We start from the raw sequence: 72,089 nt of genomic DNA, 5'->3' as shown, positions 1-72,089 counted from the left end.
CACCTACCAAAGTACTAGTGGGAGTAGCAACAAAGCAGGCATACCAGCCACGATCTCTGTCATCTTCAGGGCTAACTAATACTCTTTTACTTTTAGCCATAAGGGAAAAAACTCCTTCACGAAATAGTTTAGGGGAGTAAAGATGAAGTAGATGACGGAAAGTAAAAGGCATAGAAGCCAAGTTTGACAAATAAAGAATGCATACAATATCTCTCCAAACAATAGGACCAATCTGTCCTAAGCACACATTGAAATAACAGCAAAACTCGATGATCACTGGATCAATATGAGGTTTAAAGCCTAGGGTAAAAGGATATGTGTATACGAAGGAGTAACCGATCTGATATGAAGTTATTCTCTGGTTTGCACCAGGAACTAAAATTGGGAAGTCAGGTTTTCAATAACATTCCCTTTGAACGAGAGCGAGAAGACCAGTAGTAATCAAAGTTGGGTAACGATCAACACGATCAAGGGAAGCAGTCATGGAAGAAACTTGACTCTTAATAGATTCACTATTAGCCACAAAGGATAGCTCTTGAGGAACAATTTCATCAACATTGAGTTTACGTAAAGCTTTAGTTAAATCTTTATCTCTAGAAGAAGATCTAGGGGTTACAGAAGCCTTAGGTCTAGAAGAAGACGGATTGATAGCACTGCTTTGAGAGGGGGAACCACAGTTAGAAATAGAACCGAGGCTACGCAGCCTACCACCTCTTCTACTTCTAGTAAGTTCATTGGAGGAAGCAAACTCATCTACAATTATAACTTTGCGAGGATCGGGGGAAGACATGATTATCTAAAGAAGAACAAGGGAAAAATGCAGGAAGGACTAAAACAAGAAGACGAAGGAGGAAAGACTTCGGAAAATCAAAGAAGGGAGAAGTATTTATAAGAAGACATGACTATTGAGGCCATTATGAAGCGTCATAATGGAACCGTCACTTCGTGACTGACGTGGCTGCAAAAAATCCCTAAAAGCACTGAAGAACTGAAGGAACAATTAGCAAAAGCCATGTGGCATGATCAATAAATGGAAGAGATATGCATCGCATCAGTTCAAAAAGAAGTATGATTACATTTGAAAAATGGTGGCAGGGAAATTCCCGCCATAAAAACTCTCCACTTCCTTGATTATTTAGTAGAGAATATTCAAGAAAGTGGGGGGGGGGGGCTATCTATATTGGTGGTGAAAAAGCGTTACACGTGAAATATTGGAATGCTGACATAGCATAACATGTGGGACAATGATTCGGCGACATGTGGCTCTCTTAATTGTTAGGGAAAAGAAGGCACGAGCAAAAATACCCACGAGATGGTATCGGGCCTAATAGTTGGCAAGAAGTGAATGATGACAACATGAATAAATGATAAAAAGAAGGAAAGATATATGAACCGGAAAGAAATAAGGAAGGAGAATCAGAACATATATGAGGCATTTATAGCAATAAATACATCGGTTATAGATTTTTCATAATTATGGGCAATCAATATCATTAACGCCTATAATTAACTCAAATTATGTGGAAAAACTGTTACTATTGTATATTCCTATAGAAGGGCATAAAATTCTATTTGTAAGGATAAATCGAAATATTTACATACGTTCTTCACTTTTCTGCTTTTTCGAAATTCTTTACTTTGACTTTGCAATCAATTATTTCCTTAGTTATTCTTATTATTTTTCTTTGATATCGTTGTGAAAGCGAAGTAAAACTTGGTTATCAGTAACCCGTTTTCTTCTAAAATTAGATTTTGATCAAAAGACATATTTTTGGTTAAACACACATCTGATGATGAGTAGACATTTTGTACCATTGATTCTGCTTGAGAAAGGCGCTAGTCAATGTAAGCACGTGATTTTTGACCCTCCCCGAGAATTTTCACATTTTTAGCGTGAATATGTGAAATTGGGTCTAGAATAGCTATTTTAACTATTTTTACTTTATTTCGTTGCAAAAAGAAAAAATTTCAAAAAAAAAAAATATATATAAATTTTAGTTTATGTATCTCTATATAAATTCAAAAATTATATATATATAAATTTTAGTTTATGTATCTCTCATAAACTTGAAAAATACAAAAATTGCACTTTATTTTTGTACTTTATATAATTTCGAAAATTACAAAAAAATAAATAAAATATAGTTCTATTAAGGTTTTATAGTCATTTTAACTTTGAAAAATACAAAAATATTACCTCATATTTTATCTTAATATTTAAAACGAAAATTACAAAAAAATAGTTTCATTAATATTTTGTAGCTATTTTAAATCTTGAAAAAATATTTAAAAAAAAGATATAGTTTTGTTTAAATACTAGTCTTATTTTTGGTAGTTATTTTGCTTACATAGGACTAGTTAAGCAACGTGTTCCTATTTCTCGGGTCAGGGCAAAAGAATAATATTCGGGTTCAAACTACCCGGTTTTAGGCCTAATTTTCGGATCTAACCCATAATAAACCGTGTCCAGGATACGTGGGGAACCCCACCACGCGTGGGGGACATATGCCTTGAACCCCACCACGCGTGGGCTCATTTTTCTGGGCAAAACCCATGCTAAATACACGGATGAAACATTTGGGAAAGGGGGGACTTTAGAATTTTTGAAAGAAGGTTATTGTGCATCTTCTTCTTTCTCTTTGAAAGAAGAAGCAAGGAAACCCTCCATTCCCGACTTCCCCCAGCACCGGACCAACTTTCCTCAACAACCCCAAAACCACCGTCAACCTCCCCGCGTCCAAACCCAACACCAGTCCAACTCCATCACCCTACTATCCAAACGAACGCCGGAAAACAAACGAGCTCCACCTCCGTCAACCGCCATACCATCACCTTCCCCCAGCACCACGACCAACAGCGTCTCGCCTGCGTCGTCCAAACTACCAGCCCGACGAGTAGCAGCAGCGTCGTCACCTTCACTGCCTCCTCGCCACCGTCCTCACCTTCCCGGCGTAACCCACAAAACCAGTCGTGACACTCCCCTTACGTCCGAACGACATCGCCATCTTCCTCCGTGAACCCACCATGGCTGCCTCCACCAGCTCCCTCCATTGAAACCAGCTCCACACGCATCTCGTTCACCACCCAAATCGTCTCGACCTTAACCCAAAACCACCAGTCTGCCATACCCACCACCCAAACGACCACCCTACTGTCCGAACGACCCCTCGCTCCCCAGCAGTGAATCGAACCAAGCGTCCTTCACTCCCTCATCGTCTCACACAGCCTCGCGCCACCAGCTCCCTCCATAGCTGCTCCTCCCTCACATCCAAACGACCCCTTTGCTTCATATCCACGTACCAACTGCTGCGTCAAAAAATATACAGCAGCCACCAACATTCTTGGGCGTTGACAGTTTTGGGGTCCAAGCTTTCCATCGAGGTCGTCTTTGGTTTGTCGAGGTGTTTGTCCGAGGTTTCGTCCTTGTTCCGCGTCCAGTGAGGTCTGGTTTGAATTCCGTCGGGGTCGTGTTTGTCGTCCTGAGTTGGCCGAGGTTCAAAGGTTAGTAAACCTCAAGCATTAAATAAGGAGATGTTATGTCAAAAGTTCAAAAAATGCAATATAGAAATTGGTATGATAATCTTCTGCTTATGTTTTCACCATATGCGTTTTGTTCATTTGTGGTGTTATGTATTTTTGTTTATTTGATATCATTTAATTTAGTAGGGTTAGTTGTTCTATGACACAGTTTAACGTTAATTTGTTCGTCTTTTCCCTTGCTTAGTTCATTCGGACAAAACTAGCATTACTTGTTGTTATTACTTCCAAAACACTCATTTGCTAGATTCCTTTTATTAAATTTGTAACGAGTTATGAGATTTCAGTTGTAAATAGGCTATAAGGTTTAGTATGGTTAAAGGCGTAAAAATGGCATCCTTTTTTTTTAAAAAAAAAAAAAAAAATAAAATAAAAAATAAAGAATAAATAAATAAAAATAAAAATAAAAACGAGACTAGCTCCGCTAAATAAAAATGTACAGATTGCGGAGCCCTTCACAAAATATATGTATTAAATACTTAGATTCCGGGACGGGCCGTTTAGTAAATTTCACGGCCCTACCCAAAAATAATAATGCGCTAGTTGCTTTAGGCGCGCCTTTAATAATGTTATCTCCCTAAACTCGGGTGCACATTTATGTGACCCAAATCCAAATCTCAACGGAGTCGAAATATGTCTCTAGTCACGGGCACATTGATTGTGACGTGGCTCGAGACGCATTTCCACGTCGTTGCAAATCCCTTCAAAAAAAATAAGAATGAGATGAGCCTCGCCGAATAAAAATACAAATTGTGGGGCCCTCAGTAAATACTTGTTTTAAATTACTTAGAATTCAGGAGGGCCGTTTAGCGAATTTCACGGCCTTCCCAAAATAATAACACGATAGTCTCTTTAGGCGCGTGTTTAATAATCTATTTTCTTAAACTTGGGTGTGCATTTCATGTGACCCAAATCCAAATCTCAAAACATCAAATAAAATGCGTTCCGGATTATGGGTGCATTTCATGTGACGCAATCCAAAGACGTGTTTTAAGCGACGTTCACATTCTCGTAAAAACAATAATAATAAAGCGGTTAAAAGATAAAATTTGCACATAAGTTCATATTGTATTTAAAATCAGATAATCAAGCCAAATATAACAGTTGAGCGACCGTGCTAGAACCACGGAACTCGGGAATGCCTAACACCTTCTCCCGGGTTAACAGAATTCCTTATCTAGATTTCTGGTACGCAGACTGTAATATAGAGTCATTCTTTTCCTCGATTCGGGATTAAAATTGGTGACTTGGGACACCCTAAATCTCCCAAGTGGCGACTCTGAAATAATTAAACCAATCCCGTTTCGATTGTCCTTTAATTGGAAAAAACTCCCTTGTACCCCCTCGGGTGCGGAAAAAGGAGGTGTGACAGCTCTGGCGACTCTGCTGGGGACGAAAACCAGAACCACTGGTTCAGGGTTAAGAATTTGAGCTTAGAATAATTGTTATTATTTGGCTTTATTTATTATCTGATTTTTACATGATATATGCTTAATGTGCTAAATGATGCTTTTACCGCTTTAATATTATCTGAATTGTGTATATAAAACTGCTACGAAACCCTTCTTTCTGAGTCTTCTGAATTTATGGTGTACACGTGCGCGTGACCCACCTTTCTGTTAAAGTCATACCAGATAAGACGGAGTTGGGACAAGTAACTAGGCCGGGCAGACTTTCGTGCTCCCGGTACGTTGCCCCCGCTTCGGCTCAAACTGTCCGTTTGGGTAAGCCAAGTCTAGAACAAAAACCCAGGTTATGAACTTAGTATAACAAAGCCACATGTCGGATCCCTAGTAGGAGCGTTTATTTGCATCATATGCATTTGACTTAGGGGACTCAACACAGGGGTTGGGTCCGTCTAGGACAAGCAACCTGAAAATAATAGACCATCTTTTGGCATCCTATGTGCTACATGTTGTACTTATTCAAGGGTGAATGGGTCGTTTGGCGGACCAATAATAGTTGCGGACAAATAACACACCTTGTTAGGTTGATCACATTTAAATAAGAAGGCCGCACGTTTTTCCAGCATGATGTTATTTTAATCAAAGCATGGGGAACATTTGTGGAATCCAAGAATTCTTGGAATTCCCTATGTCCCCCACGCTTGCTTTTTGGGAAAGCACATGGGGAACATTTGTGGAATCCAAGAAGCCTTGGAAATCCACTATGTCTCCCACGCTTCATTTTTGGGAAAAGCACATGGGGAACATTTGCGGAACCCAAGAAATCTTGAAATTCCCTATGTCCCCCATGCCACATTTTTGAAAATATAATAAATATAAAAAATAAAATATATATGTATATATATAAAAAAAAACATTAAAAAAAATTCAAAAAAAAAGATTTTGTATGTTTTCATCATCATCCACAAGTTAGAAATAGTAGAAAAGAGGAAAAAATAACAGTTTATAAATGTGATTACTTATTTTAAAAAAGGGGTCTTGTTTTTAAAAATATGTTTATTTATTTGTTTATGAAAATGCCGAAATTATAATAATCCAAAAATACTTTCCATTATTGATTTCTTTAGAAATTCTTTCTAATTGTTTTAAAAAACAACAACATATATATATATAATAAAAAAAAATCCGAAAATATTTTGATTCTTCTTTCAAAATTGAAAAGCAAATTCAAAATTCAAAAAAAAATATTTTTAGAAGCATTTCTTATATTTAAGGTAAAATTCCGATAATATTTTCTTCTTTTCTTTAGAATAAAAAAAACGAAAATTCAAAAAATATTAGTCTTTCTTTTAAAAAGAAAATCAATCAAAAATAATATTTCCTCGCTTCTTTTAAAGTAGTTCTCTTAAACGAAAATTCAAAAAAAGTTAGTTCATCTACTTATTCTTGATTGCCCGAACTACGCGGGTTTGATTCTCACCGGATGTGAGATACGTAGGCAACCCTCATCGGGTCCAACCCCACCGTTTGCTAAAAAAAAAAACCAAAATAAAAACAAATAGTAATAATAAAAAAAATATACATGTCAAATTTTAGTTTCAGTCATAAATAAGTCAGGTGATGCTGTCTTGTCATAAATAGCCGAATGTTCCCGAAAGGGACGCCGGAAGGCTGACTTTGCATAAATAGCCACCTTCGGGTCATGTTTAGAATTTTTGGTCTAAGTTGACCCACACAGCCTTATAAATCTTCGTCCCCGAGGCGCTGAAGGGCCGTGTTTACAACACCAAGTCTTTTACTGTAATTTGGAAAGAAAAAAAAATCAAAGAGTCAGCGGTCATGTGGATGCCGTATTTTGTCATAATAAGCTGAGCCAGCTTCGGCCGCGTCTTAAACCGTTCTTGCCGAAATAGCCTTAGAGTATCTTTCAGTTGTCGAAAGGTTATTTTCGTAAAAGAATGGACAAGTTTGAAAAGTGTCATAAAATAATCCTCCCCGACCATTTGGTTGCATTTGTCGAACAGAGAAAGGGGTTTAGCCTTTTGTTTTTGAGTTTATAAATCTCTTGATTAAAATATATGGGTTGTTTGATTTTCAAGTTGGTAGGCCATCTTTAAACTTTTGAAACCCAGTTTGTTTTAATATGAAAAGTGAAAAGAAAAAATGTTCATTATTGTTTATCTTTTATTGGGCCGAACTACGCAAGGTCTGATTCATGCGGGGTCATGATACGTAGGCAATCTCCATAAGATTCGACCACAACAAAAAAAAAGAAATGAAAAAAAGAAATGAAAAAAAAAGAAATGGAAAAAAGAAATGAAAAAGAAATGAAAAAAAAATGAAAAAAAGAATGAAAAAAAGAATGAAAAAGAAAAAGCGAAAAAAAAGAAAAAAAAGAAAAACATCGAAAAAGAAAAAGAAAAAAAATGTTGTTAATAATGGGGACGGACTGAGTCCATTTTAACCTGTTTCGTTTTGAATCACAAAGTTAAGGTGGTTGGTTTGTGGTAAGCCGGACAATGACACCCAGAATCCTTTACTTGCACCTCATGATGCACACTCTGCGGGGATCAGGCCTGATGACAGAAGCATTCGAATCCTGTTGGAAACTTGTTGACGGAGATTGATGATATTGAAGCTGGCAATGGTCTTGACAATACTAATGCAAAGCTCAGTGGCTAAGATGCCAAGTTTGATAAAGTGGGAGGACGCTCCGTTCCTTGGTTAGCAAGAGAGAAGCTTGTGGTGGCTTATTTTGTTGTCATTTCTGTTGTCCGGATTATTAAGGTTGTAATTTGGATTTTGTCCTGTGTCAAACCTTCTTATCTTTCCATTTTGTCATAGCAATTTGTTTAAATTTTGTCCAGTTTGTGTTAGGATTTTATTCTGGTTGTTTTGTTTGTTTTTTTATTCAAACCATTTCGCCGGTAGTCTAATGCAAAATCCGGTCTTTGATTATTCCCAGTCATCTTTTTGTTTAGTCATTTTATCATTTTTGTTCAATGCCGATTCTAGGGACATGACATGCGCACCCAGTTTGGGCCTAGTCTTAAAAGTTAATCATAAAACCCTGGGAAGGTGATCAAAGCAGTTAAAGGAAATAAGGACGGTTTGAGATTATTCAGAGCTCGAGTCATGTGGAACTGGGGCAAGTTAAACACAAAGAAAACCGTTAAAGAAAGATTCGCCTAAATTGGCATGAGGGTCGTTCATAATAATGAGAATGAGAGTGTCGCCCAACGGTGCTTTAGAAGTGACAAATAAACAAACATATGTTGAATATAATTGTCAAGTCCAGCACCATCGGAAGAGATTATAAATCTATTGTTTGATTGTGTTGTTCGCACTTGGCATGTTTTGAAGACTGGAATGACGTAGGCATTTTGTTCTGCTACCCAAACACTTTATCCTTCGTTAACCCCTTTCGAGCCTTATTTATTTTCTTTCATACCCCTCGTTCGGAATTAGTAGCAACGAATAGAATACGCAAGCGCGGCAGGTAAACAAAAGAATAAAAAAAAGAGAAAGAAAGAAAACAACAACGAAAAAAAAAGAAAAAAAAAAGAAAAGAAAAGAAAAGAAAATTGATAACAAAGAAAAAAAAAGAATCAAATGAAAAAGAGGAATTGGGAACTACGTTTGACCTGATTCCTCAAAGAGGATATGTAGGCGCTTCACGGCTCGGTCATAGTTTTGAAAAATGAAAAATAATCAATTAAAATATCCCCAAGCAAGAAACTGGGGCAAAAGTTGCGTTTGTTTTAAATAAATCTAATTCCGAAGGTTGTAACTAATAACCCAGAATTAATGTATTTTTGAGCCTTTTATACCCTTTCTTTCTAGCCTATCCAAAACCCACATTACGGTCCAAAGAAAGACCTTCTGATCAGTCTTCAAAAGATGCCAAGTCAGACAAATGAAGAGTCTTACCGGCGAACATAACACTCTGTTCCACAGCAGAAAGGACTCTAATCCCCAACAGAAAGAGTCATATCGGCAGCACTCCAAATCCCCAAGCTGGAAAGTGATACAAATGAGAGAGTCTTATCGGTGAAAACCTTCACAGGCACCATAAGGCGATGAAAGCTGAGAGAAAAGCCAAAAATGAGAGAGACTTGATAGTGAAAACCCTTCGGGCACTGCAAGTCGAATAAGATTAAGAATCAGATGGGGAATCACCAATTGAGGATCTTGAAAGATGATTGACGGTAAAGGATAGGCCCCATATGCATGTCATGGCCATTAGAGTCGGTATCTGCGTTTGATAGGGTTTTATTTATAGTTTCTTTTGTAAAAGAGTCATCGTTTCCTTTGTCTTTTATTTTGTTTCTATTATCTTTCTCCTTTCATAAAAAATTTCCCCAATAGAGTCTGTCATGTCAGAACAAGTATGAAATGACTTCAAAATATGCCATCAACTTTCCAAGATGAGATCTGACTAGTATATCCAAATGGTATAGTCGGCGAGGAACAAGCGCGAGACCAGTGTCAAAAAAGATATCCCCAGCAAAGGGAATTGACAAAGGGATTGACGAGCGTCAAGAGAGATATCCTTGCCAAACCCAAACCTCAAAGGCCAAGGCCCATGAACAGAGCAAGGAGAGCAGTGAGCATAATTTGGCAAAATCCATACTAGACTAAAAGGTCGGGGAAATGCCAGTTTCCAAGCTATGCCACAAAAGAAGAGGGATATCCCCCAGCAGGAAGGGATTATCCCCAACACATAAGATCATCCCCAACAAGTTGTTGAACGCAGAGCAAGGAAGGAGAAAGGGAAAGCCATCCCAGTAGGAGTATCACAACCAACCACCATGTTTTAAACTAACAATTTTGTTTGATTTGAAACAGGTAAAGGAAATGGCATTGATGCCAGAACTGCGTGCCACAAGGGATATTATCAAACTGGGGCAGAAAATTTTCCTTCCATTTTGAAAATTTTCTGGAAGTCAGGTACCCCCAGCTGATAACATTTTACCCCCCAACAGGTAAGTAAATCAAGGGAGGTAGTCTTTGAAGGAAGAAGCTATGCAAAAACAAAACAAAAAAAGGAATAAAGAAAAAAAAAGAATAATAATAAAAAATGGGGAAGGTAGAAAAGGAAAGTTCATCCCAATCCCCAGCAAGTATTCGAGGTAAGACATTTTCAAGTCTTAAAGATATTTTGGGTTCATCCGCCCTCAAATAGGATATGTTGGGTTCATCCGCCCTCAAATAGGATCTGTCGGGTTCATCCGCCCTCAAATAGGATATGTCGGGTTCATCCGCCCTCAAATAGGATCTGTCGGGTTCATCCGCCCTCAAATAGGATATGTTTGGGTTCATCCGCCCTCAAATAGGATATGTTTGGGTTCATCCGCCCTCAAATAGGATATGTCGGGTTCATCCGCCCTCAAATAGGATCTGTTGGGTTCATCCGCCCTCAAATAGGATATGTCGGGTTCATCCGCCCTCAAATAGGATCTGTCGGGTTCATCCGCCCTCAAATAGGATCTGTTGGGTTCATCCGCCCTCAAATAGGATATGTTTCGGGTTCATCCGCCCTCAAATAGGATATGTCGGGTTCATCCGCCCTCAAATAGGATCTGTCGGGTTCATCCGCCCTCAAATAGGATATGTTGGGTTCATCCGCCCTCAAATAGGATATGTCGGGTTCATCCGCCCTCAAATAGGATATGTTGGGTTCATCCGCCCTCAAATAGGATATGTCGGGTTCATCCGCCCTCAAATAGGATATGTTGGGTTCATCCGCCCTCAAATAGGATATGTCGGGTTCATCCGCCCTCAAATAGGATCTGTCGGGTTCATCCGCCCTCAAATAGGATATGTTGGGTTCATCCGCCCTCAAATAGGATATGTCGGGTTCATCCGCCCTCAAATAGGATCTGTCGGGTTCATCCGCCCTCAAATAGGATATGTCGGGTTCATCCGCCCTCAAATAGGATCTGTCGGGTTCATCCGCCCTCAAATAGGATATGTCGGGTTCATCCGCCCTCAAATAGGATATGTCGGGTTCATCCGCCCTCAAATAGGATATGTTGGGTTCATCCGCCCTCAAATAGGATATGTTGGGTTCATCCGCCCTCAAATAGGATATGTCGGGTTCATCCGCCCTCAAATAGGATATGTTGGGTTCATCCGCCCTCAAATAGGATATGTTGGGTTCATCCGCCCTCAAATAGGATCTGTTGGGTTCATCCGCCCTCAAATAGGATATGTTGGGTTCATCCGCCCTCAAATAGGATATGTTGGTTTCAGTCTTTACTTTTAAGTGTTGAAATTGGGAGCCCGCCCAGATAATAGAGGCATACATTCAGTCTTTTTATTTTCAAGTGTCGAAGTTGGGAGCCCGCCCAGATAATAGAGGCATACATTCAGTCTTTTTATTTCAAGTGTTGAAATTGGGAGCCCGCCCAGATAATAGAGGCATACATTCAGTCTTTTTATTTTAAGTGTTGAAGTTGGGAGCCCGCCCAGATAATAGAGGCATACATTTCCTTCCTAAAATTTATTTTTACCCATAGGAGACGCACTTCCTAAATCCATTGTACCAGTAGGAGACGCACTTCCTAAAAAGTTTCACCAGTAGGAGACGCACTTCCTAAGTTGATTTCACCAATAGGAGACGCCCTTCCTAAGTTCAGTTTCACCGATAAGAGACGCACTTCCTAAGTTCAGTTTTACCATAGGAGACGCACTTCCTAAGTTCAGTTTTACCATAGGAGACGCACTTCCTGAGGAAACGCACTTCCTAAAAAAGTTTCACCGATAGGAGACGCACTTCCTAAGTTAAGTTTTACCAATAGGAGACGCACTTCCTAGATCCATTGTACCAATAGGAGACGCACTTCCTAAGAACAGTTATCCCCAATAGGAGACACACTTCCTAAGTTCATTGTACCCATAGGAGACGCACTTCCTAAGTTTATTGTACCCATAGGAGACGCACTTCCTAAGTTTATTGTACCCATAGGAGACGCATTTCCTCCTAAGTTTATGTTTTACCCATAGGAGATGCATTGCCTCCTAAGTGGTTGTTAAAGATATAAAAAAAATGACCTAGTCTGATGAACCTTCTCCTAGGATCCAAATCTTAGTCTGACGAATTTTTCTCCTAAGATAGAGACCTAGTCTGACGAACCTTCTCCTGGGATCAAAATCTTAGTCTGATGAATCTTTCTCCTAAGATACCAAAAACAAAAAATGACCTAGTCTGATGAACCTTCTCCTAGGATCAAAATCTTAGTCTGACGAATTTTTCTCCTAAGATAGAGACCTAGTCTGATGAACCTTCTCCTAGGATCAAAATCTTAGTCTGATGAATCTTTCTCCTAAGATACCAAAAAAAAAGACCTAGTCTGATGAACCTTCTCCTAGGATCAAAATCTTAGTCTGACGAATTTTTCTCCTAAGATAGAGACCTAGTCTGACGAACCTTCTCCTAGGATCAAAATCTTAGTCTGACGAATTTTTCTCCTAAGATAGAGACCTAGTCTGACGAACCTTCTCCTAGGATCAAAATCTTAGTCTGATGAATTTTTCTCCTAAGATACCAAAAAGAAAAGACCTAGTCTGATGAACCTTCTCCTAGGATCAAAATCTTAGTCTGACGAATTTTTCTCCTAAGATAGAGACCTAGTCTGACGAACCTTCTCCTAGGATCAAAATCTTAGTCTGATGAATTTTTCTCCTAAGATACCAAAAAGAAAAGACCTAGTCTGATGAACCTTCTCCTAGGATCAAAATCTTAGTTTGACGAATTTTTCTCCTAAGATAGAGACCTAGTCTGACGAACCTTCTCCTAGGATCAAAATCTTAGTCTGATGAATTTTTCTCCTAAGATACCAAAAAGAAAAGACCTAGTCTGATGAACCTTCTCCTAGGATCAAAATCTTAGTCTGACGAATTTTTCTCCTAAGATAGAGACCTAGTCTGACGAACCTTCTCCTAGGATCAAAATCTTAGTCTGATGAATCCATACATTCCAGTCTTTAAATTTCTTGCCAGGCGCCCACCTGTATAACGAGAGGAATACATTTCAGTCTTTTTCATTACAAGTGTTGAAGTTGGGAGCCCGCCCATAGAACAGAGGAATACATTTCAGTCCTTACATTTCAAGCATTGAAGTTAGGCGCCCACCTGTATAACAAGGGAATACATCCTAATCTAGTGTTTAGTTCACTCTCAGCACTGCATCAGTAGTATCAGTGGGCTACGATTTTGCTAACGACTCACAAACCTCCCTAGTGCAAACTGGGTTAGGAAATTTCATTTGTGTTGTTTGTTTTGGTTGTCAGGAGCCTGCCTGTAGAGCGGAGGTTGTTATATGTCAAAGATTGAAGAAGTTAGGGGTCCGCCTGTAGAACAGCGGGATCGTTCAAAGTCAAGCCGTAACCCATTGGAAGGCAGAAGGCTACAACAAAAATCCCCAGCGCTCAATCCAAGATAGAAGCAACAAGAAGCTCGCCCCAAGAATGCGAATCAGCAGTCTGAGAGGGTCAACAAAAGCTAGTCACAAAAGAAAAAAAAGAAAAAAAAGAAAAAGAAAAAGAAAAAAATGAATGAATCCGAAGCACGGAAGTGGAGAACGGATGTGATCTGCTCAAGAACTAGCGCCTACAACTAGCAAGTATCAAGGTTCAAATCCAAAGTCTGTATGAAGCGCCATTCAAGACTCAAGACCAAGTTTCAGAAGACTTGAAGATAGGAATCCTTGTAACTAGTAGCTGATAGGCTTAGTTAGTCTTTTTCAGTTTTCATTTTTGTTGTAATGAGAGGACCGCGGACCGGAACCTCAACCGAACGGCACCTCGATCGGCTCTTCACCTCGGTACACTTCACTATCTCTCTCATTCCCGAACTACACGTGGCCTGATTCCTGTATAACCAAGGATATGTAGGCAGCTCAGATACCAGGGCTCGGTCACATTCCCTCCCTTTCCTTAAGTGTAGTCCGTCCAAGTAATGGTCGGGTCAAAAACACGTCTAGTCGTTCTTTGTCGGAAAACTCTTCGTGTTTCCAGTCAAAGAGGGGCAGTTGTAAGCACGTGATTTTTGACCCTCCCCGAGAATTTTCACATTTTTAGCGTGAATATGTGAAATTGGGTCTAGAATAACTATTTTAACTATTTTTACTTTATTTCGTTGCAAAAAGAAAAAATTTCAAAAAAAAATATATATATAAATTTTAGTTTATGTATCTCTCATAAACTTGAAAAATACAAAAATTGCACTTTATTTTGTACTTTTTATAATTTCGAAAATTACAAAAAAATAAATAAAATATAGTTCTATTAAGGTTTTATAGTCATTTTAACTTTGAAAAATACAAAAATATTACCTCATATTTTATCTTAATATTTAAAACGAAAATTATAAAAAAATAGTTTCATTAATATTTTGTAGCTATTTTAAATCTTGAAAAAATATTTAAAAAAAAGATATAGTTTTGTTTAAATACTAGTCTTATTTTTGGTAGTTATTTTGCTTACATAGGACTAGTTAAGCAACGTGTTCCTATTTCTCGGGTCCGGGCAAAAGAATAATATTCGGGTTCAAACTACTCGGTTTTAGGCCTAATTTTCGGACCTAGCCCATAATAAACCGTGTCCAGGATACGTGGGGAACCCCACCACGCGTGGGGGACATATGCCTTGAACCCCACCACGCGTGGGCTCATTTTTCTGGGCAAAACCCATGCTAAATGCACGGATGAAACATTTGGGAAAGGGGGGACTTTAGAATTTTTGAAAGAAGGTTACTGTGCATCTTCTTCTTTCTCTTTGAAAGAAGAAGCAAGGAAACCCTCCATTCCCGACTTCCCCCAGCACCGGACCAACTTCCCTCAACAACCCCAAAACCACCGTCAACCTCCCCGCGTCCAAACCCAACACCAGTCCAACTCCATCACCCTACTATCCAAACGAACGCCGGAAAACAAACGAGCTCCACCTCCGTCAACCGCCATACCATCACCTTCCCCCAGCACCACGACCAACAGCGTCTCGCCTGCGTCGTCCAAACTACCAGCCCGACGAGTAGCAGCAGCGTCGTCACCTTCACTGCCTCCTCGCCACCGTCCTCACCTTCCCGGCGTAACCCGCCAAACCAGTCGTGACACTCCCCTTACGTCCGAACGACATCGCCATCTTCCTCCGTGAACCCACCATGGCTGCCTCCACCAGCTCCCTCCATTGAAACCAGCTCCACACACATCTCGTTCACCACCCAAATCGTCTCGACCTTAACCCAAAACCACCAGTCCGCCATAACCACCACCCAAACGACCACCCTACTGTCCGAACGACCCCTCGCTCCCCAGCAGTGAATCGAACCAAGCGTCTTTCACTCCCTCATCGTCTCGCACAGCCTCGCGCTACCAGCTCCCTCCATAGCTGCTCCTCCCTCACATCCAAACGACCCCTTTGCTTCATATCCACGTACCAACTGCTGCGTCAAAAAATATACAGCAGCCACCAACATTCTTGGGCGTTGACAGTTTTGGGGTCCAAGCTTTCCATCGAGGTCGTCTTTGGTTTGTCGAGGTGTTTGTCCGAGGTTTCGTCATTGTTCCACGTCCAGTGAGGTCTGATTTGAATTCCGTCGGGGTCGTGTTTGTCGTCCTGAGTTGGCCGAGGTTCAAAGGTTAGTAAACCTCAAGCATTAAATAAGGAGATGTTATGTCAAAAGTTCAAAAAATGCAATATAGAAATTGGTATGATAATCTTCTGCTTATGTTTTCACCATATGCGTTTTGTTCATTTGTGGTGTTATGTATTTTTGTTTATTTGATATCATTTAATTTAGTAGGGTTAGTTGTTCTATGACACAGTTTAACGTTAATTTGTTCGTCTTTTCCCTTGCTTAGTTCATTCGGACAAAACTAGCATTACTTGTTGTTATTACTTCCAAAACACTCATTTGCTAGATTCCTTTTATTAAATTTGTAACGAGTTATGAGATTTCAGTTGTAAATAGGCTATAAGGTTTAGTATGGTTAAAGGCGTAAAAATGGCATCCTTTTTTTAAAAAAAAAATAAAAAAAAATAAAATAAAAAATAAAGAATAAATAAATAAAAATAAAAATAAAAACGAGACTAGCTCCGCTAAATAAAAATGTACAGATTGCGGAGCCCTTCACAAAATATATGTATTAAATACTTAGATTCCGGGACGGGCCGTTTAGCAAAATTTCACGGCCCTACCCAAAAATAATAATGCGCTAGTTGCTTTAGGCGCGCCTTTAATAATGTTATCTCCCTAAACTCGGGTTCACATTTATGTGACCCAAATCCAAATCTCAACGGAGTCGAAATATGTCTCTAGTCACGGGCACATTGATTGTGACGTGGCTCGAGACGCATTTCCACGTCGTTGCAAATCCCTTCAAAAAAAATAAGAATGAGATGAGCCTCGCCGAATAAAAATACAAATTGTGGGGCCCTCAGTAAATACTTGTTTTAAATTACTTAGAATTCAGGAGGGCCGTTTAGCGAATTTCACGGCCTTCCCAAAATAATAACACGATAGTCTCTTTAGGCGCATGTTTAATAATCTATTTTCTTAAACTTGGGTGTGCATTTCATGTGACCCAAATCCAAATCTCAAAACATCAAATAAAATACGTTCCGGATTGTGGGTGCATTTCATGTGACGCAATCCAAAGACGTGTTTTAAGCGACGTTCACATTCTCGTAAAAACAATAATAATAAAGCGGTTAAAAGATAAAATTTGCACATAAGTTCATATTGTATTTAAAATCAGATAATCAAGCCAAATATAACAGTTGAGCGACCGTGCTAGAACCACGGAACTCGGGAATGCCTAACACCTTCTCCCGGGTTAACAGAATTCCTTATCTAGATTTCTGGTACGCAGACTGTAATATAGAGTCATTCTTTTCCTCGATTCGGGATTAAAATTGGTGACTTGGGACACCCTAAATCTCCCAAGTGGCGACTCTGAAATAATTAAACCAATCCCGTTTCGATTGTCCTTTAATTGGAAAAAACTCCCTTGTACCCCCTCGGGTGCGGAAAAAGGAGGTGTGACAGTCAACTTCTCCGATTTACTGAAATAAGATTATATGAACCTACACCTTGATGATAAATCCATCCATGTGGAATAAAAGAACATTGTCTTCTTTGATATCCTTCTGTTTGTGTACATTATATAGAAGAGGGGTATACTTTCAGCTACAATAGAACTCTATATGTTCAATAAAATATCAAAGACACTTACCCACGATAATTTCACAAGAGCAATGACAAATCCTTTGAAAATCAGTAATTTTTAGTTCTGTCTCCCACATTTCATTTGGACAGGAGATTCATCCTCAATGCCATTTGCGTGCTGATTACATGGAAAATTGAGCCGCATCAGGCATGGAGTAAGGAGCCTAAAGGCTGAGCCTAAAGGCTGAGGAGCCTACAAAGCTTGATATCTTGTCCGTCTGGACATCTATGGGTGAAGTTCTTCACTTGGTACTTTGTTAAACTTATGACTTTTGCTATATCTTGTTTCATAGCCTCAGTTATCTATGCTTATGGCTTTAATACAACTAGGTAGGTCATATTATACAATAACTCTTACTTTGATTTACTATTACCGAGGTCTGCCACCCAACTCCAGGTTACTCTCTCACCGCTTATCCTATATGTATAATCCTTATTACTGTTCATCTAAAGAATGACATCATAATCTCCTCTTATACTTTGGAATCTTTATCCATCTATTATTGATTTATCTTAATGTTAATCTATAATCCACCACTGATAACTTGAAACCTCTTACGTAATCATTGCCACAAGTCTCACGTCTCATCGGGGAACACTTGAAGTGGTTTTCCTAATCCACCTAGGGACAATACTATACTTCAATAACCGTATTTCATAGCATCCCAATGTGATTCGTCTTATGGGGGTATCCTAGTCCCGTGCCATCCATGAAATCTCTTCTCTTTGAATCATTACTCAAATGAAGGCCTATATATCATCCTTTTATAATTTACCACTATTACACCCTTACATTACGACCAGAGGAGCATTCCATCTCTTCTAAATGCTCCTAGTCTTAGACTCCTCCGTGTTAATTCAAGCTATACTAAGCCTTTTATAACATATATAAACCATCAGCTCTCTTGTTTGATGGGCTTAATACCGAGGTCTTACCTATTCTTATCAGCTTCTAACTCACCTTTTCTCACCCTTACTCACATCTACCCAAAATCTTTTCACTCTACTATACTTTCGCTTGCGACCTACACATATTTATTTATTCTATTCAGAACCTTCCTTTAACTTGCTAGTACCTTAGATTCCCTTTTGCGCATTCTCAGCTTTCTTTAAATGTAAATAATTACTTTTTCTGGTCGTTCTGCCACTTGCTACATGGATACTTGGCTTATCATAGTGCCCACGAACACTGGAATTCCCTGTAACTCGTATGCTCTCAAGTATCACCTTTGATGTTTTTTTTTCCTTTTTTTTTTCTGTTCATTAGCCATGATAGGTGCCACTTTCTTATGGAGTGCATGCAATATTATAGTGAGACTGTTGTTACAAGATCAAAGATCATTTCCTTTTTAGGTCACTATGCTTAGGTGGAAACCTTCTTCCTTATTTCCTCAGCTAGTCTTTTGTGGTAGTACTTAGGAGACCTTTTGGATCTTGTAAAGTTGTGATCTTGTTATACTGTATACTCGAAGGAATTTTTGATATTCTTACTCGCCTACAAACATCCTTACTTACATACCTCCATGCTGTTGTGCTCGTAGGATTACTTGTAAAATCAGATTTTGATTATCTCTTTAGTGGCAACCTCCATTATTCCCGTAATACTTATACAATACCTTTAAATACTCCAACTCCTATCTGAGCATTTCTCAAGGTTTATGACGTCATATTTGTGAGACTGAATTCACTATATTAGGATTCACTACGTTTATCTTGCATGATCTGTTGACTCATCTATAACCTCCTGTTTAGCCATAACTAGGCTCTTCCTTAATCAAATCCCAAGTACTCGTTGGCCTATCCTCACATCAATTTCCGCGTAATCTTTCTTGGGTTATTTCCTTTGTTTTAACTTACCTCATGCACTAGCCTCTAATCTATCAATGACATTTCGGGCAGGAACCCTTACTTCCTTTCCTTGACGTCGTGTTTGTATAATGCACTGATATCGTAGCATATCTGTAGGCTTTGAATAAGTACAATCTCATCCCTTTTTCATATTACCGCATTATTCTTCTACCACTCCATGATTAGTAGAACCACCAAATTCTGACTTCATGCCACATCACTCCATATTCCCCCCTTTAGACGAGTACTAAGAGCTGGAGCTACGACGATCCACCTATAGATATTTTACCTCTATATATTTGACGTCTTTTCACATCATCGATTACCCTTACTCGCCTTGTGGTAATGCTTTTTGTACCAAGGATAATAAAATTCCTTACTCGCGAGTATGACACTTAGTGTAACTGGCGCACATAGTCCCTTAAGCTTAACTTTGCTCATATTGCTTGCTTTAGGGAAGCGACTTCCTGAATGACCATTAAAGGGCATTCTTTTGTCATCCATTCTATTATCGCTGGAATGCAACCTCTGAAATTCTCATGATGCCGACTATTATCATATCATTGAGTCCCTAGTTCACGTTTAGTTTATCTTGTTTACCAGCCCATACTGATTTCTACTACTCTGGGGGTATATCTTTTCCTGCTGGTAATCGCGTTAGAGTTGCGAACTTATTTCTCGAAAAGAAGATATGACTTTATGGCCTATACTCCTTTGTTGTTTCAAGGCCTGTCACCTCTCATCTTTTTCCTTCACTTAACTATAGACTCTATAATTCTGTCATTTTCATCATCATTTTTTTCCACCGTTGTCATCCATGTGGACATCTTACTCATAATTCTTCATTAACTCTATTCTTATTTTCCTACTAACATTTATGTCTATCACTTTATTCTGAAAATATCAACAAGACATTCTTTTGCTTTTAGCTCCCCTTGCTTCATCTCACTGGCTCTTCGGGATACCTAAAATTCTCTCTCCTAGGGACACGAGCCATGCTAAGGTAATATTTATCCCTTCAAGGCTTCTAGTGGATATCTTTATAGTACTCATATCTAGCTGTACTATTTTAGAGTGCGCCATCTGGGTATCTCACAAGGAGATTTATTAGCACATTTGCATTATGCTTCAGAAATTGTCAACCAACACAAACAATCAATTCACCATTATGGGTTACCCTAACCCCAACCGGATCCTGATATCTCGTCCTTTTCTTAATCTACACATGTTAGCCCCCAATAGGGTATAACTGAGATGGGTATGGTCAATTATACATACCTCTGGTACTGTTGAGGGTAACTTACAATGCTTATATTTTTCTGTCGGAGATGAAAATACCGATAATCTTTATTAACTAGGTTCCTTGTACCCTTCCCATCTTGCTCCTTTTACTTGTTGAAGCTTGTATCTATCTTTTGAATCTTTCATTGCCTTTAGGGGTGGATAGATACTCTTTGCCTTAAGGCTTCTTATCGAGAAGCTTACACTTCTTAGTACATACATGATCTACTGAAGACCTTATATTTACCCATCATATGCATCATGCAAAATCGAGCTCCTCTAACTCAACTCTTTCACAGCCACATACAATCTTTTACCAACCATCTTTTTAAATGTAGGTATCGTTGTATTACGACTAAAGTCGAATTTAGGAGTTTGAATTCTTACAACAGAGCTCTACCACACGATCTAGAATAAGAAGAAAGAGTGACAGTCCTAAATGCCCTGTAGCCTCCTGCTTATAAGTGTGGTGCACTACATACCCATAAACAAGACTCTACTAGACCCGGTTTGTAGAATCCCTAGGACAGAACTGCTCTGATACCACTTTTGTCACGACCCAAACCGAAGGGCCGCGACGGGCACCCGGTGCTTTACTCAACCGAGTACCAACGTAACATATCTTTCTTATCATGTTATCATGAGTAAATGAGCCAGAAAATCCATCATGAGATAACAAGAATAAAACATAAGGGAATTGTCAACATATGAAGACCCAACATGATATACAATCTAATATATGTGACATACGGGCCTATAAGGCCGACATGACCATTAGTAAACTCGAAACATAGGCCGACAAGGCCATACAAGTATCCATACACCTGACATCTGTCTACAAGCCTCTAAGAGTACATAAAATCATAAAGGTTGGGATATGGCCCCGCCATACCAATCAATACATATCCAAAGCATACTAACCAAATATGCAACTCCGGAGCAAGTGGAGTGTACCAATACCTTCGCTGAGCTGATAGCCTACTAGGAGGACTGTCAACCTATCAATCGGGACCTGCGGGCATAAAATGCAGCGTCCATAGGCAAAAGGGATATCAGTACGAATAAAGTACCGAGTATGTTAGGCAGGAAAGCATAAACAAGAACAGTAATGTAAAGAGAGAGATAGAGGAGATACAACCTGTAACATCTGAGTGCCTCTAGGGGCTATGATATGAAATGCATAATACATATATATACATAAATTTTTTAAAAACATTCGCCTCTATGGGCATCATCATCATCATATCGTACCCGGCCTCAAAGAGGACTCGGTAAAAGCGTACCCGACCATCATAAGGTTCGGTAGAATCGTACCCGGCCACGTGAAGCTCGGTAAACCCAACTGATCAGTGGTTGCACAATAGGTGCCATACCCGGCCGACTATAGCGCGGCTCGGTAGAGTAAAATAGATACATATATATAATGCATGCTCGACTCATGGAATCACGTTCTAACCCTTTCGGAGTGATGTAAGGTCATTGCACCTTCGATTAACATTATGGACATCCCTACCATCAATATGAACCTTAGTGGGATTTAAGGATCATACACACTTGTTTAGAATAACTTTATAAGGAAAGAACAACATGGACAACCTTAGTTTCTAGGAGTAGATCCGTTATGAATTAGCGTACCGTTTATGTTCATGTCACTTTAGATCATGCCAAAAGAAAGAAGTAAGTGCCTTAACATACCTTGTATATTCTTCCCAACCTCAAGCTATGCAATTTCACGGCTCCTTAGTCTACAATAAGAGAAATGACACTCTCGTTATCGTTTAAGCGTCATAACTATTATGTATCGACCACAACCTATTTTACAATGAAACGGACAGAACCTCCCCTATATATATGACTTCACACTAGTCAAAAAAATCACAAACAACCCAACATACCCCTGTCACTTCATACACAACACGACAACCATAATAGTGTCAACCAACCCGAAAATGTTATGACGAACGACCAACAAACAACCTTGCTATTATGTGGTGTTTCTCCACAACTTTCCTCCTCTCAACTCCATAAAAATAGTAGTAAAAGAGACAACCCAATACCAACACGAAAAAGCCCAAAAATATTCCCACAAGTTCATCAACTCAAAAATAATTTTTCAGTTTACTTAAACACATTTTGACTTGTCTTTTCTTTCAAATTGGGAAATACAACCAAAAGTACATCATTATACCTCTTATACAATAAACCAGCCATGAATTCCACTTAAAAATAAGTTTACAACCAGCCAACCATTACACAAGAATAAACAACATACCATTCTTTTGAAACTAGCTAGGTCTATTCTTTACGATCGAGTTACAACTCGCAAACGCATAGATAATGGAAGGAGAAGCATAAACTTACCTTGTACTGAGTATAACCCACGAAACCTGGTCCTTTTTCATCAAAAATAAGTTCCTCAACACGGCTACAAGAAGGAGAAAGAGAAACTAGCAAGCTGTCCGGACTTTTCAGCACTAGAATCGCGTCGTAACACCCGGAATACCCTAGGGTTTGTGTGGGATTTTTGGGGAGGAGTTGCAGGGGTTCAATTAGGTTTTCTTGGTCTGAAAGATAGGTGAAATAACTGAGTTTATAATCCCTTAAAAGTCCCCTCTTGACCGACTTAGTTGAGGCCTCTCTTTTTGGCAAGTAGGTGATGCACCTACTTGTCACCTACTAGCTGCGCGGTCTCGCGAAAATGCGAATATCTCTATACTTAGAGATCGTATTGATAAACGGTTTAATGATTTGAAAACTAGACTCATAGATCTTCAATTTCATATGTAGATCATCCATTGATTCAAAGTATGTTGGGAGAAAAGCTCAGCTACATTTAACCTAAGTTTCAACTCATTTTTGAATGTAACTTGTGATGACCTTTTCCAACTTTTCTTCCACAACTTGCTTGACTTAAAAACATAACACACGACTATCATATGACTAAACTAACTCATAACATAACCTCATCATCATGTTAATCACCCTTGTCTCACCCCAAAAGTATAGGTTATAACATTCCAAACTTGTCGACATTCGACGAAACTTATTTTCTTTAATTCATTTAGCGCCTAAGCTTTCCAACCCTTTTGATACTCGTTATTCATGATCATAAAGATTTGTAACCTCCATTATAAAAGGATTAACTTACTTTACGTACTTTCAAAGTTGATCTCATTTCTGAGCTTACATCAATTGACTTACGGATACTCTAACATACGAAAACATAGGGTGTAACACATACAAGGATGGATAAGATTAGGAATGATGATATTCGGGAGAAGGTGTATGTGGCTTCCATTGATGACAAGATGCAGGAAGCGAGGCTCAGATGGTTCGGGCATGTTCAAAGGAGAAGCCCAGATGCTCCGGTAAGAAGGTGCGAATGGCTGGTTGTGGAGGGCAGGAGAAGAGGTAGAGGGCGGCCTACGAAGTATTGGGGGGAGGTGATTAGGCAGGATATGGCGATACTTCAGATTTTCGAGAACATGGCACTTGATAGGGACATGTGGAGGTCGAGTATTAGGGTTGTAGGTTAGGAAATAGTTGAGTCTTGCCTTATGTCATAACTTTATGAGACTAGTGTGGTAGGAATACTATTTTACTTTTGCTTTGTATCTTTTTTCTTGATTTCATGTTGTTCCTGTTTTTCATATTATTTCATATTATTTCTGTGGTGTTACTGATATTGTCTCCTTTTGTCTTTTTGTCTTCTTGAGCCGAGGGTTTTTCGGAAACAACATCTCTACTTCTTCGGGGTAGGGGTAAGGTCTGCGTACACACTACCCTCCCCAAACTCCACTAGTGGAATTTCACTGGGTCGTTGTTGTTGTTGTGTGAAGGTGGACTAAAATAATCAAAGCTTAATTTTTCCAACAAGAATTGATTTATTAAGCTTAATAAACCAGGAATATAACAGTACCTTCTTTTGGGTATATCCTATATTTTCAAACCTTATCCTAATGATATCCAAGTTGTAAATCTAATCAAACCCCATGTCGGAAAAATAGTAATTTCCCATTATTTTTTTTATATTTAGTCCTTGTTATCCTAGAGATATCCAAGTTGTAAATATAATCAAAACCTAAGGTGAAGAACATAAAAATTCCCAATAACAATGTGGACACATTTAAATACAATATAATTAAATAGAATTAAATACTCCTCAACTCTTTTTTCCAATATTTTTATACATGCAATAACTCTTTCAGCACCCCCCACTCTGCCCACCCCACCACCACGATTGTCCTCAATCATTCTTCCTTTCTTCTTCACTTTTTCTTTCCTCCAATCATCTCGTTCAAATTTTTTATTTATTTTTTATATAAATAATCTCTTGAACTTTGAAGTGTGAAAATAGAAAAAGAAAAAAAGAAAGACATTTCTCTTTCTGCACGTCTCTGTGTGTATCTGTACTTTTCTTTTTCTCAATTTGGTATTCTACTCGATCGTGGTCCACTTTTTGTGGGTGTTTTCGTTCTTATAAATTTTTAGCCAAAATTTTCTCTTTTTCTTTTGTTTGGAGTCTTTGGTTTGGTACCTTTCTGCTACTGTCCTCTGGCTTTGAAAAATTGAACTGTTGTTGAGGTACTTTCTTTTATTTTCCTTTTTCTTTTTGCTGGTTTTGACACATATTCTGCTTCTCTTTTTACGAGTTGGTCTTGAAATTGAAGCTTGTGAACTTATTTTCGTGAGGTGTTAATGGGTTAGTTTTGCTTAATCTAGTTTTCTAGGTTTTAACCTGTGTGAGTTTGCATGAGGGGTTTCGGGTGAGCACTTTTCCTTTTTTTTTTTTGAACTTTTTTATTTTTTGGGTTTTGGGTAACTAATAGCCTGCAATTCTCCGGACAATTCTCCCTATTCTGTGGTTGATGTTAATTTTGTATGTAGATTATATTGAGTTTAGAAAAAGTTGGGAACTTTGACTTTATTTAGGTGTTTTTGTAATGGAGTAAAGAAACAATCTTTAGGTAGTTTTGGAAGTAGCAAAGCAACAATCTTTAAAAAACAATCCTTTGTTTTTGTTTTGAGATGAATGAAGTTGACCATAAACCAATGCTGGTGTTTTTGCAGTTGTTTATCTATGTTCTTCTGTCTGATTGTTTATTTGTTAACTTTTATTGCTCAAACATCTTTGAAAGATATTTAGTACGGATTGGAGAGAGTAGATTTTTGCTTAGTAACCTAGTCGGTATATGTTGGCCTCATTTAATTTTGTCATTACTAAAGTGGAAACAAGGTGTTGCAGAATTAAAAAAAAAAAAAGATTAGTTCTTTAATTAGAGTTCGCATTTTTGGTGGATCCTGTGGGTTTAGGATTTTGAGGAGAGGTATCTTGGACCAAGCCCAAGTTATTGCCTAATTGATGTAGTTGAGGACCGAAAAGGATGACTATCTTCTATGGCAAGAGTAAAGCTTTATCCATAAGTTTAAGAAGTGGAAAACTGCAACAGTGGCAATAGTTTAAATTGTGCAGTTATCTTATTCTGTCTATAAGAGCTGGTAAAGAGCACTCACTGCCTTATCGACCAGTATTCTCATCCTGTATTTCATGCCTATTATGTTAAACTTTTTTGGTTAAGATCCTGTCTGGTTTCTTTAGCAAATCTATATAAATGTAGACTGTGAAAACCTCCCATTCTTCAGAAAGAAAATGAATAATGCTGAATAAACTCACATAGCAAATGTGAAGGTGATAGGATAGGCTCAATCCCAAAGTGTTCCTTCCAGTTATGTAATGTTGAGAATTTCACTTTACTATGTAGTATAGTACTATTTTATGTTAGGTAGTTTGTGTGCTTTTGATCTTAGCTGGATTGCTTACCAATTTTTTAAGTTGGCCCCTTCTAGCTTCCTTGTGTTTGAAAAGTGTGGGACAGCATTGTGTGACCAATTTTTCAAAGTGGGCGATTGTCCACTGTGATTCTCCATGAATGATATTGGATTTATTAATTGGCCCGACTTATGCTGCATTACAGATCCTTTAAAGATGCCAATGCTAAATGTATCGAAAGAAAAGGGAAGAACACCGTGGGAGATTTTTCCAGGAGTTGATTCCATCCATGGCTCAAATGATGCTTCACTTTTTTCGAGCTCAGTGCCTGTTCTTCTACATGAGAAGCGTAGGAATACATTTATGAGTCTTCTACTCATACTTCATTTGCCTATTTTCTTTGAGAAAATCTCACATCCTTTTAATTTCCTTGAAATTCTTGGTAATAGTGAAATTGAGTGAGGTGGACCATGGTCATCAGTCCATTGATGGCGCATCAGCCAGCTTGAAGGAAATTCACCCCGATGTAGAGGTTGAGGAGCTGCTGGATGATGGTGAAAATCGTGCAATTGGAAGCTTGCTTCCTGATGACGAGGATGAACTTTTAGCTGGCATAATAGATGGGTTTGGCCCTAGCCAATTTCCCAATCACGTAGATGACTTGGAAGAGTATGATCTTTTTGGAAGTGGAGGAGGCTTAGAATTGGAGTCTGATGCTCATGAAAACTTAAACTTCGGTATATCGAGAGTGAGTCTGGCTGATCCTGTTGTTAGCAATGGAGCTGCTCATGTTGGATTTTCAAATGGTGGGGCAACTGTTACTGGAGAACATCCACTTGGAGAGCACCCTTCGAGAACATTATTTGTTCGCAACATAAATAGCAATGTCGAGGATTCAGAGCTAAGAAGTCTCTTTGAGGTTAGTTACTCACGGCGTACACTGTGTAGCTATTATTATTATTATTTTTAATTTTCACGCGAACTACTCTTCCAGTTTGTCAGTGCTCTATCCTAATGGGAGTTCCCTGCATTTGTAATACTGCTTTCTCTAGTTAGGGATTGATTTTGTTAGTTGGTTTTGCAATTGATCTAAACATATATTGCTCTTCCGTCTTCTTTTCTGAATTGCTGGACGACTATTTCTGTAGAACAAATTTTCTTTTCTGCAAGTAATACTTCAGGATGTCTTTTGCTTTTTCTGGAGGCTTCGTACTGATTCTGATTTCTTTTTACTTTCTCTAGACTTGATCAGTTGAACTGCCTTAAGGTTTTGCTTTTTCTTGTTGATACAATATAGTGATATTCTGCTTATTCTGAGTTTCTCTTGTAGTGATAGCATACCTATCTCTGTTCATGAGATGTAACGAGTTGTTGGGGAAACCTGCTATCCTATAACTCCATGAGCAGCAAATTAAACTTAACAAGGAAAATGTCAAAGCCCTGGCCTAATGTGTTTGCAGTATCACATCTGAGTTTACTGGTTGTTTGACAGACAAGAAATGTCTTGGAAAGTTGCTGATTTATTAGGTGTTTTTTCCTTCTTATAATCCGTTTCCACTTTTGACATACTTTTTGTTTTTGCTAATTAGCAATATGGTGATATCCGGACTCTCTACACTGCGTGTAAGCATAGGGGCTTTGTCATGATATCCTACTTCGATATTCGTGCTGCTCGAACTGCACTGCGAGCATTGCAAAATAAGCCACTGCGGAGGAGAAAACTAGACATACATTTCTCAATCCCAAAGGTGGTGGTAATTTGCCGGCTGCTTTTAGTGGTTTACACAATTAGATTGTATGTTACATACCTTTTGCTGACTAACCTCCTCTTTCTCCTATTACTCTTCTTTTCTCCACCTCTCAATGTACATATATCAGGATAACCCCTCAGACAAAGATATGAATCAAGGAACTCTTGTGGTATTTAATCTGGATCCGTCAGTATCAAACGATGACCTCCGCCAAATATTTGGGGCTTATGGTGAGATCAAAGAGGTCAGAGACTCAAATAGTCGAATCATTTATTTCCCATTTTACTCCATCTATTCATTTCCCCTCGTGTGCTACCTCAAGGGGCTAGTTGATATTAAGTATATGTGATATCCCAGTTTCTCTCATTGCAGATAAGGGAAACACCACACAAGAGGCACCATAAGTTTATTGAATATTATGATGTTAGAGCTGCAGAAGCTGCCCTTAGGTCCTTAAATAGGAGTGACATAGCTGGCAAGCGCATAAAACTTGAACCAAGTCGTCCTGGAGGAGCTCGTCGAAAGTGAGTAATCCACTATGACTTGTTTTCTTGATCAAAATAAAACTAGAATTTGTTTTGTAACACTTTGGAAGCTTAAAGTAATCTTTTCTGGTTCATGAGCTTCACTAACCTTTTGCTGTTACTAGCATCCAGAACAACCTAGTTACTTTTCATTCACACCTATCCTTCTGCTCTGTTGTCACAAGTGTCTGGCTATGTTCTCCTTTTTTTTTTGATAACCGGAAATCCCCGAGGTCCAATGGCACACGGTTTGAAACTCAGTGTTTCTGTTTTCCCTTTTCTTTTTTGCTTTTGTGCCATATCGCTAAATTGCTGAATTAGATTACAGGATGATGATCAGACCAGCAAGCTCCCCCCAATCTCCCCCACCCCCACCAAAGCAAAGGTAAAAAAAGGAAATTACTGTAGTCCTCAACTGAAATGAGGAAAGTAATAATAGCATAGACATCAAAAAGTAAGTGTAATTACACCAACAACTTACAATGGCGTGATGGCGTCCCTTTGCATACTCTCTTCTCTCTTTGGTTTAAACCATGTTTATTTTAAATACTGAGATTCTTGTGCATCTTTAAGTGGGATACTCACCAGCTGCTGCTTCTCCTTCCTTCTGGATGCTTTTTCCTCTCAGCCTTTTTATACCCTCAAACTTGAGCTCTTGTTGAACACGCCATATAATATTATCAGTTTGATATCATCAAAATTCTAGAGCTTGTTGATGTTTATGATGAGTCTTTTGGTTGGGTGTTCCTTCAACAAATTTGAGGTTGCACTACTTTGAGCTTGTTGATGTTTATGATGCTTCTGTTTTTGGGCTGTTGCATATCTGGGTTCAGTTTATTGAATCTTGAGTCTGATCTAGGCACACTTTTCTTCTTTATGCTGCACTTGTAGTTCTACGGTGCAATCAAATCAAGAACCTGAACAAGATGACTCTTGGACTTTTCGGCACCCATTGGGTTCCTCAATTGGTAATTCCTCGCCTGGTAAGTTTACTGAGTGTTGCCACTTCTGTGTAATGCTGAAACCATTTAAGGTTCTTCTTTGTCTTCTTTTTGTGCCTGTTCTTTATTTTTTATTTTTTTAATTTGGGTTGGTAGAAAAGGGGGCAAGGGATGGACTTAATTAATGAACTTCTTTGATTGCAGTTATACTATCTGATAGTATGGGAATTCTTATATTTCTGGCAGGTAATTGGCCACAGTTTGGCAGCCCTATAGAGCATAGCTCCATGCGAAGTCCTGGCACTTCACCAGGCTTTAGATCCCTGAGTCCCACAATGGGCAATAATTTACTTGGTTTAGCTTCAATTTTGCATCCTCATGCATCAAATTCCTTGAGGGTAGCACCTATAAGTGAGGATCACAGAATGGGCGGTCATGCAGATCTCCCTAATGGTTCAAACCATGGTGTTCCCTTCCATCAGTCTCATTCTTTCCCTGAGCCTAAGATAAGCCAGTTTGGTGGAACAGTGTCATCTTTGGGTGCCTCAAATTCAAATGGTTCTGCTGTTGAAACACTATCAGGACCACAGTTTCTTTGGGGCAGTCCAAAGTTGCAACCTCAACAGAGTAATTCTTCATCCTGGAAAGCCCAGTCTTTGGTGAATGCTTTTACATCTGGTGGTCAGGGTGACATGTTTTCCTTGTCAAATCATCAAAAGTCTTTCCTCAATTCATCTCAGCACCATCATCATCACCTTCACCATGTTGGATCTGCTCCATCTGCTCTTCCCTTTGATAAGCACTTTGGTTTTTACCCAGACTCTCCGGTCTTAAGTCCAGGTTTTAGAGGCATGGGTATAGGTCCTCGTGACGGAAGTTTGATGGTTAATTATGGTGCTCGTACCACTTTGAATTCTGGTGTTGCTGTTCCAGGGAATATGTCAAACAATGGTTCTCCTGGGTTTGGCATGATGTCTTCCCAAAGACTGAGTCCTTTATTCCTAGGTAATGGTCATTTCCCAGGACATGCAGCTTCTAGCTTTGAGGGGCTGACTGAGCGCAGCCGCACTCGACGTGTTGACAATAATGGGAACCAGATGGACAACAAGAAACAGTTTCAACTTGACTTGGATAAGATTAGATCTGGCGAAGATACTCGGACAACTTTGATGATTAAAAATATTCCTAATAAGTAATAGCAACTTCTAAATTCTTGTACCTTGTTAAGTATAGCTTATTTTTGTCTTGGTGACTTGACATTGTCTTCATCCAGGTACACCTCCAAGATGCTTTTAGCTGCTATTGACGAACAACATAAAGGCACTTATGATTTTCTGTATCTGCCAATTGACTTCAAGGTAATTCTACTAAAGTAGTTAGGATTATGTGGTTTATTCTTTTTTCCCAAAGTCTGATGAAAATTCTTGTTTGCGGCAGAATAAATGCAATGTGGGATATGCATTTATCAACATGGTGTCTCCATCACTCATTATCCCATTTTACGAGGTTTGTTTTGTCTATTTTTTTAAACGTAGTGTATAATTTTCTTTTTCTTAAAGTAATTGAGCTATGAGCATTGAAGCTAGTGTCTCCTTGTTTTATAGTTCCCACCTTCCCACTTAAATATAAAGAGCGCTATGCCTTCTTGATTGCCTTTCCTTCTATTGTATTTGTGCTGATGTTTTGAAGGAAGAGTGTGTGCTGAGTATTCAATTTCTGCAGGCACTTAATGGAAAGAAGTGGGAGAAATTCAATAGTGAGAAAGTGGCTGCTTTGGCTTATGCTCGGATTCAGGGAAAGACGGCCCTTGTAGCCCACTTCCAGAATTCAAGTTTGATGAATGAAGATAAGAGGTGTAGGCCAATCCTATTCCACTCAGAGAGCTCGGAATTAGGGGATCAGGTAATATAGACCGTCTCATTAAGAATTAAAGCATGCAAAATATAACTACAGTTGTTGTGCATTATGATTCCGCTTGCTTCCCAGATATGTTCTGTTTGATTTCCTGGTTTTAGCTTGTTTCGTGTTCGTCATGTCAGCTGGTTTGATTTTTTTCCTCCTAGTTTTCAGGCTATGTGATTGGATTTTCTTATCGAGATGATAACATTGAAATTGCAACTTTTGCATCAAAACACAATTATAGCTAAGGTGAAAAACTTTCATGCAGATTGTTCAAGAGCATCTTTCATCTGGGTGCTTACATATTCATCAAGTCTGTCGGTCAAACGAGTCAGACTTCCTGGAGTCACAAGGTAGCCCACCTGAGGAGGATCCAGTTGACAAACTAGAGAATAGCTAGCATTGGCATTCACAGTTTTTTCTTCACGGCTTGAAGAGTTTGTAGCTGTTAGTAAGTGTCGACAGACATATGTAGAGTAGCATGATTCGAGGCACAAAATAGAAGTATGACGTTTTGTATTATAGTGAGTAGGTGTTTTTGGTTAGAAATCTCTTAAGAGGAAGAGGGTTCTGAATTATGTGGAATCAAAGCATCTGCAGTTCTTGATGTTGTAATCTTTTGGCAAATTGAGATAGCAAATACTATCTCAATATAGATTGCAATGTTGTAGTTTTGCAATATTTTTTGGTGGATGGAGTAAAGAGCTGATGCTTGATTTGTATAGTGGGAGGAAAGCTGACTGTTATTTTGTGTCAAGTGTTTTGGTATTTATGGAAAACTTGCACTCCTTTTTCTAGGGAGAATTACGTATCTTATGAGGTTTCTGTAACACGTCTTTAAATATTACATAAACTTCTCTAGAGACTATTCTGTACTTTTTTTTGTTTTGAGAAGGTAACAATTTTCATATTAAAAGATAGTAGTCCTTAGCACAAAGAATGTGCCAAGGAGTAAAATAAGTGTTACAAGACCCAAAAAGTTGCAAAAATTGTAGTAGCCACAAGGAACCAATGAGACTATTTTGTAAGCAATAACATATTGTATTTATGAGGTTTATTTTTAGTTATTACACAAGAAGCGAGCATTTAACATAGCGTGTACAATATTAAAAACACGTGTTTGATATTAAATGGGAAAAAAAATTTGTTTTCAGTAATATCATAGATAGTGATTATAACTTGATGGATCTTTTCCATTTCCAGTTCTCGACAAGTTATTTAAAAAAAAACCTACTAAAGATTATTGGCGCCACTTATAAAAACATATTTCACGCAAAAGGTATAAAGAATTAATTTTGATTTATTTATTCAATTCTTTGAAATGAGGAAGCTTTTCTATTCAGGAAAACAGCTTTTGAAGCCTTTTATTGAGAAGATAATTTTAGAGCATTCTAATACAAATAATATACAGCATTGCCATTTACATAAATAACCACCACATGAAAAGATAATATCCTATGCTGCTGATAATATGTACAAGGCAGGAGAATCAGAATCAACTCCAAGGCTCTGCGGGCTCTAGAATTTATACTTATTGCCATAAAAATACTTTAAAAAAAAAACTGATCTGCAGAGGAGAGTTAGGATGTACCATTAAATATAACTTAGGACATTCTACCTGCATCAAAATTTGGAACATGTCTAAATTTCCATTTTTTCAGTTCCATCCGAATCTGGACCATGTTGTGTAGATTTCCCTGTTTTGAGTTCCAGGTCTATTAGGAAATAACATTTATTTTCTTCTCTAACATAGCGGACAAGTCCATTCATCGTATTGACAAGCTTCTGGGAAAAATTTAACGCGATTCCTTCCTGTGTTGTCCCTCTATTTCTTCCTCCAGACATGTCTTCGATTAGAGCAGCAGGTAGTCCTTGGCCAGGGTGAGTCATTCTAGAAAATTAGAAGAGTTACATAACATTTATCTGTAGAAGTCGTTTTATAAGACATACATAAAGTTATTGTAAAGCTATGGAAAATAATTGTGGCTCGGGGGAAGGGGAGTAAACTCCTTCACAAGGTGGTTGGTTTCAAAGACTACAAAAAAGATGATAACAGTTACAAAAGACGACAACTGAGAATGTTCTTCCTTTTTTTCTTCTCATCTCACTTGAAAGATTCAAAGTGAGTATTTGAGAACAAAAAACAAATTCAGGTAAGTGAATAAAGCACTGTAATATTGCCAACGATTAGATTAAACCCAGCGAAGCACTTCTATGGGTTAATGTTATACGTTGCATGAAAGGACAGACACAAGATAAAATGAGTAAAGTTCATGTTGCGTAACAAACCATCAATAGATAAATAGCTCAGATCATGTTACCTGAATTGGAGACGGATACATTCATTTCCATCTTGTATGAGTTTCAGACCAGGTAACACCTTGATTTCCACCCAACCATCAGGGGAAGGTGCATGATGAACTACACTAAGCAAGAAATCTGAGAGAATAAGCTGAAGCTTAATTTGATCACCATATAGAGGAAGAGTTTTGATCTGGTCAGGGATATCATGCAGCAGCTGTAAGTTCTTTTCCTTGAGCAAAATCATTACTTGACTCACGATAGCATCCACAACATTTCCTAGAACGAATTCCTCCATGTTTAGCTCCACTTTGCTGCTAAAACCAGGAGAAAGTAATGTGCATTTAGCAGACCTTTTAAACAAGCTAGTAGCATGGGTATGATTTGAAGTAAATCATAGGGGTGAAGAAGCAGAAAAATTACCAACACAAGAAAGTCACAGGGAAACAAAACAAGAGAAGCTAAGAAGAATCAACATAAATATATGTGCTGGCTTATTGTTGCACTGGCGAATACAAAAGAGTCTTTACAGTAGCTTTTAGAAGAAGAGTAAACTTCTAATGTGTTTGCAGTCTTTTGGGTACTTCTCTCTGTTTTTTCTTGGGCTCCAGTAAACTGATCACATGCCCCTAGAAAGCTGTTTTCAAGTAAAATTAACAGATAATGAGAACCAGCTTCTCAAGACTGGGATACAGTGTCCAAATATAGCTCATCAACGAAAGAACTATCAATACAAGGCCAAGCAAATATCTCAGGGGAAGAAGTTGATCATCTTTTGTTGCATTGCCCTCTGTCCTCGGCTTTGTGGAGGGCAATCCTGAATCTTTTTGGTGTTTAATGGGTGATGCCAAGCACTGTAAAGGAAATGTTATATAGCTGGGCCGGTTTGCGTAGAAGAAGAAAGCAAAAGGCGTGGAAGTTCGCCCCGTTAGCTCTCATGTGGATAGTTTGGGGGAGAGAAATAGGAGAGCTTTTGAGGGGATTGAGTCTCCTTTTTCACATCTTAAGAATAGTCTTTTATCTTTGATCGCTTTTTGGTGAACTCATATAGCCCCTATTTGTATAGAAGATTGGGCGTCTTTTGCAGAGAATCATGTTCTGATGTAAATTCTCTACTTTTTGGTATATTTCCTGTATACGGGAGTACTCTCCCTTTTGATTAATACAATTTACCTTATAAAAAAAAGGCCAAGCAAATATGAATAAGAAGTTGCAGCCTAGCAAACTTCAAGCAAATTACTCTACAGTTGAATCTACAGAAATTAATAAAAACCATGATAAGGGAAAAGTTGGTGTAGTGGAAAGAAAAGAGGTAACCGCTACTCTGCAACCACTGGATGAACAACCTATTCAGAAGGTCTTAGAAGAAAGAAAATGGTTCTCTGAGATCATATACGAGATTTCCTCTGTCATTAAGTGATAATCAGTTGAGTGGAACGTATAAAAATATGAAAGAAGATATAGAATTATTTTAATCAGGGTTCATATAGAAGAAGCATTACCCGTCCTCTATACTTCCAAAATCCATATTGTCAATAACAGATAGTATCTGTTTCTCACAGGCTTCACTTGTCTCCAGAAGCTGCTTCTGATTATCTGAAACACAGGTGGCTTCAAGGAGTTTATGGGTAAACTGGATCCCATTCAATGGATTTTTCATCTGCTGTCTGATATATGAAAATTCTTTAATTTTTGAAAGGGATTCTTTATTGTCTTGTCTCTCATCCGATGCCTCTGGGTCAACCAGTGTAGGCTGCAAGAAGCAGAAACACCCAATTATATTCCCATGCTCATCAGTTCTCTTGTTTGCTGTAAGGAACACTTCCACAAACTCCCCTGTCCTATTAAAAAAGCCAAATGGAAGCCTTTTGGTGTCATGGCCACTGATTGCTTGGTAGAAAAGAATCATAAATTTGGTAAGGGCATCTTGTCCCCTAAGGCGACAAAGACCACCAAAAACTTCACCAGGAAGTGTCCTCCCCAGGATCTCATATCTTGTCCAACCGGTCAACCTTTCCATCGCTGCATTCCACTCCGAACAGCAAGCATTTTCATCAGAAGCAAATATTGGTGGAATCAGTGGATTAAGGCTTTGTACAATAGCCTCATAATCTCCTTGCAACTGAATAAATTTATCCATGACAGCTTTCTCAGGAGTGACATCTTGAGCCACAAAGCACACGCCAACAACATCATTTTTGTGGTCCCTGCTTGTGCAGGTATTAGTCACAAGGTATAAAACTGATTTTGGTGGATCTTTCCCAAACCTTCGCAACTTTATTTCCACATTTTTGTCCTCCTCACCTGAATCATAAGTTATCACAAGTTACAATGAGAGAGAGGGGAGGGGGAGGGGAGGGGGAGGGGAGGGGGAGGGGGAGGGGGAGGGTGCGAGAACAAGCACCGAGGAATGTGGGTGAAAGCTTGTATTTTATGCTAACTCTAGTCTTCAGTCAATATTCATTTACCTAGAAGAGGAAAAGAGGTCCTTTGCAATTAAAAGAGTGCACTGAAGAGTAAGCTAAGCTTCACTATACAGTGGAGATGACTGATTAGTCATTGCTGAAAGCACAGTATTTCCCCAAATGTAGATATGCAGGTAACTGTGCATATGTTGTAACATACAAGATGACAAGCCAATTCAATAAGTGTAGGTAAAAGAAGTGTAAGTAACCAATTCTCTTACCAATAGGCATGAATTTCAAATCTAAGAAGGTAGACCATCAAGTATAGACTGCAGTGCATAAAGAATGAAGATAAAAGAACACAATGGACACACATATTAGAAAATTATAGCCATCGGATGTAAAGTATGTTTCCAAATTATGATGATAACTATTAAGGCTAAAAAGAAATACCTAACAGAGCTCTATGTAGAACTTTTTCAACAGTTTCATGTGAATCTTCATGAGCAATATCATTAATGAGAGACTTTCCAATAGCTTCACTAGCTTGCAACCCTGTCAAGTCAGCAATCTTCCCATTCCATCCATTTATTAAGCCAGATGGATCAACTCCAAAAATTGGAGCAGTGGCCGTCTCAATCAACCTAACCATTTCCATTGCCACAGAACTAAGTTCATCCATGCTTGGACCATCAGCATCATTCTGTTGAGAAGAGGTCATAGTTTTCAGAGAACTGTTCTCAATTTCTTGAATTGATTCTCTCATTATGATTTGTAGAGAATGAATGGCGTTAATCTCCGGAACATCCCAAGGCATACTTCTACTTTTAACCACTTCAAGAAAGGCATTAAATGAAGATCGTGGGTGCATTTTTCCTCCATCATCTTTATCGTCTGGATGATGCTTAGCACCTCCCCACTTGACTTCGTTTGCTGTGTGAGACCTGAACCAGAATAGGAAATCCTCGGAAGTAATTCTCGCAGTAGCCATGCCACAAACTTCATCTCCCAGTAAAGCTGCACCAGGATAAGCAGCATCTGCAAGACTGTCCGTACTTAAACCTGTCGAGTCCTTGTGAGCAACTAGTAACCACTCTGCAATATCTTTAACTTGTGCTTCAGTTGGTGTCACCCCAAGCAACCAACATTTTCCACCGTAATAAAGTGCAGCTCCATCGCACTTGACAAGATCCATAATACTAGGGGATTGTGTTACAATGCCAAATGGAACATCTCGAAGAAGCATGTCACATAATAAGGTCTGCATTTGGAGAGTTTTCTTCTCGGCCAACTGTGATGCCAACTGGAGCTCCATATGAAGCTGCAGCCCAAATGCCTGCATGAAGAATTCACATGCATACCGAAGTGGGAAAGGCACATAGCGGGGAGTACTGTGATGACAAACAACCAAACCCCAAAGCTTTCTCGAATCACTGCTATTGATAACTACTGACATCACCAACGACGAAATAGATCCCATGTTGGCCATATACTGTGTATGGCAGCCATGAGGTGATCTAAGAGTCGAATTTACCAAGCAGAGAGGCTGCTTCAGTTCTTCACTCTGAACAATCTTAACAGGCTGTGCATTGCAATCACATATCATCCTAATTCTGTTCTGCTTGAACAAGAACCGAGCAGCTTGCGGAATATCTGTTGCAGGATAATGCAAGCCCAAATAAGGTTCCAAGTCTGATCTCCTAATCTCAGACAAAACTTCACCATGATTATCATCATGGAACTTATAAACCATGACCCTATCATATCCAGTCAGCTTCTGCACATCTTCCACCACCGTATCACACAGAACCCCTATATCTCCACCAGGTAGTGATTGCAACCTAGATATCGACCGGACAGCCAGTTTTTGTGACTGCACAGCCCCAGCAAGCAGCAATGCAGGGTCACTAGAATTAGCAGGCTCTAAATCAATCACAATCCCCACATCAATCCTGTGAAGTATAGCATAAAAGGGCTTATGGGTACTCCTAGAATGAACCCATATAGGGTTCAACAAAGAAATTTCCCTAGAGGTCATGGCTTTAGCCAATGAAGCCCCAGAAGAAGGGGTGAAAAGGGTTCTAGCATCAACACCAATCAAAGTAATCAACTTTGATGACTCAGCAATCTTAAAACCTAACATATCAAAGCAATTCTCACTGTAACCTATAATCTTGAAAGTATGTTCCTCAATAGCAAGCACACAACCAAATGGTTGAACAAGCCCACCCCTTTGAATTCTTGAAAGATAAGAAGTGATTTCTTCTTCATTAGCATTATCCTGAGGTGCATAAAGAACTGATCTTGAATAATTAAAGGACTTACCAGAGACACCAGACAGTTCAAACTCAGCCATGAGCTTAGCATCAGCATTGTACTGAGCCATAGTTGCGTTGCTGGTGTTGTTGTTATTCATGTTACTAGCAGCAGAGGAAGAAAAGGTGGAATCTTTGTTAGAATTCTTCTTGTTTTGGAGATTAGGGCTTGTGGGTCTTCCTCTTCTTCTGGTTTTACTGCTGCTCTGAAACTCCATTTTATGGGGTCTTGATATTGATATCTTAGAAACTGATCAGGTGGGTTCAGGACGAAGAGCAGCGGGTATTCTATCATGTCTGTACTTGATTCTCCTGTTTGTGCCCTCCTTGTAGCTTCAAACATAGCTCTCTCTCTCTCTCCAACTACAGGGTTTATCTTGTTGTAATTATGTCATTATACCTTTCTAATCACTGTCTTAATTCATGTTCATGGATGATATTTTTTTTGTTTTTACCTGTTGTTATCCGTTTTCGCCTCGACTAAGGTCTCTTTTTTTATTAAAAAAAAAACAAAAATCAAAAATGTGTTTGTCCATAAAATTTTATACATTTTTTAAAAGAAAGAAAATCAAAAATGAGTTTTTCAAAAACCAAAAAGTAGTTTTGATCACTTTTTCAAAATTTTCAGAATTTTTTTCCCCGCTGAAAACTGCAATATTTTTTCAAGTTAAATACATGTCCAAACATAATTTTAAATTTTAACTTAACTCCAATAACTACTTTTTTCTCAAAAAATTATAATTCTTATGTCCAAAATTCTACTATTTTGAAAGTATCTATTTCATATTATAATTTATCTAGTTTTGAATATCTAAATTTCATAATCAAAATACTATCAAACCATAATTCAGTTTTATTATGACTAAAATAGTTAAGTTGACCATTATTAGCGTACCAAAACATTTAATTTGAAATGAAGATCGAGAGTATGACCATGATTTACTTGCATCAAAACATTGTGTAAAGCTTGTTTGCATCAGTAAATTCAATATTTTGTTAATAGCTTAAATTGTTTCATTGCTTATTTTCACAGCAAAAACCAACACATGAAATGAATATATTCTCCAAAACTCTTAACAACTTATTTTTTAAATGTGATTCATTATTTTACATATGCAGGTCATTAGCTTTTACTAACACGTCATTATTATATTCGCACATAAGCCAATATTATTCCGGGACTGTTGAAATACAGTTTTAATTCTAGAACATAAAATTTCTTAATCATTTCTGGCACATCTAAGGTAGATATCATCTTCCCAAGAAAAAATGGAAACTTAGGTTTATTCACTTATGGTTATAGGTGAGAATAATAAGTAGCTGAAATAAATACTATGGAATAAGAGTTTTAGATGAATTTTTATGAACCACAAGTTTAAAGGTATTAAAGTTGAGAGATATTGTTGTCATACAAGTAAACCATAGAAGCTGGGAAAGAAGAACTGACTTATCAGAAGATTGTAGGGCCTTTGATGGATTGAAAGATTCCTTAAAAACTATGGCTGAGAAGGGGACATCAAATCGTTTGGCAAAGTGCAAGAAGACATTAAAGGTCACGTCCAAGAATTATACCGTACAAGATTTATTAGAAAAAACATCGTCAATTTTGTTGGGCGAAATTGCCTCGTGGCCACTTAAACTTGCTCTCATTTGTAAAGCTGATACACAAACTTATATCGTTCCCATTTGAACACTCAAACTCATGTATTTGATAACTAATAAACATATTTGACAATTGACCATACACATATAGCAGTGACAAAGTTGATATGGACAAAGTGTATGCAAGTCACGTAAATTATGTGAGTGACCACAATAATTTTGATTTAAAAAGTCTAAATCAAAAGGAAAAATATTATAAATAAAAAAGAAAGAACTTATTCCCTTCACCCCTTTCTATTTCTTTTCCCCTTTCGCCATTGTCGTATGGCCCCACCTCCTCCTTCTTTTCTTTCTTCCCCACTCCAATATTTCCCCGCCTCCTCATCTTTTTGTTCCAAACCCGGGCAACACGGGTGGAAAACAAAGAAAAGCAATGAATTTTGTCAATTCTTTCTCTTACATTAACTCCAACTCTCCTTTTTGTATTCATCTTAGACTGGAAGACAAATAGAGAAAAGAGAAAGACCATCGGAAAATTGTCGAGTTTTGGGTGAAAAATTCTACTCACGGAGTCTGACTTCTTCTCTCTTTCTGATTTAACTATTAATGTCCTTCTTTGACATAGTCTCGCCGGCTCTCTTGTTGCCTTGACGAAATTTTAGCAGGTACCCGACTTTGATTTGGGTATAAATTTTATAAGTTTTATTAGCAGTGTAAGATGTAATGGATTTTATAGAAGTTCATGGCTGATTGAGGCATGTGGTCAGGTGATGGCTGGGATTTCTTCCCCAACGATGGCGCTAAAAAGTGTAGAAATAGCGAAAGAAGTAAAATAATAAAGAAATTTCGATAAATTAGTCTTAAAAAAAATGGGACACACATATGACACATGTAAAATAATAAATGGTCTTAGCATTTGAGGTGTTCTTCTTGTCAGGCACTAGAGCTACACACTCTGACGAAGTATAACGACCCGACCGGTCGTTTTGAGCTCTAACGCATCGTTTGGCGGTTTGAGGCCTTGAGTAGCTTCACTTCATGTTCTATGACTTGTACGCATGGTCAGAATTGAATTTTGGGAAGTTCGGAGTTGATTCAGATGGAAAATTCTCAATTCGAAAGCTTTAAGTTGAAAGAGTTGACCAAAGTTTGACTTTTGAGTAAACGACCTCGAAATCGGTATTTAAAAATTTCAATAGGCTCGTATGATGATTTCGGACTTGGGCGTATGTTCGAGTTGAGTATTGGGTAGTCCGGGAGCATTTCGACGCTTATTGTGGAAAGTTGGCAATTCGAAGGTTTTAGAATTTCCTAAGTTTGGTTTGAAGTGGACTTTGGTGTTATCGATATCCGTTTGGGGTTCTAAGCCTTGGAATAGGTTCATATCATGATTTATGACTTGTACATAATGTTTGGCGTTATTCCGGAATATTTAAGTGTAATTCGGACGCGTTCGTCGAAGTTTGAATGTTTGAAAGTTAAAAGGAGGATTTGATCATCGATTCATGGTTTTGATTTTGTTTGATGTAATTTGAGGCCTTGAATAGTACGTGTTATGTTTTGGGACTGGTTTGTATAATTGGACAGTGTCCCGGGGGCCTCGGGTGTGTTTCAGATGTGTTTGGGTTGTATCACGCTCTTATTTGATGTTTCAACGTCGTTTCTTTGGACATAGAAGATACCATATTGAGAAAACGATATTTGATTTATGATTAGATTGAACCATTAGATTCATATCGTAATTATGGAGCCATAGAAATAAGAATCATCGAATTCCGATGTCGTATGAGAGAGATATGCCCATTTCCGTATAGGACAAATTGCTGGTTTCTGGTGCGAAGCTTTGTTCTTTGCGAACGCGAGAGAGGTTCCGTGAACGCAAAGAAGGATTTTTGGATTGACCGATCAATGCAAAAGATTGCTCTTCGCAAACGCGAAGGTCTCCCGCGAAGGTGATGAAGAAAAATCATCTGGACAGTATTTTAAACCGAGAATTTTAGTATTTTGGGCATATCTTGAGTTCTAGAGCTCCTTTTGAGGTGATTTTTGTAGAGTTGTTCTCATCTCAACATGGGAATAAATATATGAACTTTATTTTGATGTTTCTCCATGATTATTTCCTTTGGTTATTATTTTTATCCGTATTTGGATTGTAGAAATTGGGATTTTGAGCCCCAAAGTTGAGAAATGGTAAATCCTTGATTTGAGAGTCAATTCATGGATGAAATTGGATGATTTTCGGAATAAAAACTATATAAGTTATGGGTAATAATTATTTTCGATAATTTTTGAAACCTAGACGCGTAAGCTCGGGGGTTGACTTTGTTGACTTTTTTTGAGGAGTTGGGAATTTATTTTTAATTGTTAAATTACGAGTATTGGAGTATATTTTGATTGGTTTGCACGTTGTTTGATTAGTTTCCGATCGTTTGGCATTAGTTTGAGGTGTTAGAAAGGCGTTGAAGTCGGCTATCGAATTTAAGAGCATTCGATCCTTGGCAGTCCATACATTATGATGGGATCAGGCCGTTCGCCGTGACATTTCTATAAAACACTCTTGTGGATCGGGCCGTTCGCCTCAGCAGCGTCGTGCATAATATTTGACAAGAAACCAACATATCCGTGTGTTTTTCCTGATTTGAGTTGTGACGACCTATCTAGTGAGGTCCATTTTATATATACTCCGGTTGAGGAGGTAACTGCTAGTTGAGAGCTTGAGTTTACCGTTTAGAGGAAGATTGTACCCCGTATTTATATTGGTTTATACCGTTTATTTACTCTTTCTCATACTTGTTTACTTCTTACCATACATGATTTATTGGACCACTAGTAAGTGCGGATGTCGACCCCTCATCACTACTTCTTCGGGGTTAGGCTAGATACTTACTGGGTACGCGTTGATTTACGTACTCATACTATACTTTTGCACTTATTGTGCAAGTTTATATTTCTGTTGGTCTTTTGGGCGCAAAGGCGCATCTATTATGTGGACTTTAAGGTGAGCTGAATTCTATATTACGATCCACAACATACAGAGTCTCCATCAATGTTATTTATATTCTCCTGTCTAACTTGTATTCCAGACAGATGTTGTATTTTATTATTCCCTAGTTGAAGCTCATGGACTTGTGATACCGGATTTTGGGGGTTTCTAATGGATGTTTAGTATGGTAGTTCACGTAATTATTATCATTTCACCTTGTAAATTCTATTTTATATTATTTAATTAATGAAAAGTAGGATTTCAAAAGTAATAAAAATGAGTAATTAAGTTGATCAATCACAGTTGGCTTGAATAACGGCTGTGTTAGGCTCCATCACGACTTATAGTGGATTTTGGGTTGTGATAGCTTGGTATCAGAGCTCTAGGTTCACTTGGGTCTCACGAGTCATGAGCAAGTCTAGTAGAGTCTTGCGGATCGGTACGGAGACGTCTGTACTTATCTTCAAGAGGCTATAGGGCTGTTAGGAGCACTTCCTTTCTTGATTCCTCATTGTATGATTTGATTCCTTTGAGGCTTATGCATTTATTCCCTTCATACTCAATCTTATGCAATGTGAAGCGCTTGTTATCAATTGGGCATCAAGGAGTTGTAGTGGTACTGCAAATGCGGTGCAAGATGTTTTTCGTTGCATATTCTGGAAGGTTATTATCGTTGCCTTGCAGAAGGATGTTCTGTCATTTCAGCTCAGTATCTGTATTTCCTATGGTTTGAGGCTATGCACATATTGCTATGATGTTCATGCATTATTATCGTACAATGTTGGTGTAATGGTAGGGTGCTTGTTTATGTGTCAAGGCAGTGAATGACTCGAAAAGAGAATTTCTCAGTGCATGGTTTAAACGTTCCATATTTAATTCCAACGGAGGAAAGGCAGTCGGACTATGGATGTTCAAGCTTTGGTTGATGGAGTAATAAGACTTTGATATTTTCGAGCATGGTGGAATTTTCATTTGTGATATGGTGTCGTCGTCTGTGTTTGAACGCATAAGGTTTACCGGTGTTATGGTCTTCTTTGATTTGCCTTTGGGGCAGGGTGTTGTGAAATGGTTCTTGAGAAGCGATTGTCAGAGATGGCGGTATGTAGCGGCTTCAGAATCGAATCGGTGTTTCTAATGCTAATGGATCGAGAAAGATGATTTGTGAGGAGGCTTAGAGTTGGTAGCAATTTATTAGTTCAGCTGCTACAGAGATGGATGTTGACTTAAGGCAGTATTGGGGTAGTGAAGGACGAGGAAGGACATGGTGGGAGGTGTCTCACGGTGATTGAATTGCTAGCAGGTCAAGTATGAACATCAGAGGTCGAGAAGTTGCTTAAGGAGATGGGTTAACCGAAGTGGGAGTGGCAGAGTAGCATATAGATACTGTGGTAGGATAGCCACGTGCCTTGAGCAAGTTTAGGGCAATTTGGGAATCGTGGTGGAAGGTGATTTGGTCTAAGGATTTTTTTGGGATGGTGGCTACTATCGTGCCCCCTTTTTCCCCTTTCGCGAAGAGGAGTCCGGGTTTTGACATTCATGGGGTGTGATGACTCATTTCCTTTTGGGAATTGGGTGTTTGAAGAGTCGCCACCTAACAGGTTTTAAGGTGCGTTAGGGCACCTATAAGGTTCAACTACAGCTATGTTTGATAACCAGAGATAGGGTAAGGGCTTGAAATTATCCTAAGAGGAAGGTGTTAGGCACCCCTCAGGATCCACTAGTGTGGTTCCCGACCAGACAGTTTTTTGTGAATTTGTGCAATTATCAAATAAACAAGTAAGACTCAAATAAGAGGGGATTTAAGTTTAAATGCACAAGTGTTTGGAAACAATTATTAAAAGGCTAGATTTTGAAAGAGTTATAATCTAAGCGTACTTAAAAAAATAAAAGGTGTGTCCTAGGTTTGTTTGTAATATGGATCACATCAATGCAATACCCGGTATGACACTCCTCAAAAGAGGGGATACACGTGGTATTAGCGCATCGGTCATCATATCCATATCTATCCTTTCCCGTCCCGTTAAGGTAGTTAAAGTGAGGGTTGGTCTCGACTCTTATTGCATGCTGTTATCCGTCCCTTCCTATCAGTCCCGAAGGAATTTAGGACTACTATTCCTATAAGGAGGGGGTTCTAGGAAGACCTTCAGGTTTAAAGGCAAAATACTAAGGCGCATACAAAAACATATAAGACTGCAATTAGGGGGAACATATAAGCAAGTATAAGGCTAAGTTATACCTCCACAAAGAATGCACATAGATAGCATGACTTATACACAGTTAAGGTCTGAATTTAAAGTCCTAAGCAGGGTGTTTAAGTCAGAACCAGATTCATTATATAACTCAGAAAAGAAGTCTGAATCAGGCCTACCTGCTGGTTGTAGCAGTTGATAATTAAACAAAGACAGTTATAGTTTTATTTTGGTTATTACCTAGGGCTTGCGTATGCATATAACAATGCAGTAGTTGTTCCGAATTATTAAGACAGTTTTTATTACCTAAAAACATGCTGTTCTAGGTGTTCAGCACATAGAATTATTGCCACTTGATTGTAAAAGCTGAGTAAAATTATTTTATTCCTTTTTGAGCATTCATAGTTAGCCTAGGCATGCTTAAGCAAATATAAATGAAATCCTAAAGACATGGTATCTAATGTACAGAGATGCAGAATGATGCAGAATCTAAGCAGGATTTCTATATGCACGAATATTGCAACGTTTAAACATGATATCCAGAATATGCAGAAATGATATGTTTGTTAGCGTTGTTTAGCCTAAAACAGGATCTCTAAGTGTGTATGGCAGTAGGAAAATGATCGCAGAAACTCCGGTTATTAATATAATTAACGCAGGATTTTATAAATGATATGATAATGAAATGGACATGCTGAAAACAGTAAGCGTAAATCCTAGGGAACATGATCTCTAATGCATGAAATGAGTCCTAAGCATGGTTTCTATTGCGCAAGTAGGAAGATAAACCTAATAACATGTTTTCTACCCTTTTTTATAGTGTATAGTCACCCCTTCCCTTTTCACTGTTCATCCCTAGAGTTGTTTACAAATTATTACAGACCATGTGATTAAATTACATAAGAAAAAATGCACAAAATAAGAAGTTACAACTATAGGAAGCTTGATCCTGACTTCCTCTCTGAGTTATGTAATAAACCACTTCAATGCCAATATTGTTCCAAAGCCTTTTTCATAACTGGGTGTGTCAGAGTTTCCTAAGAACCTCAAGGGATTCTGGGCAGTGCTCACACCAGATTACATAACCAAGAGAGTTAGTGTAGTGTGGAAGGGCCATCTCTTATGTGTCCAGGTTCAGAGGGAGCTCAAGGGTCCCAAAGCAAGGCTCACACAAGAGGGGCAGAACCTAATGATCTAAGAGTGCATGTAAGAGTGTTGGACATAGACTCAAAGGAGTTGAGTTGGAAAATAGTTTTAGAAACAACATGCTTGAAGTGAGTTTGGCAAAACAATAGAAGAATTTCCTAATAAAATAGTTTTTGAAAAGGGAAAGGGGGTAGGAGCAACAACACACACAGAACCCAGTTTAGAGAGAATTACATGCTTCAGCAGTTACAAACATGGGAGTAGGGGTTGGGGACATAGAGGACCCAAATCAGAAACACACAATTAGTCATGAATTAGGTACATTATAGACATGCTAGTTGAAGGACATAAACAGGAACAAGTAAATATGCTGATCATATTTTAACAGGGAAGAGCAGAATTTTAAGCATGCTGGGTAAAGCAATAAACAAACAGTACAACTCAACAACACGAGTCATTAAGTTAGTGCAGAAAGAGACAGTGATCGACAACAAGGGAACACATAGGTGTTGAGTTTTAGAATTTAAATTAAGAACATACTAGTTGAAGGAGCAAAGTGCAGAAAAGTAAAGCAATCAGAGTTCCAAAGTCTAGCCTTGGCTTTCAGCCGGCTAAACAAGGCTGTAACACAAGTAGTAGAGAAAAAAAGAGAGTTTGAATGTGTAAGTGTGTGTTTTTAAACTCAGTTGTTCGTCTTTAGATAAGAGAGGGTAGGGTATTTATAGTTTTGAAAACGAGTAGAAAATAAGGTAACAAGTAAAGTTTTAAACAAACACGGAAATAATCACAAACAGAATCAATTAATACAAGTACTTTCCTTTAATCAAGGAATTACTGTTCAAACGGATACTGACAGGAATAATTAAGGAAAGAAAACCAATTTGAGAAAGATTGATTTCTGACCATATAGGGGATATTAAAAGTATAGAGTAAATAATTAAGTCTAAGTACAAAATATACTTAATTGGGGAAAGGATTCGGCAGGGGTACAACATCACAGCAAATAAAGGAAATGAATCAATCAACTCAAACAAACGGGTAGAATTAGGGGTTTATAAGAAAACCTTTGCAATCAGTCGTAACTTGAGGAAATCAAGATCAATCAAGAAAAAATCATGATTCTGCACTTTGCCATATAAATAGAGAAGAATGAACAAGAGTATCAGACATGCAAGGCCAACCATATTGACAAAAGAAGCAACACAAACATACAGTAGTAGCAGAAGTAGGCTAGGACTCAGTAGTAAAAAAACCTACTCGAAGCATGGTAGTTAACAAAGTCAAGTAGTCACATAAAACCAGAGTGAAAAACCAAACCAACAGGTAAGAAGGTCAGAACCAAGTAAAGAACCCTTTAAACTCAAAGTAATGAGTGAGGAAAACCTTTTAAGAAATTAGGGTTTTAACAATAGTCGAGTTTAAAATGGTAAGAACTCTGGATCAGTCAACAAAGAGGAGGATCCAAACATAAAGAACTTAATCGAAACAAGTATACTTACAAACAAAGACAACTTTAGAGCCCGGATAAAACCAAAAATACCTAGGGTTTTAAAACGATGAACCAGGTAGAAGAAAAACATGAACAAATCGTTTAAACATAGTAAAATCATAAAATAACTCTGAAAATCGGAGAAGAGATCTTTTAAAAGAGGTTGAGAAACCCTAATCGTTGAAGACGAAGAGTCGTTTTTTGAAAAAATCGGAAAACCTTTAAAGAAAACACTTGAGAGGTTCATAACATACACAGACCTAAGAAAGATCTGAAAGAAAATTGGAAAGCCTTTGAAGTTAGGGTTTCGGAGAACCCAGAAAGATGAGAAAGACTTCGAAAAGTTACCGATCTAGCCGGAAAAGTCAAGGATCTGACTCGAACAGTCATGGATGGCCGGAAAGAGGCCATGGATAGGAGTTGAGCAAGGACTGGATCAGATCTCTTTGAGATCTGTCCATGAAATCACACAAGCAGGCCACCAGGGGATGTAAGAGACAAGTACACGTCTCAAACAACCATAGGAGTCTATGGATTGGGTGGGGGTTGAAGGGAATTAAGGTGGATTTGGGTGGCGGCGGCTAGGGTTTGAGTGAAGTTGCAGAGAGAATTGGGGAGGAAGGGGATTCAAGGGTGGCGGGTTGGTGAGAATGATTTAGGTTAGGGTGGTCGTTTGGGTTAAAAAAAGGTAAGGGTGAACGGTGGCCGTTGATCTGAATGATCAACGACCTAGATGAAATGGGGTAGGTAGGGATCCGGGTTTGGGTAGGGTTCAAAATGGTTAGGGTTGGGTTAAAATTAAAATTGGGCTGGGGGAATCGGGGTCCAATTTTGGCTAGAATTGAAATACGAAAGGGGCTGTTATTTAAATAGCCAGTTTTCACCTTTTTAATTTATAAAAATAGTAAATAGTTTCTTAAAACTAAATTGAAAGGGCTAAAATAATTTATAACACATAATTAACAATTTAAAAATACCAGACCCAAATTTATGAATATAAAACCTAATTAAACCTTAAAAGGGCTAATATTGCAATTATGTGCAATTTAGCTTTAAAAATAATAAATGAAATTGTAAAAAATATGTAAAAATTAATTTAATCATATTTTGGCATAATTATAAAAATCCAATAGATGAATTATCAAAAATGATAATTTTGGAAATAATTATTGGGATTTTATGGATAAAAAGGGAGAAAATAAATCGATTTAAACCTTTAAAAATTATGGAAAACTAATAAAACACTTGGTCATGCTTATATATGCATATATATGCTATTTTGAAGTTATTTTGCATATTAAAAATATATAGAGAAAAATTGGGTATCAACAGCTGCCCCTCTTTACTCGGGAAGGATGAAAGAGTTGTCGGGTAAAGATATGATGGCCAATTTTGACCGAGCGAAACGGGTTGAAGAGGTTTAGGCCGCACCCTGGCCTCTAAGCTACCTACATATCCTTGGTTTTACAGGAATCAGGCCATATGTAGTTCAGGATTCACCTGCGGAGTATTGCCGATGAAGATTTTTCAAGAACGGACGCAACATTTAGGGTCGGGTGAGTGAGCGGCTTACAGGAATGGTTAGGTTTGATATGTCTGCGGGAACTGGAGCAAGATCGCTCCCACCGGGAGGGTCGTTGCTCGCTGGTTTACCTGCAATTAGAAACAATACAAGCACATGTTGTGCATAAATTTAAACATGATACAAATTACCATCGGACCATGAATGTTGTCTTTGAACGATGAGGATGACGCCTTTAGACCATGATGTCCTGGGCTATGAAGTGTGTGATAAGGGATTCACATGCCATGAAATGATGCTCTCGGGCTATGAGGATGGTGCCTCCGAACCATGATGCCTTTGAATAATGATATGCAAAATATTGAAAGAGATCCTCAGGCCATGACATGGTGTTCTCGGGCTATGAAGATGGTGCCTCCGAACGATGATGCCTTTGGATGAGTTGACAATATTTCAGCCCATGAAAGATGCAGTAGCATGATGCGGACAAGACAAAGCTTAGTCTTGCGAATTGAAGGGCAGATCTTAGCCCGTAAGAAAAGTGAAATAAATAGTGCTTGAGGTGGCGCTTAGTTTTGAAGAAAACTAGAGGCAAAGCTTAGCCTCGGAAGGCAGAATGATAGCCTTATGCAAATATACAAATGCAGAGAGAGGTAGAGCTTAACCTCGGAATGCAGAATGATAGCCTTATGCAAGAATGCAGATGGAGACAACGTTTAGTCTTAGAAGGCAGAATGGTAGCCTTATGCAAATTGGAAGGCAGAATGGTAGCCTTATGCAATGTGAATGCAGATGGAGGTAGAGCTTAACCTCGGAAGGCATAATAATAGCCTTATACAAATTGGAAGGCAGAATGGTAGCCTTATGCAAATTGAAAGGCAGAATGGTAGCCTTATGCAATGCGAATGCAGATGGAGACAATGTTTAGTCTCGGAAGGCAGAATGGTAGCCTTATGCAAGAAAATAAAATAACGAATGATAGCAGAGTTTTCTTAGCTGATAGCAGATTGCGGCATTATGATTACTGGGAGCATTGTGACTACGGAGCATTACTTGTGTGTGCAGATAACAAATGTTTGGCAAGTGCAACAGTTCGGAGAGTCTTACTCTTGAACAACGTTTGTTCCATGGGCGTATAGTATGTTTAATGATTTCGCAATCCTAGTGCCTACATCTAAAGAAAAATCATGAGTTTTGTAAGGGGAAGGGTTAGTTTGTATCCCCGCTGGCTTTGCTTGACTTGTTCGGCTTTGATCCGGTGATATCGTCTATATCATTGGGGTAGCATTGCTAAACAAAGCAGTTTCAATAATAAACATGCATGATTTTGTAAAGATATGATATAAGTGTATAATTAAAATAATTTTTAGTTGAACCGATGACTGCGACGTAGTTCAATACATTGTGACCTCTCCTGCTAACGGAATTTTGAGGGTCCTCCTCAAAATTCTACCCCAGTTTGATGGGTTGACGTTTCTGACTGTTGCTCGTGCGGCAATTGGCTGAAGTTACTTCAGAATTTTGAGAGTCCTCAAAATTCTGCCCCAGTTTCCAATTGCGGGGGAAATGAAATTTTTATTAAATTGTGACCGAACCCATAGGATTGCCTGCGTATCCCCTCTTAAGCGGGAATCAGATCAGCCGTAGTTCAATTTACATCATATAAAGGAAGCATAAAGATTACACATAGTAATGCTTGACTGCATATGAATTAATCAGCTTTGGCCAGATTTCTCCGTCCATTTCTGCAAGTATGAGGGCTCCTCTTGTTAGAACCTGATGAACCATGTATGGACCCTTCCAGTTGGGAGAGAACTTCCCTTTGGCTTCGTCTTGATGCGGAAAAATTTTCTTTAACACTAGCTGCCCCGGTGTGAACTGTCTTGGTTTGATTTTCTTGTTGAAGGCTCTAGACATTCTGTTCTGATAGAGTTGACCATGACAAATTGCATTCATTCTCTTTCCATCTATAACAGCTAGTTGCTCATAATGACTTTTCACTCTGCATCGTCGAGCTCAGCTTCTTGTATGATCCTTAGGGAAGGAATTTCTACCTTAGCGGGAATGACAACCTTTGTACCGTAAACCAACATATAAGGGGTTGCCCCAGTTGATGTGCGTACTGTGGTGCGATACCCCAATAGAGCAAATGATAACTTCTCGTGCAACTGTTTATGCTTCTCTATCATTTTCCTCAATATCTTCTTGATATTCTTATTGGCGGCTTCTATAGCTCCATTCATTTGAGGCCTGTAGGCTGTGGAATTCTTGTGTCTGATCTTGAAAGTCTCACACATAGCTTTCATCAAGTCGTTGTTGAGGTTGGAGATGTTATCAGTAATGATTGACTCCGGAATCCCGAATCGACAAACAATGCGGTCACAGACAAAGTCTGCCATGACTTTCTTAGTTACTGCTCTATAAGATGCTGCTTCGACCCATTTGGTGAAACTAGGATAAACTTGTGTCCATTGGAAGCGGCAAGCTCGATTGATCCAATAACGTCCATTCCCCAGGCAGCGAACGACCATGGTGAGCTGGTTGTGTTGAGCTCGCTCGGAGGTACCTTTATCATGTCTGCATGTATCTGACAACGGTGGAATCTCCAGACATACTGGATGCAGTCCGTTTCCATAGTCATCCAAAAGTAACCAGCCCGGAGTATCTTTTTTGCTAAGACAAAACCGTTCATATGTGGACCGCAGGTCCCAGCATGAACTTCCTCTAGTAGCCTGGATGCTTCCTTCGCGTCAACACATCTTAATAGTCCCAAATCAAGAGACCTCCTATACAAGATTCCTCCGCTGTGAAAGAAGTTGTTGGACAATCTTCAAAGTGTACATTTCTGAGTAGGATTTGCAAGATCTGGGTACTCCCCTTTTGCCAAATATTCCTTTATATCATGAAACCAAGGCTTTTCCATCTGCTTCTTCTTCAACATGGGCACAGTTAGTTGGCTGATCATGGATCTTCACTGGAATGGGATCGATGAAATTCTTGTCTGGATGCTGTATCATAGATGACAGGGTAGCCAATGCATCGGCGAACTCATTCTGGACTCTAGGAACATGCTGGAATTCCATCTTCGTGAACCTCTTTCTCAATTCCTGTACATGATGCAGATACAGGAGTATCTTGGAGTTCTTGGTTGCCCATTATTCTTGCACTTGATGTATAAGTAGGTCTAAATCTCTAATCACTAGCAACTTTGAACGTTCATGTCAATGGCCATTTTGAGTCCTAAGATGCATGCTTCATACTCAGCCATATTGTTGGTGCACGGGAACCTGAGTTTGGCAGACACCGGATAATGCTGACCGGTTTCTGATACTAGGTTTGCTCCTATTCCAACTCTTTTGAAGTTTGCCGCTCCATCGAAGAACATTCTCCAACTGTCATAGGATTCTGCGATGTCTTCTCCTATGAATGATACCTCTTCATCAGGAAAATACATTTTTAGGGGTTCGTATTCTCCATCCACGGGATTCTCAGTGAGGAGATCTGCTAGTGCCTGTCCCTTGACCACCTTCTGAGTTACATAAACAATGTTGAACTCACTCAACAAGATCTGCCACTTGGCTAGCTTGCCGGTGGGCATGGGCTTTTGAAAGATGTACTTCAAAGGATCCATCCTCGATATGAGATATGTAGTATAAGCACATAAGTAATATCTCAGCTTCTGAGCTACCCAAGTCAAAGCACAATAGGTGCATTCCAATAGAGAATACAGGGCCTCATACGGGGTAAACTTCTTACTGAGATAATAAATGGCTTGTTCCTTCCTCCCCGTTTCATCATGTTGTCCTAGAATGCAGCTGAAAGCTCAATCTAACACTGCAAGGTAGAGTAGTAAGGGTCTACTTGGCTCAGGCGGGACTAAGACTAGCGGTGTTGATAGGTACTCCTTGATTCTGTCAAAGGCCTTTTGGCAGTCATCGGTCCATTTGGTAGCGACGTCCTTCTTCAACATCTTAAAAATTGGCTCACAGATAACTGTAGATTGTGCTATGAATCGGCTGATGTAGTTGAGCCTTCCCAAGAAACTCATCACATCCTTCTTGTTCTTTGGCGGTGGTAGTTCTTGAATGGCTTTGACTTTTGATGGATCTAGTTCTATATCTCGGCGACTCACAATAAACCTAAGCAATTTCCCAGCAGGAACCCCAAATGCGTACTTTGCGGGGTTTAGTTTCAGGTTGTACCTCTACAGTCTATTGAAGAACTTCCTCAGATCTTCCATGTGGTTAGTGGCCTTCTTGGATTTGATAATAACATCATCTACATATACCTCTATCTCCTTGTGTATCATATCATGGAAAATGGTAGTCATGGCCCTCATGTAGGTGGCTCTTGCATTCTTTAAGCTGAACAACATCATCTTGTAACAGTACATTCCCCATAGTGTAATGAAAGCCGTTTTCTCAGGATCTTCTTCATCCATCCAGATATGATGATAACCAGTGAAGTAATCTACAAATGACTGCATCTCATGCTTGGTGCAATTGTCAATCAAGATGTGTATATTCGGCAAAGGGAAGTCGTCTTTCGGACTGGCCCAGTTGAGATCCCGGTAGTCGACACAGACTCTGACCTTCCCATCCTTCTTTAGCACTGGCACAATGTTGGCTAACCATGTCGGGTATTCTACAACCTTGGGAACCTTAGCTTTGACCTGTTTGGTGACTTTTTCCTTGATTTTCAGACTCATATCAGGTTTGAACTTTCTGAGCTTTTGCTTTACCGGTGGACACGTTAGATCAGTTGGCAATTTGTGAGCCACAATAGACGTACTCAGACCAGTCATGTCATCATACGACCAGGCGAATATGTCCTCATATTCCTTTAGAAATTTTGTGTATTCTTTCTTTTCTAATGGCAATAGGTGAACACTGATTCGTGTTTCCTTGATGTTTTCTGCATCTCCCAGGTTGACAATTCGGTCTCGTCCAGGTTAGACTTAACTCTATTCTCAAAGTTCTTAACTTCTTTGAAAATCTCGTCAGGTATGTCATCTTCCTCTGAATCAACGTCTGTTTGTTGTGTTGTCTCATTGCATGTCACAGTTGTTAGTTCATCAAGATAAGTGATAGTAATACTGTATCGGTAAAGTAAGGAGAGATAGCAATAAATATTAAATTATAAGGAAAATCAAACATGCTTTTGATAAATTGAATAACTGTTTTGAACATCGAAGCTCTTATTGCGGGAATTGAAAAATGCGAAAAGAAAATCATTTAGTAAATAAAACAGTGAATAATGCTTGTTTTAGCCTTGCTACCCCGAGGCATGTTGTGCTTTGGTTGTCTTGATGGTCCAATTATTGAGATGTGCCCCTCTGCTCACAGCCTGTATGGAAGGGCCTTCCTCTTCCTCCTCCTCGAGAATAACACAACAGTCCATATCATTGTCTTCTAGGAACAAGTTCTTTACTGCTACAAGTGCTTCTTCTTCATCTGACCCATAAATAATGTTAGCCTATTGGAAAGTCTGCTCCAGATGCGGTATCGGCTGTTCTAGTGGCGGTGGAGAGTAGCTATTGAATTCCTCCTAAGTGTATTCATATCCCACGTAGATTGGAGTGTTATGGTGGCCTGATGTGTGGAAATGGTCATTTGTGGAGTTCTGAGGTTCTGGGATGAGAAGTGGAGTATTGTTTGGGGTATGTCAGGTGTTACATTGGTTCTTTGGTGGAGCTGCATGATGATGAAGTGCGGGATGATTCTGTTATTTTGGGATATTTTGAGGAGGTGTAGGGTTTGAGTGTTGGTGAAGTTGATATCTGGGGTGCTGAGGGAAAATGACAGGTTTGCCAGATTTCGAACCTGATAGAGCTCTTCTTGGAATTTCAGTAGTTTCTGTTCAAGTTGTGACACATTCTCATTAGGAACCCGAATACCATGGCCATCAGTGGCCTCAACCCATTCGGTTGGGTTCTCCTTCCTAATGTTTTTCAAATCTTCCATTTTGCCCTTGTTCTTGCCTTTAATGGGACTAAGAGGAGGAGTGAGTGGAGGCCTCCTGGATCTCGTGGAATAAGATGATGATGCCAGAGTGCACGAACTAACTTTCGGGGAGGGGAATAATAAAACAAAAAATAAAAACAAAAGATAACCAAGTTAGTGAGGATTATAAAAAGTATTGCAATATTTAAACACATAGTGCGGGAATGTAAAACGTGCCCTAATTTGGTCACCTCTTTGTGCCCGAGGTAGGCCTAGAGACAAATTTATATGGAGAACTTAAAATGCTAAATGCCTCATTTTATTGATAAAAACAGATGAATCCCAAAATGACACTAAATAAGCAAGAAATAAAAGTCACTAATGGCCATTGGCCTTATTACATTTATAAAGCGAAAAAGATAAACTCCTATCTACTTGGTCCCAGAAGGACCTTCCTCAGGTTGAATGCTCTCGTTGATTAAATCCTTCAGTTCGCGTAGGTTCACAGTAAAAATGCCTTTGTAAAATGTTCTCCTTCATTTCCCTCGGCGTTCTGGCAATCGATGACTCTCTTCCTTACCTTTCCTTCCAATTCCAAAAGGCTGTATTCTAGATACTCCAACTTTTCGCTGGATTTGGCGGCCCTCTCTTTCTATTCGTTGATTTGGTCATTTGATGGAGGACTTCTCCACCAGTCTAGTTGAGTGATGGTGTGCTAACTATACCAAAGCTGGGGACCTCATGCCTCATTTTCTGCAAAACATACAAGGATAGTCCCTTAACCCTACCAGACTCGGCTATTTAATATCAACAATTAGCATGAAGCATTTAGTTCTCCAAATAAATGCATAGAACGTGATTATGTCCATTTGGGTTTAGGGAAACCCAGTGGACTTTTGGACAAGGCTATCTTAAAGGATCATTATATGGACAACATAACTGACCCGGCTAGGTTTGACCATGATGCATGCACAATTTGAATAGAGTAAGGTTTCTATGGGGTTTTAGACTGGTACCCTTGAGCGGACAACTTAAGGGGGAAGGCACGGAACTGTCGACTGCACCGCTGATCGACTAGTTTTACCGCAAATATGCCTTTCCGAATTTAGGGGTAATGATATAGGAAGAGCGCAACCACTCATTAAAGCGTTGCTATAGTATTTGTTTGGCACGAGTGGAGTATGATGATGAGCATGATTATACAATAATTAAAAGCATGTTGACATGTATTTGCACGTTAAGAAAGCGATAAATACAACAGTTTTATAATTTAAAGCAATAGTAAAGGAAGGAAACAAGAAAGATACGTCAGTTTTGCTTTTGAAAAAGAAATTAAATGCTTAAAGAAATTTAAACAAGTAATTGCACATAGGGAGTTACAAATTCACAAGAACAATCTGAAATGATAAAAGCCTAAAAATCCCCAGCGAAGTAGCCATGCTGTCGCGCTCCCTTTTTTCCCTTTCGCGGAGAGGAGTCCGGGTTTCGACATTCATGGGGTGTGATGACTCATTTCCTTTTGGGAATTAGGTGTTTGAAGAGTCTCCACCTAACGATTTTTAAGGTGTGTTAGGGCACCTATAAAGTTCAACTACATCTAGGTTTGATAACCAAAGATAGGGTAAGGGCTTAAAATTCTCCTAAGGGGAAGGTGTTAGGCACCCCTCAGGATCCACTAGTGTGGTTCCGACCAGACAGTTTTTTGTGAATTTATGCAATTAGAAAATAAATAAGTAAGGCTCAAATAAGAGGGGATTTAAGTTTAAATGCACAAGTGTTTGGAAACAATTATTGAAAGGCTAGATTTTGAAAGAGTTATAATCTAAGCGTACTTATAAAAATAAAAGGGGTGTCCTAGGTTTGTTTGTAATATGGATCACATCAATGCAATACCCGGTATGACACTCCTCAAAAGAGGGGATACAAGTGGTATTAGCGTATCGTTCATCATATCCATATCTACCCTTTCCAGCCCTGATAAGGTAGTTAAAGCGAGGGTTGGTCTCGACTCTTATTGCATGCTGTTACCCATCCTTCCTATCAGTACCGGAGGAATTTAGGACTACTATTCCTATAAGGAGGGGGTTGTAGGTAGACCCTCAGGTTTAAAGGCAAAATACTAAGGCGACATACAAAAACATATAAGACTGCAATTAGGGGGGGAACATATAAGCAAGTAAGCAAGTAGAAGACTCAGTTATACCTCCACAAAGAATGCACATAGATAGAATGACTTATACACAGTTAAAGTCTGAATTTAAAGTCCTAAGCAGGGTGTTTAATTCAGAACCAGATTCATTATATAACTCAGAAAAGAAGTCTGAATCAGGTCTGCCTGCTGGTTGTAGCAGTTAATAATTAAACAAAGACAGTTATAGTTTTATTTTGGTTATTACCTAGGGCTTGCCTAGGCATAAAACAATGCAGTAGTTGTTCCGAATTATTAAGACAGTTTTTATTACCTAAAAACATGCTGTTCTAGGTGTTCAGCATATACAATTATTGCCAGTTGATTGTAAAAACTGAGTAAAATTATTTTATTCCTTTTTGAGCATTCATAGTTAGCCTAGGCGTGCTTAAGCGAATATAAATGAAATCCTAAAGACATGGTATCTAATGTATAGAGATGCAGAATGATGCAGAATCTAAGCAGGATTTCTATATGCACGAATATTGCAGCGTTTAAACATGATTTCCAGAATATGCAGAAATGATATGTTTGTTAGTGTTGTTTAGCCTAAAACAGGATCTCTAAATGTGCATGTCAGTAGGAAAATGATCGCAAAAACTTCGATGATTAACATAATTAACGCATGATTTTATAAGTGATATGATAATGAAATGGACATGCTGAAAATAGTAAGCATAAATCCTAGGGAACATGATCTCTAATGCATGAAATGAGTCCTAAGCATGGTTTCTATTGTGCAAGTAGGAATATAAACCTAATAACATGTTTTCTACCCTTTTTTATAGCTAAAGCATGTATAGTCACCCCTTCCCTTTTCACTGTCCATCCCTAGAGTTGTTTACAAATTATTACAGACCATGTGATTAAATTACATAAGAAAAATGCAAAAAATAAGAAATTACAACCATAGGAAGCCTGATCCTGACTTCCTCTCTGAGTTATGTAATAAACCATTTCAATGCCAATATTGTTCCAAAGCCTTTTTCATATCTGGGTGTGTTAGAGTTCCCTAAGAACCTCAAGGGATCCCGGGCAGTGCTCACACCAAATTGCATAACCAAGAGAGTTAGTGTAGTGTGGAAGGGCCAGCTCTTATGTGTCCAGGTTCAGAGGGAGCTCAAGGGTCCCAAAGCAAGGCTCACACAAGAGGGCCAGAACCTAATGATCTAAGAGTGCATGTGAGAGTGCTGGACATAGATTCAAAGTTTGAGTTGGAAAATAGTTTTAGAAACAACATGCTTGAAGTGAGTTTGGCAAAACAACAGAAGAATTTCCTAATAAAACAGTTATTGAAAAGGGAAAGGGGGTAGGAGCAACAATACACACAGAACCCAGTTCAGAGAGAATTACATACTTCAGCAGTTACAAACATGGGAGTAAGGGTTGGGGACATAGAGGACCCAAATCAGAAACACACAATTATTCATGAATTAGGTATATTATAGACATGCTAGTTGAAGGACATAAATAGGAACAAGTAAATATGCTGATCACATTTGAATAGGGAAGAGCAGAATTTTAAGCATGCTGGGTAAAGCAATAAACAAATAGTACAGCTCAACAACACGAGCCATTAAGTTAGCGCAGAAAGAGACAGTGATTGACAACAAGGGAACACATAGGTGTTGAGTTTCAGAATTTAAATTAAGAACATACCAGTTGAAGGAGAAAAGTGCATAAAAGTAAAGCAATCAGAGTTCCAAAGTCTAGCCTTGGCTTTCAGCCGGCTAGACAAGGTCATAGCACAAGTAGTAGAGAAAGAAAGAGAGTTTGAATGTGTAAGTGTATATTTTTGAACTCAGTTGTCCGTCTTTAGAGAAGAGAGGGTAGGGTATTTATAGTTTTGAAAACGAGTAGAAAATAAGGTAATAAGTAAAGTTTTAACACAAACACAGAAATAATCACAATCAGAATCAATTAATACAAGTACTTTCCTTTAATCAAGGAATTACTGTTCAAACGGATACCGACAAGAATAATTAAGGAAATAAAACTGATCATAGGCTAAAAACTCGTGTTTTAGTCGTTGTAACAACACTTTAGTTATTGCATTTTACAAAGGTTTGAGCTTAAATGATAATGAATTGTACTAAATTCATGCTTTATGCCTTGCAGGAAGCTAATCCGACTTAAGAATTAACTTTGGGATGAATTTGATTAATTTGGGGCTTTGAAGTCTGAGTAAAAACTAAATAAATCAAGTCGGGATCGTGTTTGGGGGTTGCAAAGCAAGCCCGAATAGAAAAACAAGAGAAAAAACGAAGCAGTGCAGAAAAATACATTGTCGCGCCGTGGGGAATGCCGCGTGGGGCGTCGCGGCAGTGCAAAAATCTGCGCTGCATTGTTTTGCTCCATTAAAATGCATTCTTCCTCTGTCCAATCCATGTACGCGTCGCACGGGGCGTCGCGGACGCGTAAAAATCGCAGAATTACTCTATTTCGGTCTAAAAAGGGCATAATTGTCAAAACCCTTTCCTACACGATTAAAAAGGGGAAAGCATCCATTATTGCAAGAGGAGACTGTTTTTGAGAGAGCAAAAGAAGAGGACATCCATCTTGGAGGATCAAAATCAAGAGGAGACAACACTTTGGAGCAAGAATTGAAAGAGTTTTTCTAAACCTTCTTCTAGTATCTATTTATTTTATGTTTAAGACTTATATTGTTGATGTTTGTATAATTATGAGTGGCTAAAAACCCAAATATTCTGGGGTTATGGGTGTTAGATGATTATGTTGTTTGAAGTTTAAGTTGATGATCTTGAAATTCTCGTTAAGGGTTGTTTATTTGATTCCGCTGTTAATTATTTTACTGCGTAGCTAACCGTGAAATACTATTTACGAATCTTTAGTTAAACTTGAAAAAGGAAATTCTTGATTGCATATAGAATCAAGTAAAGCAAGATCTGGATCCTGGGCATCGGGTGAAAGATTCGCGATTAAGATAGAACCATACTTAATTGCCTTGTTTGGTTGAGAAATAGGATTTATAAATGCATTTGAGTTAATATTAATACCATAGAAAAATAGGTATTAATTTAACTTGAATAGGCGCATAAGAAATCGACAGATTCTTATGGGTATTATTAACCCTATAATCAATAACCCAGATAATTCAATAAATCATTTTTAAGATAAAAACGTAGCATGATCTCTAGCAAGCCCATAACCCCCGGATATCTCTTTTATTAATTGTTAAAAGAAAAATTCATAAGTGGCGTAGTAACTTTGCGTTGTATTATTGTTTGTCTACTAGTTAAATTGTAAATTGGTTATTTATGTATTTTGTGATGAATTAGCTTGAATCGATAATTGTTTGAGTTTGCATCAGTCGTTAAGTTAATCACAAGTCCTCGTGGGAACGATACTCTACTTATTACTATATTACTTGAAGATCGCGTACACTTGCGTGAGTGTTTTGGTCGCAACAAGTTTTTGGTAATGGTTGGCCCCTATTGTAATGTACTTACTTTTATATTTTTCGTATTTTGTTTGATTGAGTTTAGTTATTTTGTTTAGTTTGTTAAAATTACTTTTAGTTTGTTTTGTTAGATTATAGTGTTGATAGATAGTAAGTAATCCTAATTTCGGTATAGATCCCTACTGGATTTTCTTGTTGAAAAATAAAGTCGAAATTCGAAAAAAAAAATATCCATCAGAAAAATTCGAAATTTTTGAGTTTGCAGTTTTTGTTTTGTTTTATTTTCAGTTTAGTGTATGCTAGTTTTGGTTTAAATTAAAAAATTTCCCTTGGTTTTTATTTACACCACGGTTCTTTTCCAAGAGTGTATTTGAACCGGATATAGTGTAATTTTTTATTTAATTGAATAAAAAGTTCCTAACTTACAGAGTTAATCTCCTCAAATGCACATGCTTTAGAAGTTCTATGTACCTTATTTGTGATGTTCAAATCTCAGTTCTTGATTCTAAAGTAAGTGCCTTAAATTGTGTATTTATAACTATGCTTAATTGCTTTGACTAGAGACTCGAGAAAGATCCAAGCTTGAATGAGTTGTGTGCTAATGTGTGAATGAGGTTGTTGAAATATTCTGTGTATAATAGTTGATATCTGGAACTTGCCCCCAAGTGTTTGCAAAGCGAAATAGTAGCATTATTCAGTTTAGGAGATGATATAGGCATTTCTTTGTTGAACCAGTTTTATAATTGTTCCCACCTAGTTGTATATATCTTAGTCAAACCTTTTGAGTCGTTAATCCTATTTCTTTGGCATCCGCATTATAAACCTTACTAATTTATGTAAATATTTTAGTTATTTGAACCTCTATCTCTCATGAGCACTTAGTGTTGTTTTAATGTTGTTAAAGTTGAGAAGAGATTTGTTTGTTTATTTAATATATATATATATATATATATATATATATATATATATATATATATATATATATATATATATATATATATATATATATATATATATATATATATATATATATATATATATATATATATATATATATATATATATATATATATATATATGGGATTTGTTGTTATTATGTAAAACCTCAAAAAAAGGTTGGAGATGGTTTATCATTTAATGCTCAAAGAGATGTAGCTACTACATTCTATATTTATCACACCCTTCCTCAGCCTGCATTACAATTTGATCTTTGATTGAATAAGCTCAATTAGTAGAGTATTACACTAGGGGCAAGCATATGGTATGTCATCTGTTGCACATGAATTTCAATTCTGAGAGTGAGTTAATTCTTCCTATTTTGAGTTCCTAAATATTTATGAATACTATGTTGAGAGGAACTAGTCTATATTAGTTGTGGGAGGGCACATGATTTGTGAAAGCAAGGAAACGTTTTGACCTTAGTGTTAGAGTAAGTGAGCAAGTTATGAAAATGCGTGGCACTTGTGAGTCATGTCTTGAAGTTGAACTATTATGAATTGGTACTTAAGTGTCGACATGTGTTGTTAGAAAAATTGCTTGATAAAAAGGTCGTCCTTATGTGAAATGTATGTTAATTGCTCGAGGACGAGCAATGGTCTAAGTGTGGGGGTGTTGATCATAGGCTAAAAACTCGTATTTTAGTCATTGTAACAACACTTTAATTATTGCATTTTACAAAGGTTTGAGCTTAAATGATAATGAATTGTACTAAATTCATGCTTTATGCCTTGCAGGAAGCTAATCCGACTTAAGAATTAACTTTGGGATGAATTTTATTAATTTGGGGCTTTGAAGTCTGAGTAAAAGATAAATAAATCAAGTGGGGATCGTGTTAGAGGGTCACAAAGAAAGCCCAAATAGAAAAACAAGAGAAAAAACGAAGCAGCGCAGAAAAATACACTGCCGCGCCGCGGGGCACGCCGCGATGGGCGCCGCAGCAGTGCAAAAATCTGCGCTGCATTGTTTTGCTCCATTAAAATGCATTCTTCCTCTGTCCAATCCATGTACGCGTCGCACGGGGCGTCGCAGACGTGTAAAAATCGCAGAATTACTCTATTTCGGTCTAAAAAAGGCATAATTGTCAAAACCCTTTCCTACACGATTAAAAAGGGGAAAACATCCATTATTGCAAGAGGAGACTGTTTTTGATAGAGGAAAAGAAGAGGAGATCCATCTTGGAGGATCAAAATCAAGAGGAGACAACACTTTGGAGAAAGGATTGAAAGAGTTTTTCTAAACCTTCTTCTAGTATCTATTTATTTTATGTTTAAGACTTATATTATTGATGTTTGTATAATCATGAGTGGCTAAAAACCCAAATATTCTGGGGTTATGGGTGTTAGATAATTATGTTGTTTGAAGCTTAAGTTGATGATCTTGAAATTATCGTTAAGAATTGTTTATTTGATTTTGCTGTTAATTATTTTACTGCATAGCTAACAGTGAAATACTATTTACGAATCTTGAGTTAAACTTGAAAAAGGAAATTCTTGATTGCATATAGAATCAAATAGAGCAAGTTCTGGATCCTGGGCATCGGGTGAAAGATTCGCGATTAAGATAAAACTATACTTAATTGCCTTGTTTGGTTGAGAAATAGGATTTGTAAATGCATTTGAGTTAATATTAATACCATAGAAATATAGGTATTAATTTAACTTGAATAGGCACATAAGAAATCGACAGATTCTTATGGGTATTATTAACCCTATAATCAATAACCCAGATAATTCAATAAATTATTTTTAAGCTAAAAACGTAGCATGATCTCTAGCAAGCACATAACCCCGGAATATCTCTTTTATTAATTGTTAAAAGAAAATTCATAAGTGGCGTAGTAACTTTGCGTTGTATTATTGTTTTTCTACTAGTTAAATTGTAAGTTGGTTATTTATGTATTTTGTGATGAATTAGCTTGAATCGATAATTGTTTGAGTTTGCAATAGTCGTTAAGTTAATCACAAGTCCTCGTGGGAACGATACTCTACTTATTACTATATTACTTGAAGATCGCGTACACTTGCATGAGTGTTTTGGTCGCAACAAAAACCAATTTGAGAAAGATTGATTTCTGACCATATAGGGGATATTAAAAGTATAGAGTAAATAATTGAGTCTAAGTACAAAATATTCTTAATTGGGGAAAGGATCCAGCAGGGGTACAACATTACAGCAAATAAAGGAAAGGACTCAATCAACTCAAACAAACGGGTAGAATTAGAGGTTTATAAGAAAACCTTTGCAATCAGTCGTAACTTGAGGAAATCAAGATCAATCAAGAAAGAATCATGATTCTGCACTTTGCCATATAAATAGAGAAGAATGAACAAGAGTATCAGACATGCAAGGCCAACCATATTGACAAAAGAAGCAACACAAACATACAGTAGTAGCAGAAGTAGGCTAGGACTCAGTAGTAAAAAAAACCTACTCGAAGCATGGTAGTTAACAAAGTCAAGTAGTCACATAAAACCAGAGTGAAAAACCAAACCAACAGGTAAGAAGGTCAGAACCAAGTAAAGAACCCTTTAAACTCAAAGTAATGAGTGAGGAAAACCTTTTAAGAAATTAGGGTTTTAACAATAGTCGAGTTTAAAATGGTAAGAACTCTGGATCAGTCAACAAAGAGGAGGATCCAAACATAAAGAACTTAATCGAAACAAGTATACTTACAAACAAAGACAACTTTAGAGCCCGGATAAAACCAAAAATACCTAGGGTTTTAAAACGATGAACCAGGTAGAAGAAAAACATGAACAAATCGTTTAAACATAGTAAAATCATAAAATAACTCTGAAAATCGGAGAAGAGATCTTTTAAAAGAGGTTGAGAAACCCTAATCGTTGAAGACGAAGAGTCGTTTTTTGAAAAAATCGGAAAACCTTTAAAGAAAACACTTGAGAGGTTCATAACATACACAGACCTAAGAAAGATCTGAAAGAAAATTGGAAAGCCTTTGAAGTTAGGGTTTCGGAGAACCCAGAAAGATGAGAAAGACTTCGAAAAGTTACCGATCTAGCCGGAAAAGTCAAGGATCTGACTCGAACAGTCATGGATGGCCGGAAAGAGGCCATGGATAGGAGTTGAGCAAGGACTGGATCAGATCTCTTTGAGATCTGTCCATGAAATCACACAAGCAGGCCACCAGGGGATGTAAGAGACAAGTACACGTCTCAAACAACCATAGGAGTCTATGGATTGGGTGGGGGTTGAAGGGAATTAAGGTGGATTTGGGTGGCGGCGGCTAGGGTTTGAGTGAAGTTGCAGAGAGAATTGGGGAGGAAGGGGATTCAAGGGTGGCGGGTTGGTGAGAATGATTTAGGTTAGGGTGGTCGTTTGGGTTAAAAAAAGGTAAGGGTGAACGGTGGCCGTTGATCTGAATGATCAACGACCTAGATGAAATGGGGTAGGTAGGGATCCGGGTTTGGGTAGGGTTCAAAATGGTTAGGGTTGGGTTAAAATTAAAATTGGGCTGGGGGAATCGGGGTCCAATTTTGGCTAGAATTGAAATACGAAAGGGGCTGTTATTTAAATAGCCAGTTTTCACCTTTTTAATTTATAAAAATAGTAAATAGTTTCTTAAAACTAAATTGAAAGGGCTAAAATAATTTATAACACATAATTAACAATTTAAAAATACCAGACCCAAATTTATGAATATAAAACCTAATTAAACCTTAAAAGGGCTAATATTGCAATTATGTGCAATTTAGCTTTAAAAATAATAAATGAAATTGTAAAAAATATGTAAAAATTAATTTAATCATATTTTGGCATAAATATAAAAATTCAATAGATGAATTATCAAAAATAATAATTTTGGAAATAATTATTGGGATTTTATGGATAAAAAGGGAGAAAATAAATCAATTTAAACCTTTTAAAATTATGAAAATATAATAAAACACTTCGACATGCTTATATATGCATATATATGCTATTTTGAAGTTATTTTACATATTTAAAATATATAGAAAAAAATTGGGTATCAATAGCTACTGTACCGAGGAAGATTGAATATGGCAAAGAGGAGTTTTCTTGAAATGAAGAGGGTGTGAAAACTTGATTATCGTTTTTGGATGCGACGTGACTTCGAGTTTGGAATGTATTGTTGGACTTTCAATTGATGTGTCGCGCCCCTTTTTCTCGCGAAAGCGGATTTCGATATGTGACAACTCTTTTAAATGGAAGATAGGTACTAAAAGAGAAGAGTCGCCACCTAACGATTTTTAAGGTGCGTTAGAGCACCTTTTGCAAATAACTCTATTTGACTAGTCAACGCCACCAGATCGAGCAAGGGCTCAAATTACCTCAAAGAGAAGGTATTAAGAACTCTTCGAGGTCCACAATTGTCGTTCCCGCCTGAACTTAACACTATGTGGATTATGTCATTAGGCTAAGTGATCATATAACAAAGAAAATATAAAAATCAAAGAGTTTTATTATAACACACGGGAAATGGTACAAATCTTAATGACTATAATGATATACCTACATTAGTTTATATTAAACGAGTAACAAGTATATAAAAGGAAAGGGGGGGGGGGTCCTAAGTTTTTTAGCCTAAAGGATCACCCCGTACAACATAAATAATACTTCGCAATTTCCTTAAGATAGGGGTTGCTCATATTATTCAGCGGGCACAGACTATCATCTCCGGCTACCCAATTACTATGTTAAAGTTTGTTACTTAAAAGCGCTCTAATTCAATTCTAAATCATACCCTATGCATGCACTACCCGTCCCATGCCTATGGTCCAGGAGGCTTTGGACCTCTATTTGGGTGGTTCTAGACTTGCTTAGGCTGCTAAAAGGTGATAAAACTAGGCGACATTCAAAATAAATAGGACTTCATGTAAAGACGATTACATGCCTAAGTTAGCCTCCACACATAAACAACGAATGCACGCGATCAGATTAGGCAGTATACAGTTTTAGAGTTAAGGTGCATTAGAGCCGTTAAGTCCTATAAACATGGTTCTATAATTTTGATTTCCAATATTGTACAAGCAGTACTGCAGCTTTAGATCAAGGAATTTGCAGATTATAGGTATTGCGAACCCTATAGGCATGATCTCTAATTATTTGTACAATGAGGCAGTACAACAATTCAGAATTAACAACATTGATTTTATAGACAGGCTTGATCAGGTCCAGGCCTACACTACTATTGAGTAGCAAGGGTGGTCAATGCAGTTTTAACCCAACTAGGTCGGGATCGAATCCACAGGGAGTTAATATTTGGAATTAGGCTTATATCTAAGCTAGATGCGGGCTTTGAGTCTAATTACACTTCCACAAGTTTGGGTTTGATTTCTACTTCTAACTTTACTCTAAAAATTGCAATGATTGAAACTAAGGACAATATTTTTGTTGTTGTTTTTCAAGTGTTTAAAGAGACTAGGGGCGTGATTCCTACCTAGATGGATGTCTAACGGGTAGCAAAATCTAGGGCAAGCTTGATTAGTTGGGATCGTAATATAGCTATCACACCCGGGTACTCACTCTATACCTCTCGGTAGTTTGAGTGATTTTGCCCAATTTAGCTTTCTCAAGTCCAAATGGGTATTCATATAAATCATGTAATATTATCTCAAGTCGGGTATTACTATCTCTAGGTTTAACCCTTTAATTGGGGCTATCAATTTCTTGAGTTCACCCCAATTCCTTGTTAGCCTAGTTATCCTAGACTTAGTCCCTCTTTCTCAAGTATAGACTAAGTCATAACGGTATGAATCAATGTTTGCAACCATTAATTCTATAGTTCTAGCAAGAACTAGGCTAAATATCACTAACCTATTCACATTCAAGCCCTAAAATCAAATACCCATTAAATACCCACACTAGGGTTGGGTCACAACCCTAGTTGTGGGTTTAGCTACTCAGGGAAATAACATAAATTAAAGATGAAATGAAGTTAAAATATATAATATTAATTTATTGAATGAAAATCTAATGTTAAGAGGTGAATCTAGTACAAAATTTCTGAAAACAGAATGCTCAGTCATCTCACATGTTCATACAAAACATAGCATAACCTAAAAATGACAAAAATTTCTATTTATACTAAGCTGAAAATATATGACAAAATTGCCCCCGCGGAGGTTGTGTGACTGCATAATTCTGAGTGCGGCCGCATAATTCTGATGTGGTCCGCATTTTTCTCTTTTGGATCGGGGTTGAGCTGAACTTTCGCGGACCGCATAATTCCAAGTGCAGCCCCGCTCCAAATTATGCGGCCACATAAAAGTGATGCGGTCCGCACTTGCTTGAGTTGTGCTTGAAATCAACTCTCTGATTCTTCATCTTGCGGACCGTACAATTTTGACCGCTGCCGCACAAGAGACTTCCGTGGCCACACATTTCTGGTGCGGTCCGCGCTCATCTTATATCCTAAAGTTGCAACTCTCTGAATCTCCCTTATGCGGACCGCATGATTTTGATCGCGGCCGCACAATATTTGTGCGGTCCGTGCTTCATGCTTATTTGTCCAATCTTTGTTTTGTTCAACTTTTGACTCCTTTTTGAGTTGGTTTTGATTCCTTTGGTTCATTTTGAACAATTCCTGCAGGCAAGCACATTTTATTAGTTTCCAGGAATACCTGCAAATATTTTTGGCCTAAAACACAAGTAAAAGAGAGCAAATAATCGGTTAAAATCCGTATTTATCAACTCCCCCAAACTTAAGCTTTGCTTGTCCTCAAGCAAATAAGGTAATTCCCACCTCCACTAAAATAGAAGGATATTTCAGCTGGCCTAAGGTGAATCAATCATGCATCAATTGGGACTAATAATTACCGTCAACACAAATGAATTATCAACAACACCATGTTTTGACCTTTTGAGTACCATAGTTCTAATGTGAAACTAGAGCATCAAGAGTTGAATTAATTCACCAAGGAAGCTCGCTCTATGTAGGTCATTGTGGAACTCAAACTCCTCATCCTCTACTCTCTATACGCAAATCTCACTTTAGAATGTAACACTCAAAACACGGATTGTGAAGAAGTACCCTCATCTCTCTCAAAAGAATGACAAAAGTCCGGCTCTAAGTGCCATAAGCTTTCCCTTTATGTAAATCATCACTAATGTAAGCTCACTAAACTCAAAATCATATAGGGCTTTGCGAGAATGTAATGAAGGCTTTTGGATCAAGGTAGGACTTATCGGCATATGATGGTTTTATCTTTCCTTAAGTACTCTATTTTCTCATTTAGGCTCATACTTTCTTGACTCATTGAGTCATTTTCTTCTTCCTTAGGGGAACTAGAGAGACACACTGTCACTCTTTCTTGCTCATGACAATCATTTTTCTCCTTTTTTAGTCATTCCATGCCTTTCATCATTGCTTTATTTGAATCCCTTCAACTTTCTACCTTATTCACTTTCTTTTTGACATATTTCTTTTTGGCCTTCCTTTCTTTTCTTTGCCTTCCCTTTTCTTCATTTCTTTTTATTCTTTGTACCTTTTATCACTTTCACATTCCTCATCTCTTCCCCAAATTTATGCTTTTGCCAATTGTCTATCAAGAATGCCAAAGAAAGATCGGGTTCCAAGAGAGGGTCATAATAGAACGGATAAATGTTTGTAACGTGGTTATTGAAAGAAAAAGGGCTTCGACTCAAAGGGGTTGACTAGGTATATCACATTGGTATGCTACAAAAGCTTTCAAGTTTCAAATTGGATCAAGGAAAGCCTACAATCATTTCTCAAGTCGAGCTACACTTAGAATTTCACCTAGACAAACATTCATGGCAAGTTCTAGACTTATTGGCATGGAACTTGGACTTGCAATTCAATACCACACCTCTCAAGCTGCTGGATTGTTAAAGAGAATAGAGTTGAGGGCCCACAACAACCCTAGCCAAGATTGAACATCACAAATGGCTCAAAGAAACCACTCGATGATTGTTTTAGCCAATACAAGAGTCTAAAGGTCACCACTAGAGCTATTCTTTGCCAATCAACTTGTTTCTAACCATAAGGTCGAAGGTAAATGTGTTAGTACCAAGTGAAGCCTGCTTGAGGTACTTTTATTCATTAATACTATATATACCAAAACATAAAGAAAATAGACTCAATCCCTTAAGAAGGTTGTCACGCCATCCATCGTTGGGAGGAGCCACCCGGTTCACACAACATCCACCTTTGAAAAGAATTGCGGAATTAAGAAAACCAAAGGCTTATTGTCAACACAAAACTTAAAAAAAAACTAACAAATTAAAAAGAATCTACTAAAGTAAATAAGAAGCTGTGCTACTAAGGGAAAATAACGAAAGAGGTTATGAAGTAAACTATGGAAATTAAACTGAATATATACAAAATTGAGGTAAAGCAAATATATACATAAATGAAAATGAATATATACATACCAACAATGAAAATAAAGATAAAAAATAGTGTAATGGTTATTACATACCAAATATCATCAAATCAAAATGGAACCCCCCCCCAAATGAAAAGTAGCATTGTCCTCAATGCTCATAACAAATAAGAACAGGGAAAAGAGGTAGAGAGTAGAGAAAACTCCCTATGTGGTCTCTGTCTGTATCGGGTCCTTAATATCAAAACCCTCCGTATCCTCTAATTGGATCTCCATATCCTCTGACTGGGGGACTACGGTGTTGCTGAGCATTTGAATCAGCTCCTCAACAGTGTGTGATGTTGCAGCCAGCTCCTCAGACTGGTCGACTGCTGCCTCTGATGCCTCGGGCACTACATGTGCTACTGGGACTGTCTGCTCCGTAAGAAGGTCTAGTGGGATATCATCAGCAGAAGCAATCTTCTCAACCTCTTTGCTCAACTTCTCGACCGACTCCTTTTGAGTCTTTCTCATCTTCTTCACCTGTTTTCCCAAATCCTTGATTATCTTCCCATGTGTATCAAGAGTCTCTCAGATCTTCTTCTAGTCGTCCAGAATCTTCTTCTGGTTGTCCAGAATCATTTTCAATGAGTCCTCCACTGATGGAGGTACCTGAAGCACTGGTAGAGCTGAAGACTGCTGCCACTGCACTAGATATGGTAGTCAGCATTGTGGTAGCTGCCTGCATCTAGTTGTTGAGACTGGATAGTGTTTGGTAAACCCTCAGTGCAGTCTGAGGGTAGGTAGAAGATGAAGGCACTGAGATAGATGGTCTGGAAGATGGAGCAGGCATGGCTTCTACTCCGGTAGAAGTACCGGCTGCTGTGGAGGGCTCGACAACTGTCCTAGTGGGTACTACCCCTGGCTCTTTAGACTGGCCAGTGGAGGTAGTGGCTTTACCCTTGAATTTAGGGTTGTCCGCTCCCTGGAGCCTGGAGGTGATACCATGAGAAAGGCTTTTTAGCCTTTACCTACACATCAAAATGTTTCGTCTCTACCCCTTAATCTTGGAAATACTCAATGAGGAAGTTGGGGTAAGGATACGATCTTTCTACTTTCTGGACATGTTGTAGGACATCAAATTCCCCACATTAATAGGATAGCCTGCCTTGATGGAAACTACCAATACTGTCCGGGGAAGTGGAAGGACATTCTCATGCTGGCAAGGGTCAAGATGGCTGCACACGAATGTTTGCCACCCTTTTGCTTCAAAGATAAGGGTGGCTCTGACAATCTGCACTCCTGTTATGAGCCATGCAGGTGTTGTCCTCGGAATAGCAAGTATCTCAGCTAGCCATGGGCGAACTACATCATTCAAGGCTAGCTTTTCTAGGTATTGCACAACCTCAATCTCCTTAAACCCTACATAACTGTTCAGTGCCTGGCCATCAAACTGGATTTTCAAGTTCCGGACCTTCGTCACCTTTGTACCCTTTTTGATGTAGGCAACATTGGCATAAAATTCCTTGACGAGGTATTCATTGGCATCTTACAACCGGTTGGTGAACCATTTCCATCCTTTTCTCTCCGTAAATTACTTTAGGACATTCAGATTGTGCTGGCTTAGGTCTTTGGTTATGAATTGTCGCTCAAGAGTGAGTGACCTTTTGGACCACCATTCCCAAAACTTGGCATACGACTTCTCACTTACAAATCTATCAGCCCACACCTCTGGCTTCCTTGATCTAGCCAGGCCTCCCACAATTGTATCACCCCTTCTTCTGTCATTCGAGATTTCATCATCATCATCTAAATTGATTGGGGTAGCTGTTGTAGTAGGTGTTGTAGTAGGTAGGAAAGATGGTTCAGATGCCTGACTACCTCCCTCTGAGTCAGCATAAGAACTAGAGGAGGAGGTAGGTTCATTGACTAAACGGAGCCTATCGGGGAATTATTGTGATTGTGCCCACGGTTGTGGTTGTACAGAATCCCCCTCAGAAGTCTCTCGGGATGGGAGGTATTCACTGGTGTCTGAGGAATCAAGGGCTCTATTGGCTGTGGCTTTCTTGTTTTTGTCCTTTTGAACTGATAGTGGT

At 38.3% G+C, this 72,089-nt stretch overlaps 2 protein-coding genes across 6 annotated transcripts; one reads left to right on the top strand and one right to left on the bottom strand.

Moving 5' to 3' along the window:
* The first annotated feature begins 24,489 nt into the window (after positions 1-24,489).
* On the top strand, positions 24,490-31,999 carry LOC107809872 (protein MEI2-like 5). 4 transcript variants are annotated; one of them, XM_016634568.2, is made up of 12 exons: positions 24,490-24,887; positions 26,279-26,422; positions 26,523-26,992; positions 27,663-27,821; positions 27,952-28,068; positions 28,197-28,348; positions 29,240-29,331; positions 29,536-30,481; positions 30,563-30,647; positions 30,727-30,795; positions 31,012-31,191; positions 31,457-31,999. In XM_016634568.2, the coding sequence occupies exons 2-12, from the start codon at positions 26,290-26,292 to the stop codon at positions 31,586-31,588; spliced, it is 2,535 nt and encodes an 844-aa protein (XP_016490054.2). In that variant the 5' UTR covers positions 24,490-24,887; positions 26,279-26,289; the 3' UTR covers positions 31,589-31,999. The 4 variants fall into 4 exon arrangements, with proteins under 4 accessions (XP_016490054.2, XP_016490053.2, XP_075106273.1 ...); XM_016634567.2 differs by having other exon boundaries at positions 24,492-24,887; positions 27,663-27,827; XM_075250172.1 differs by lacking the exon at positions 24,490-24,887 and adding an exon at positions 24,958-25,069.
* Positions 32,000-32,519: 520 nt separating this feature from the next.
* On the bottom strand, positions 32,520-38,599 carry LOC107809873 (phytochrome E-like). 2 transcript variants are annotated; one of them, XM_075250170.1, is made up of 4 exons: positions 36,348-38,599; positions 34,992-35,793; positions 33,510-33,803; positions 32,520-33,079 (listed from the first exon to the last, which is right to left on the bottom strand). In XM_075250170.1, exons 1-4 carry the CDS (start codon positions 38,425-38,427, stop codon positions 32,830-32,832), a joined length of 3,426 nt encoding a protein of 1,141 aa, XP_075106271.1. In that variant the 5' UTR covers positions 38,428-38,599; the 3' UTR covers positions 32,520-32,829. The 2 variants fall into 2 exon arrangements, with proteins under 2 accessions (XP_075106271.1, XP_075106270.1); XM_075250169.1 differs by having other exon boundaries at positions 33,510-33,806; positions 36,348-38,598.
* Positions 38,600-72,089: the final 33,490 nt, after the last annotated feature.

Source organism: Nicotiana tabacum, chromosome 3 (genome assembly GCF_000715075.1).
Source record: "Nicotiana tabacum cultivar K326 chromosome 3, ASM71507v2, whole genome shotgun sequence".
Classification (NCBI taxonomy): domain Eukaryota; kingdom Viridiplantae; phylum Streptophyta; class Magnoliopsida; order Solanales; family Solanaceae; genus Nicotiana; species Nicotiana tabacum.
This window is presented reverse-complemented; position numbering and strand designations above follow the sequence as displayed.

What these genes read in the sequence shown, in the direction of transcription:
- LOC107809873 (XM_075250169.1), bottom strand. Translation starts at nt 38,427, where the DNA reads ATGGAGTTTCAGAGCAGCAGTAAAACCAGAAGAAGAGGAAGACCCACA. An exon ending in TCTACATAGAGCTCTGTTAG is followed by an intron (nt 35,794 to 36,347) that starts GTATTTCTTTTT and finishes CTTATGATTCAG; the next exon opens with GTGAGGAGGACAAAAATGTG. An exon ending in TTTGGAAGTATAGAGGACGG is followed by an intron (nt 33,807 to 34,991) that starts GTAATGCTTCTT and finishes TCCTGGTTTTAG; the next exon opens with CAGCAAAGTGGAGCTAAACA.
- LOC107809872 (XM_016634567.2), top strand. Translation starts at nt 26,290, where the DNA reads ATGCCAATGCTAAATGTATCGAAAGAAAAGGGAAGAACACCGTGGGAG. An exon ending in CCTGGAGGAGCTCGTCGAAA is followed by an intron (nt 28,349 to 29,239) that starts GTGAGTAATCCA and finishes CTGCACTTGTAG; the next exon opens with TTCTACGGTGCAATCAAATC. An exon ending in TCATTATCCCATTTTACGAG is followed by an intron (nt 30,796 to 31,011) that starts GTTTGTTTTGTC and finishes CAATTTCTGCAG; the next exon opens with GCACTTAATGGAAAGAAGTG.